Raw genomic sequence first — 60948 nt, 5'->3', positions numbered from 1 at the left:
AACTCTTTCAGCTTGTGGACAGTAGTGATGTATCGTGCCAAGATTTGGAGAACAGTGGAATTAGTTCAAAGGAGAATTTCTTTTTGGAGCTTGGTAGGATAAAGATTGAGAGGTAGGGGCAGCAAAATAAATTTTCAGGTTAGTAAAAAAATGATACTATATATTTGGGGCAGGTACTTTTAAAAGAAACTAAAGAGTTATTTTGCCTATAAAAGGAAAGTTTCTCACTTCCCATTTTCTGGGTTGGAGCTTTGGTGCACAGGTTATTTACCATTTTTAAGTTTCATTGTTTGTTAATAGTAGGGGGCTTGGGAGGGAAAGGGCAATTGTAGTTAAATGAGGTAACAGTACGTTTGGTTTTATATGAGAAGTTGGAACAGATGGATGAAAAATGATATATAAATGTAAGTATTCCTACCTGTACTTGGAGGGACAGGTAAAGATTCCAAAGGGAGACAGAACAGACAGAAGTTCTAACGGATTGAGATTCTCTGCAAATGTGTTCTCTAGCATTCAGCTTTTTGAGAAGTTCAGCCCAGTTTTTCAAATAGGCTGTATTCAGTTTATGGGGTAAATCACCCTTGTGTGTAATCCAAAAGAAAAGTAACTGAGCCTCTTTATAACATGAACTGGCTACAATTGGACTTGAGTTCACCTGCATTTTTTACCGTCTTGCCCTGTATAACAGCTGGAGTTTGTGTGTTTAATGTTTTTTCCGCTGGAAATGGCCTTCCTTGGGGTCGTGAGCAGCGGACAAACCATTACCTCCCACCCGAGTGGTTTCAAACCCCCGGGCACGGAGTAGATGCGACTTCCAAACCATGACGGTGCAAAAGCGAGCATTAAACAAGAAGGACGTTCAAAACCGCACCACCAACTCCGCTGTGGCCATTTTAAGACTACTGATGGTGCGGGTTTTTTGGTGGTTTGTTTTTTTTTTTTTTTCCCCTTTTTTTTGAGCAGCTGAAAGAAGCGGGGGACGGAGCGGCTGCAGAAGTCAATGTTTGTGATTGTCGGGGCGGCTCGGAGCCCCGCAGGCCCGGCGGCCGCCGCGTCCCCGCAGCCGCCGGCGCGGCCCCTCCCGGCGGGGCGGAGCGGAGCCCGTCCCGCTCCCACCTGGAGCCGGGAAGAGGAAGTGGGAGCTCGGGAGAAGCGGAAATTGCAGCAGCAGCGGCCGCCGCCAGCCTGGGAAGCAGCGGCGGGGAGCCAGCGCCGAGGAGGAGGCGGCGGCGGCAGAGGCACAGTAAGCGCGGCGGGGCTGAGGGGGAGCCGGGCCGGGGGCGGGCAGCGCACGGCACAGCCGGAGGGCGTCGCGACTCGGTGGCATTTTTTTATTATTATTTTTTCTTTTTAAAATTTTATTTGAACTCCGAGGCTGCGAAGTTGAGGGGGAGCGGCGGGGGCTCCCCACAGCCGTGTGGCCCCGGCCAGCCGGGGAGCTGTGCCCCGAGCCCCGGCGCTGCCGCCCGCAGCTCGTCCCTAGGCCCGGGCGGCGGGGAGGCGCCGAGGGAGGCGCTGGAGGTGCTGGGCAGGATGATGTGCGTGCCCATTAGTCATAGCAGCGCATACATTCGAGGCATATATTTAGCCTGGGTTTGTGTTCGAAGCGTAGCGTTTGCTCCTTCCTTCAGGAATCGCGACCACGTGAGGCAGTGAGTCATGAATAGATGGTGTTTCTGCTCGTTCTGCCCTGGAATCGGTGCTGGAATAGCAGGCGGAAACCAGGCTCGTTCCTGGAGCCCTGCGCGCTGGGGCTGCTCTGCTCCTTGTGCAGTTCACAGGGTGCAGGGTTGAGCTGTGCAAAAATGTTGGTGCTTGGGTGTGTGATGTGCACAGAAGCGTGGTGGAGTCTGGATTTTGCGTGTGAAACCCTTCTTCCCTGTGCTATTGTTTGTGAGAGCTGGAGGAGGAAGCAGTGAAACCTAGACTGAAGGGTCCAGCTTTTGTTCTTAGAGATGTCCAAGCACAGCTGAATGAATAAAATACATCAACCAAGTGAGCATAAGAAACAAGGGCTTGGGGGGAAAAAAGTTGTGTTTGGCACAAAGTGTATAGAAATTTACGATATACAGTACCCCTCTGGTCAGCTCTCATTGCTTGAATTCCATTCCTCGACATCTTGCACAGCGTGCTGGAGCATGGAAGGATGGATACAAAACATCCCCCTTAGAAGTTAGAAAGAACTTGGAACCATTATTGAGCTGCTGGGGTTCTGCTTTGGGGTTTGTTTTGGCGAGAGATTGGATTTTAGTAGGAGAGAGTAGAGCAGTCAGACAATCATGTGAGAGAAGGCTTTGGACTAAGTGTTTTCAGGATGATGTTAAACTACCTGTTTTCTCAAGGTTTGGGTTATAAACGCACAGTCTCAGAGGTTTTTTTGGATATGGAATACTATTATAAAGGTTAGTTCATTAATTGTCAGAGGAATTTAGACATGAGAAACCTGAAAAAACATGAGGGGAGACCTGCTAGTGCTGTTAGGATGTCATCTGCTCTGCTTTTACACTTCCTGGCTACTCCCGCATTTGCTACCCTGGTGTTTGTCAGTTTTTCAGCTGTTCTCACTCACATTAACAGTCCTGAAATTTCTGAAATGCTCCATAAAAGTGGCTCATCAGCTCGTTCTGCCAGGCTGCAGAACAAGCCTGACAGAATAAGCTGTGGACTTTAGCCAGGGATTTTTAGTTATGTATTTAAGAGGGAGTGAGTTTTCATGCCGCCCACTGAATTATGCTTGTGTGAATTAAGTAGCCTGTGATAATTGTATTTGTAATCTGTTCTTAATTAGAAGGATAAAGGTAAGTGGACAGAATGATGGTATGTTAAACAACTGAACTCTAGTTGAATAGCAAAGGAATATGAAATCCTTTCTCTGAAATGTATTCTGAAAAAGCTGGGAGAACAGGCAGCTTGTAGATTGATGTTTCAGTTTTGCTTTCTAGAATGTATCTGTTTTGATTTAGGTAGAATAAAGAGTGTAACATCCAGCCGCCAGCACCAGGAAGATCAGGAATTCTGCTAACCAGATGCATTCAGAAGTGTTAATTAAAAACATCCAATTGATACTCCAGGGGGGGATAAAGTTTCCAGACAGTGAGAGGCCCCAAATCATTAACCTCTTGAAAGTGCTGGGTGTTGTTTCTAGAAGTCATTGTTTGCCTTTTTTATGAGTCCTGCTTCCTGCAGTCGCTCTGTTTCTCCCGAAGGCCGGAGGAGGTGCTGAGTTTGTGTGCCCTGGATTTGCCCCGGGAGCACAGACACTCCTGCCCTCTGTTGTTGGAGCAGTGTCTGGGTTGTGTGCAAATTCTTGCAGTTACTGGGATTTCTGTCACCGTGCTGGAACTCCCTGCAGGGCAGAGGAGGCTGTGCAGGTGTAATGCAGGTGAAGAACAATGCTGTGCTCACCATTTTTAACGCCTGGGGGGGAGAAAAAAAATCACCTGTTTCTGCACCTTAATTGTATGCACAGGATCCAGAATTAGCGGCAGCCTTTGGAAGTGTGTGTTGGCTTGGAAACCTGTGGGAGCAGAAGTCTTTGAGTGCAGTGACTCCACAAAAAGGCACACATTAATCTGAGCAAAGAAAGGTGACTTTGTTCTCTTTGAAACAGCAATTGCCCCTAATCTTTTTACAGTGCAGATGGGAGAGTTAGACAGGTTTGTAAGCCAGCTTGGGAAGACAGCCTGAGTACCAATGGTCAAACCTGTTTTCACTGCAAGCACAGCTTTTGATGATGTGGTTAAATAACATCCTTTATTGGGAGTTTTGCATTGCATCTCCTCTGTCAGCTCCTGCACGTGAATGGAGCATGACCCTGCTTCTCCTGCTGCTGTTGCAGATGTGGAAGGCTACTGCAGGCCACACCGTGTCTGTCAGCCAGGACGATGGAGCTGATGACTGGGAGACAGATCCAGACTTCGTGGTATGGCTTTTGGGGCTTGCTGATCCACCAGGAGCGTGTTCTGGGCCAGTTCCTCAGGAACTCTGCGGGCTGGAGGACACGTCCTGGCTAAATAAACTGCCAGGAGCGTGTCCCTGCAGTGGAGGGGAAGTGAAGCTGCTTTTCTAACAGCTGTGACTGCTGGAAGCTTTTGCTGTGAGCTCTGAGATGGGTGTGACTGGTGATCTCTTTGGTTTTTAACTCTCTTTTTGTGTGTGTCCTTCACAGAATGACGTGAGTGAGAAGGAGCAGCGCTGGGGAGCTAAAACCGTCAACGGGTCCGGTCACCAAGAGCACATCAAGTAAAGCAGCTCTCTTGTCAAATGTATTAATAGGCACAGTCCCAGGCGGCTTTTAATCACCTCGTGATCTCAGTTACTTGTGTCTTCATAATTAAAACAAGAGTCCCTGTAGAAGATTGATTACTTGCCAGATTGCTGGGCTTTCAAATCCGTCAGTGTCTCCAGAGCTGAAATTAAGAGCAGAAATACGGTGCAGGGACCCTTAAATCTTTCTTTGTCACTGGAAATGAGGTTTTTTCCTGCCTCTGTATCTGAAAAGGAGGGTTTTTTGTGCTGTTTTGGTGCAAGAGCCAGTAGTGCTGGTGGAGAAGCTGAGGGATCTGAGCAGCTCCAGTCTGGTGTTTTAAGGAAACGTTTGGTCCCTTAATTCTCACGCTTTGTTTAGAACACTGCTACCACCAAACTCATAAAAACCCTGGCAAAGTAACAAACTGAGATCTCTGATGGAAAAGCAAATGGGTGCATCACAGAGAGATAGGTGAAACAGAAATGATGCATCTCCTGAATCCTGTTTCTTACAAAAAGTGTCTAGGACAGAACTTGAAAGCAGTTTTAGGAAATGTGTGATGTTGCAAACAGAGGCAGACTGAACTCTGGTTACTTCAGGGATCAGTGTTACTCTGCTGTATTCTGAGGGCAGTGGGGATTCCTGCTGGCTGGATTACAACTGAGGAAGCTTAAAACTCGGGTGGGAAGTGCTTAAAGTACAGATTACACTTTTGGTTACCCTTCTTTTCATAGCCTGCACTGCCCTCAGTTCAATCCCTGCGAATTTCAAGGGATCACTTTGGGAAGAGGAGGTGCAAATTTCCTTACATCTTCATTTTGCAGTGTAGTGCTGTCCAGAATGCTCTGTTAGAATTATCCCTGATACCACAGGGACTGTGTGGTAAGAGCTGATTCCTGTTCTGAAAAGTTGCCATCTACATAGAAAAGTGTTAGGAAGAATTTAAATTAGGACATGAGGAAAAGAAAGTATGTTTCAGGCACAAATCAATTCTAGGTAAAGGGTTGTTAAAATAGCAAAATTGCATTCCATGTTAGCCTTAAAACCAGCAGTTTCTTTTCTTAAACAACATTTTGCAGTGGACAAATCAGAATGTGAGATGCTTTGTGCACTGAAAAAATGGAAAGGGCTTGAAAAATCCAAGTGATCCAACTTCTAATTGAGATGATGGTTTTGTCAGCTTTATATTTTGCATCTTTTGAAAGTCGCTTGCTGAAACTTCCTTAGTAAAATTTGCTGCTTTGTTGTCTTTTAAAGTATTCATCAGCTGAGGGAGAATGTATTCCAAGAGCACCAGAACCTCAAAGAGAGGGAGCTGCAAACGGGACCAAAAGCTTCCCATGGCTACGGAGGGAAGTTTGGCGTGGAGCAGGATCGCATGGATAAAGTAAGTGTGGGTTGGAGGGGACTCCCCTGGGATGGAGTGATGAGTGATCAGCCTGGCCAGCTCCTCTGTGTGTGAGCTCAGCTTGTTCCTGCTCTGCTCTGGGCTGTGCAGTGGCCCCATGTCGTTTTGATTGGTGCCAAGTCTGGAGAGGATTGCCCTGGAGTCAGGATTCAAGTTTTTCAATTTATGTTTCTCAATGAGCAAAGGGCTTGGTGCATTAATAAATCCGGTATGATCTTTTTATTTGGGTGCTGGGCCTGCTCTCCTATGCATAAAGAGACTGCCAAAAAATGACAAAAGGATGTGCTGCTGCACTAAAATCAGGGTGCAGCTCTTGTGAACAAACTGCAAGTATTTAAAATATTGTACTTCAATCAGATGGTAGTTTTTTATATAAAAAGTTCATAGCTGCTTACGCTGCACTTTTAAAAAATGATAATTTGTAGTATAATTCCTTTAGTCATGTGATAGGCATATCAACTTCTGGCTGCTTTCTTCTGTGAGCTCTGATAGGATAAGAATCAAAACATTTCTAAATACGAAAAGTTTTCTTACTTTATTTGTTTTCTGTATTCTTGGTAACTTGACAGTCTTAAAGTTTGGCAGGACCTCATATTCCAGAATTAATTGCTGTCCAGCTCTCAGTGGGCCTTGGAAGTAGGCTAACCTTTGACTTAGAGAAAGGGAATTGCTGAGCAGATTCAACCACCAGGCCTGGTCTGCTGCTGCTCTCTAGTGTCAGCAGTTTATCCCCCACCTGTGTCCGTGGGGAAAAAGAAAAGGACAAAAGCCAGCAGCGTTTCCCATAGGCCAGAATTAATCATGGGGAAAACCCTGCTGGTCACGCCCTTGTGAGTGATGCTGGTGGCAGGAGCAGTCTGTGATTGCTGTTTATAATAAATCTTTCTCCTTGTGACTGTAGTTCTGAAGCCTTGTGGCTGAGCTGTCTCCTCTGCAGGTATCTGTGCAGCTGTGCTGCTCCTAAAGCTTGGCTTGAAAGCTTGCCCATTTGGGGTGGCTGCAGCCTTGTTGTGGTGCAGGGTTTTGCTGCATTTAGGGCAAAACCTTGGTGCTGAGTTAAAATGAGCATTTCCATCTCTCTGTGTGCCATTCCTCCTGAGCTGGTGTAAAATGTACAGAAAAGGGATGAGAGTGTTTGTCTCTGAAATACAGGTTGCCAAAACCAATTTTTTTTCCTAAGTCTTTTCTAAAGGGGGTTTTGTTGTAATGTTCGGTACTTGGTGAAATGCAGAAAGTGCTGGTGCCACCAAGAAACACCACACTTACACCTCAGTTGGTGTAACAAAAGGGAAGTCAGGTAAAATCACATAAAACCTAGAATTTTCAGAGCTTCGTGCTTTCCATAAATGTAATGGGAAGAGTAAAGGGAGGTGGGAGCCTTTTCTGTCCCATTTCACAGACATTGTACTACAGAACACCTACAAAACAAACAGGAGTGTGATTGTTCCAGTCAGGAAAAGAAGGGAGCTTTTGTAATGCTGTTGAGTTAAAGCAGTGCTTGGAGCTCCTTGATGTGTTACCTGGCAATGACTTCAGGCAGTGATGCTTTGCTTCCCTACCTGCTGGGAATGTTCCCTCCAGCCCCCGTGGGGAAGAAAAAGAGCAAACACTGTAAAATCCAAGGTACTTAGGTGAGCAGACACCTCGTGTCCTCAGATTAATTCACCTTGGTCCAGGTGCCTGGCACAGGATTATTTAATGTTGGATTACTGGTGAGTTGCAGGTTTTTCTGGCCAGTTCCCAGAGCAAGGAAAAAGCATTTTTGCTGGAGGTGTGAGGCTCCAGCATCAATTCCAGGAGCAGGAAGGGCTCCCCAGCACTGGGTCAGTGTAACACTAGCAAGGGCTGTGTGAGGCACTTGCAGGGGTGTAATTACATATCCCTGGGTCCTGCCACGTGTGGGATGGATGGAGCTCAGCCTCTGTTCAGCTCAGCTTCCAGGGCCAGGATGCAGGGCTGGGATACCTTTGGGACAGGTGTGGCACATGCATCTCCTCGTGTTCAATGCCATTTTGCATGTGAGGAGGATGCCTAACTGATTTATGCAGGAGGCTTGGGTGCCTCCCCTGGCTTTGGTTGTATTTGTGTTGTTGTACAACAATACTGTTGTATTTGTTGCAGTCCCCTGTCAGCTACAACAGATCCCTAAATAAACACAAGGCTGTGTGTTTCACTCACTTCAGATTCTGCATGAACACCATCAAGGCTCCCTCTGTACCTGTCTTGTTTTCATTCCTGTGCTTTTGAGGTGCAGATGCAGGGTGTAAAACAGTCCCCATCAAATGCAGTCACTTCCCTTGCCTAGGCTGGATTGGTAGCATGGCAGCAGCCCTGTGGACACTTCCCAAGTGAGTAGGAGTTTCTGGGGAAGTTGGTTGCAGCAGGAGGAGTGGCAGTGATGCATGTTGGTTACAAAACTCACCCTCAGGTTGCTTGGTGCAGTGTTTTGTCTGACACACGGGGCTGTGTGGAACTGCTGTCTCTGAACTTCACCAATTTCTTCCAGTCAGCTGTGGGACATGAATATCAATCCAAGCTTTCTAAGCATTGCTCCCAGGTGGATTCTGTGAAGGGGTTTGGTGGCAAGTTTGGAGTACAAACCGACAGAGTTGACCAGGTGAGTGATTTCATCTCCTCCTGCAGCCTCCCACAGTGGTTTATTTCTTCCTTTTGTACGTAAAACTGCAAAATTCCAGTGCCTTGGGCTGCTGGTGTGGGCTGCTCTTCCTGCTCCTTTTCAAGTTTAGCAGAAGCTAACGCTGACTGTTGGGGAGATAAATTACTGTTTAAAGCAGAGTAGAAAAAAGCCCTCGTGGGAAGTTGAGCTGAGTTGAAGAGCAAGCTGGAAAGAGATGTTAAAACACTGCTTTTTTGTGTTCTTTGACAAGGTCAGCATGAATACTGTAGAATGTTTGGGGATGGTTTGTCCTGTACCACAACACGAGCTGCTGGGCAGGATAATTGATGTCCTGTTCCAGCACTGCCTAGCAGTCCCTGCAGGGAAATGCTGGATTTCTGTCACACTGAGCTGCTGGAGCTGGCAAGGCCAGACTGGAGTGTGCTGCTGCTACAATTTCCCTTGGCAAGGGAGGACAAAACCCTGCCCATGAACACAGGCACTGAATTTCCATGTAAATTCATGTGGCCCATAAGTTAAAGAGGTATTTATGCCCCCAGTCCAGAAGGTCAGAGCAGCATGGGAAGACACAGGAACCTGCCATGCTCTTATGTCCACTGAAGTGTGTGCAGTTTTTCTCCTAATGCCTAACTCTGTCACACTTGTCATTTCATTTCTCTTCCAGTCAGCTGTTGGGTTTGAATATCAGGGCAAAACTGAGAAGCATCCCTCCCAAAAAGGTAAAGTGGGGAGGTGGTCACCTCGGTGGGCATGTTTTCTATAAAAAATAGAGTAGATTCTTCCACTGCCTGGGAAGTACCTCCTTTAGTGGGACCTCTGCATGACATTCTCAATGAATCAAGTGGTGGGTTTGGTGGAACAGAGGAGGAAAAAATGAGTTTCCTCGCAGTTCCATGAGGTTTTAAGAGAAGGAAGTAGTGGGTTGTCAGGAGTCTTATATTTCATTCTGAAGTGAGGTTCAGGGACATGTCAGGAAGACAGGGAGTTGCTCTTTGCTGTATTGCACCCTGTTGGAAATAGGGAAAAAATAGAAAGGGAACCATCACAAGCTGTAGGACTGTTGCTTATCTTGTGTTTAAAATTAAACTGAATTTTATGTGCTAAAGCCTTCATAATACTGGAGTTCTGAAATAACTTGTTTTTGCCCTCAATTGCTAGGCTGTGCTGTATCCATGACAAGTTGCCCTCACGCTGTTTTTGTTGTGCTTTACTCTCAATGCAGACTACTCAAGTGGTTTTGGTGGAAAATACGGAGTACAGGCTGACAGAGTGGACAAGAGTGCAGTGGGGTTTGATTACCAGGGGAAAACTGAGAAACACGACTCCCAGAAGGGTGAATAGACACACATGTGTTAGCAGGCTCCTTCCCTGGGGCTGTAGGCACTGCCCATAGCCCATGTTGTAAATTACTCATGTTTTACACCTCTTGCACTCCCAACCTGCTGAAAGGTAACGCTGGGTAAATTTACATTACTGAAAACCTAACAAAACAACCTAAAAAAATTCTGCCTGGTTTTAAGGGATGATCCAGGGCACGTAGGTTTGTCTGGAGGGTTTTTACAGCTCCTTTTTGAAAATCTGTAAATCAAAATACTCAGTCTGTGAGCAGCTTAACCACCACAGAGAAGTGCTTCTAAAATAATGAGCTGTTTGTGGATTAAAACACGTAGCAGTGTTTAGAGTTAATGCTGTGTTGCTGCTCGAGTTTCCAGGCATATCTGATCAAAAATGGACCATTTTATTGAAAAATGATGACGTTTTTGCCATCTGTTTTCTGCTTATCCCAAAGAAATGTCTGCTCTGTAGAAATGCTGGCAAGGAGCAGGAGGTGTTTAAAAGCATCCAGGCTGTTGAAGGTTTGGGTTTGAAGTTCACTTTGCCATAAATGTCTTCAGAATTTTAACAAGGAGTCAGGCAGCTGAGCTGCTGGTATAGCCCAGCAAAAAGCTGCTTTATTTTCCATCCTGGAGAATGTGTTCTGAAGGATTTCTGACTTCAGTGTCTGAAATCAAGCTTAACTGAGGATGTCAGTGCTTCTTTTAAAACATGATGGAATGCTAGCAGCCCCGATTATCACAGTTTCTCAAGGTGATGGGTTTGTTGCTGCACACTTACCAACAACACTCTTCCCTCTTATCTCTAGATTATTCCAAGGGCTTTGGTGGTAAATACGGTGTGGACAAGGACAAAGTGGATAAAAGTGCTGTTGGCTTTGAATATCAAGGCAAAACGGAGAAACACGAATCACAGAAAGGTTTTTATTATCTTCTTTAAAAATAGTAGCTCAGACCCTTTTCAACCTGGGAAAAAACACTTCAGGGTTTTTTTTAGGGTGGGAGTTTGGGGTGGTTTTTTTTGGTAAATGCATGTTTGCCCCATGTGTGTGCAGATTTTGGATCCCCTTAAACGAGTGAATGTATTATTAGCAGTGCAGCTTATCCAGAAAAATTATTCCTGTTTTTTTATTAAATGTGGTTTACAGCTACAAATTGCAGTAATGTTTTCTGAAACCTTCACAGATTATGTCAAGGGCTTTGGAGGCAAGTTTGGGGTGCAGACAGACAGACAAGACAAATGTGCCCTCGGCTGGGACCACCAGGAGAAGGTGCAGCTGCACGAGTCCCAGAAAGGTAGGGCAGCTCTCGGCTCCTCGCTGTTCCTCCTTGCTGCCTGCCCCCATTTTGGCCTCCTGTTGCCAGTGTGAGCCCTGCCCTGGTGTCTCTGGCACAGCCTCCCAGGAGCTGGCCTGAGGCTCCTTCCCTGTGTTTTGGGTTTTGCTGTCCCTGGTTGGACTGGTGGCTGCAGAGCAGCTTTGGCACAGCTGGCACCCAGCCCCTCAAAGCCCAGGCTCAGGGCTGAAGTCTCCCTTGAAGAGCCTGAAAGTATGCTGGATTATTTTCCTTTTTCAGTTGAGGTTAGGAATTCCTTTTTGCTTTCCACAAATGATTTTTCCCTTCTGGATTCTATCCCTATTTTCATGCAGGGAGAGTCTAAAACCAAATGCAGTCCTTCCTCCTGGCCTGTGGGTTCCTATTCCTTGGTGCCCAGTAAAAATACGACTTCCTGTGAAATGCAGCTGTTGCTCCTCAACCCTCTGCCTGTCACTTCTCTTGACTTAAAGAAATTAATATTTTTGAAGTAATAAAATTAAAACTGTTCCTCAAAATATTGTTCTGTTGGGTGCTCCAGCAGATTTGTTGTGAGAGGATGACCTGAAGCCCTTTTTTTCTGTGCCATCCCTCATTTTATAACACACATGTATATATTTATATCTATAAATATATATATATATGTAAATGGCTGCTTCCTAGGCAGCAGCAGGGAATGATGAGCTCTTAGCTGAAACCTTTTCTCCCTCGAGCTGTGTGGCAGCAGGAATATTCCTCCTTCCTTTAAGGAATGTCTTTAAGGAGGGTGGTCTCTGTGGAGCCCATCTTCACATCTCTTTAAAAGTCAGCTCCCTGTACAAATGTTAACCACGCTCATTTGATTCTCTTGTATGTTTTGTGTTTATTTTGTTTATTCTCATGTATCTTTTGGTGTTTATTTTGTTTATTCTCTTATATCTTTTGTTGTTTTGTTTTGGTGAACAAATTACCTGTGGGCCTGTGTTCATACCTTTGATCAAATGCAAGTGCATTATGCAGTATGGATGAAAAATGATGAGAAATGCTTTTTTTCCTGTGACTTCAGAATGGTGTTCTTTTATCTCATAAATCATCTCAAGTTTAGACTTTTTTCAGTTTATTTTTACAGAAGTGTCTAGATATTCCTTTTTTTTTCACCATCCAAAATTGCTGATAATTGAAAATATTGCAAAAATTATTTTGATTGTCTGTGACTAAACTTCTTCATTTCCCTGCCTTGGTTTTAATGTGTCCCCTGTGGCTTTTTCAGACTATAAGAGTGGTTTCGGAGGGAAATTTGGTGTACAGAAAGAAAGGCAGGACCCATCTGCTGTGGGGTTTGATTACAAGGAGAAACTAGCCAAGCATGAATCTCAACAAGGCACTGTTTTCACTTGTTACTTTCTTACCAGTGCAGCCACTTCTCACACAGTCTGAAATAGTTTTCTGAGTAGATCAAGGCCAGGAATGTGCAGACACTTTCTTGCGCTTCTCTTCTTCCATGATCCAGCAATTTTCTTTGTTTTCCCCTTAAAATATTACCTAAAGCAAGCAGGTGTTCAGGAAGCACCCAGTGTTTAGTCAGCACCTCTGCAAAATCCTGAATTAGTTAACAGCTGTACGTGCAGTGTGATAACAACATCAGTGTTAGTATGATGTTAATGGAGTCAGTTTTACAGACTAAATATAAAGTTTAAAGAATAAATATAAATTGGTGGAGAAATATTCAGAAAACAGCCGTGCATGTAACCATTAACAAGCAATGGGCTGGGGAAAGATCATTTTACAAGGATTGTAGTCTTTAAGAGAAGTAGGAATGTTTGTGGTTCTTGGGTGAGCAAATGCTGTTGTAATGCTCTGTTTATTCGTTGTGAAATAGTTGGGGTACAACCCAGGAATTCCTGCTTTTCCCTTATCTTAAAGTGAGGAATCTGGAGCAGGAAAATGTAAGTGTAGTACATTTATTCTAGCTGAAAATACATAAAACGCTGAAGAAAATGAGGTTGTTCCTTGATAGCTGATATTTCCTGTGCTGTAGTGACACATGTGCAGACTTTCAGAGCCCCAGTGCAAGCACTGCAGTGGCTGGCAGGGAGAGCCAGTGTATTCCAGGGATGGACAGGGGACAGGGACAGTGCAAGGACACATTCCTGCAGCTCACTGCCACCACCAAGAGGTGTTTTTCCAGCCACACACTCTTGCTGCTGCTGTCGTGCTGCTCTGGTGCTCCTCAGACATTCCCATGAGAGCAGAACCCCCTGTCCTGTGTAGGTTTGCTTGTTGTTTTTATCAGTGTCACTGGGGAGTGACTTTGGGAGTGTGACAAGTGCTGAGGGCAGCAGCAGCTGGGAGCAAGAGTGTGCAGCTCAGGGCTGGTGTGGGATAGCACAGCCACCCCATTTCTGTGCTGGTGAGCTGCTTTAGGCACCTCAAACTGCCCTGTGCAACTGCCCCTTTCCATGTGTAGAGCAGGAGTTACCACCAGTGGCTTTAATATTCACAGTTTGGCATTCACAAAGAAGGGAAAAAAACCCAAACCAAAAACACCTCTGTGGTCACTGAAGGCTCCTTTGAACAAAGCAGAATGGCTCTGTGATTGCTGCAGAGGGCTCAGAATTGGTGCTGTCAAAGGCTGTGTTACAGAAGTGATGCATCAGGAGTGCTCCTCCCTTACTCTTTGCTTGACTCCTGTTCAATCCTCAGCTTGGTGTTTCCTCAGGGAATGCATGTGGCCCACAGTCTGTCATCTGCTGCTGTTCCTGAGGGTTCTGGGCTTCTGTGTCCTCTCTGCATCAAAGCATCTTCTCTGGTGGCTGTCACTGTGGCTCTGCATGCTGCTGAAAGGGCTCTTTGCACCTGAGGTGGCTGTTTGCATTTGGCAGCAAGGCGGGAGGGGCACCCAGCTCCCTGCTCTGACCTTTTTTGTCCTGCTTTTAGATTATTCCAAAGGATTTGGAGGGAAATACGGGGTCCAGAAAGATCGGATGGACAAGGTGAGTTGCTTCAAAGGGCCGTGACTTCTGACCATGCAGAACAGCCTGGTTAGATCTGCACTGCTCAACTCTCTATTTCTGCACACTTCTCCAGGCTAAGGGCAGAGTTTTGGGCTTTTCTAAACCTTTAAAAAGCAAATTTATACACACAGAGCTGATGCCAGCTTATGTGGATTAGAACAGCAACAGCTACACAATGTATGTTTATTGCCTTGGTTTTAGTTCTGATGAGTCACTGAGAAACTTTTCTATTTTTAATTAATAGGATTTTGATGTGTTTAGAATTGCCCTTGAAGATTAATTCCTTCTCGCTTGACGTGCAGAAATGATTGTTCTGTTTGCAGAGTTTTGATCCTTCCTGATTTGGTCTTGACGTTCTGCTAAAAGCCTTAGGGACAGTATCACAGTAAAATATCTCAGATTGAGTCTGTGTGAATGTCTGTGTGAATTTGTGGGGTTTTTTTTACATGTATCCTTTTTGTCCTTACTGATAGAATGCAGCAACTTTTGAAGATATTGAGAAACCAACCTCAACTTACCAGAAGACCAAGCCAGTAGAAGCTGGTAAGGCACTGGCCCCAAATCCTTTCTTTGGAGGTGATAATGTCCAAAATCCTGGGATATTGATGTAGTAGTGCTGAGTAAGGGTCATCCAGAGAGACCTGCTGTGTTTGCAGCTCTTCAGGAGCCTCAGATACTTTCCCTCCCTCTTTTAGAGGTTGTTTTGCTTTGTTCCAGTTTTTGTGTTTTTTCTCTTGAGGCTCATCAGAGTTAAGGAAGGAATAAGGGAGAATAAACTGTGTAGGGGCTGTACCATGAAGGAGAGGAGGGAGAAGCATTACAGAGGTTTTTTGGCAGAGAGATAAGGTGCACAAGAGGTTTGAGCTGGGAAGAGGGAGGAGGAAAGAGGAATAGAAGGATTTCCCTGAACTAGAAACTCAGAGGGCTGAAAAGCAGAAATTTGTAACAAAAATTCATTCCAGGCTACTTTTCTCTAGAACCTGAGGTATGATTTGACTTGAATTCTTTTCCATGTTACAGTTGCCAATAAAACAAGCAGCATCCGAGCAAACTTTGAGAACCTGGCCAAGGAGAAAGAGCAGGAAGACCGAAGGAAGGCAGAAGCTGAGAGAGCCCAAAGAATGGCCAGGGAGAAGCAGGAACAGGAGGAGGCTCGGAGGAAACTGGAGGTCAGTACGATTCAAATCCTGGTTTCAGTGCAATGCTGGGAGAAAAGGGAATCTTGGAGAAAAGGTTCCTTCTTTCCAGCTGGCCTTTAAAGCTCCAAGTGTGTGTTTGTGCCTGTGCTTCAGCTGTGTTTGACTCCAGCCTGGCCTGTTCCTCCTGTACTCCTGTTTTTTGGCAGTCCCAAAAGGCCCTGGCTGTTCAAGAAGTTTAACCCCATGGTGAGAGCTGGGGATTTTGTCCCTTTGGGATCAGTGTTTTGGGAGATGGAGGTGATACAGCACACAGCCAGGAGATCAGGGGAAGATAATCTTCCAAATGTTAATTCAATCTTAGTTAGGGAATTTAAAGAATTGACTTTGCATTGGCATGGGTAAAAGCTTCGTGATTTTTGTCTTATTTATGAGCAAGATAATTCCAGGACATGTTTAGTCAGAAACTGCGTCTTACCTGCTTTATGGAATTTGCATATTTGTTTGTATTAGAGGAGACTAGGGCTTGATGTAATTAATTTGTTTTAAGAATATGAAAGAGTGCCTGGTAGGCTGTCTTCCTCTAAAGGGATGGGGTTTATTTTTTATTTTTCCTTGTTTCCCCCTTTTCTCTCAGCCTGTCACCTGTTGTGCCTTATGGCATCACGATGTGCAGTGTGAGCATATGTTCCCTGCAGAAATGTATCACGAGCTGAATGGGAGCTCATCTTCTGTCCTCATTCTAATGCTGCCTTTTCTCCACGTGGACTTTTAATACCTCCCCCCAAACACTCCTGGGGTTTCTTTACTGTGCTGGAGAAAAGCTGGGAGAGGAAGAGGTCATGGAAGGGTTTGGATTGGAAGGGACCTTAATTGCTCTCTTTTTTTATTACTTTGTTCTCACAGAAATTACATTATTTCTCTACTGGTACTTTTGCTGTAAGTGTGTGTTAAATCCAAGCCATTTTGCTGGATTTTTCTTGTGCTTCATCAAAGATTCTGTTGCCTGGACGCATTTAAAGTTTTTTTCCCCCAAAGCTGGTATTTAAATTTCCCCGTAACGGGATGATTAACGTTCTTACAGCCTGAACATCTCCCTGGTTAATTGTGGGATTCTGCAGACACAGAGAGAGGGGGGATGAGGTTGAGGGGAGCTGAAATGGCCCTGCTGGCACTGTCCCTTTCTCCCAGGCTGAGCAGGGGCAGGGCAGGGATGTGATCCACACCATCCACGCAGAGTGCAAAGGGCAGTGATGGGCTGTGACTGGAGTGAACTTTAATTCTGTCACAAAAGGATCAAGCCTCACTTTCAGAGGATATGTGGGCACACACACTCCCCCAGTGGGAATGTACATATGGGCTGCATTCCTTCCAGAGCCCTGGTTACTGGTAACCCTCGCTCTGGTTTGCTTTTCACAAATGTCACACGGCCAGAGAGTGCTCAGGGAGCTCTTCTGTGGTGCCTGGGCTGAGTCAGTGCTGCCTCATGATTTCACTGTGCTCTGCTGCCTTGCAACAAAAGGCAGGATCCTCTTTCACATGGAGCATTTCACTGTGGGACAAAACCCAGCCTGAGGGGAACCATGCAATTTAAATGTTTTTTAGCAGTTACACAGTGTCTATCCTAAGCCATAATCTGGATTGCAGACCTATTTCCTAGGACAAATTAGTCAAACTGTCGCCACGTTTGCCATCATTAATGGATTGATGCTGCTTAATTTGTCCCCTAACTTAGGTTTGACTTTTAATAATCACTTTGCTGGGGCCTTTTCATCTTTATTATCTGTTGCACAGGAGTTAAAAGTGGGGAAGGGTTTGCATCAAGAGAGGCTTTTTCCACAAGGCACCAGCACTAAGCTTTGAATTGTCTTCAGGCTGGCTCTGCTCCCAAGACACACTCTGCTTTCTTGTTAGATGTATTTTTTTCTGCCCTGTGACAAGCAAAGGAAAGGAAGATTTTTTTGCAGCAGAGTCCTACCACTACATCTCTGTACTGCCATTTCTCCTGAGAATCCTCTGGGGTGTTACAGCTTGTTGGGCCTCAACTGCTGGAGTGCACAGATTCCCCCCTGCACACATCCTCTCCTCCTTTATTCAGTGAAGAAGACAGTTTGGCCCTGGATTCATGGTTTTCTTTTCCCCTGTGGTAAAGAAAGGCAAAATGAGAGTTACCTGTAGAACTAGTTACCTTGTTTTGTGTCATGTGAGCAGCACAGTGTTTCTTGCACTTGGGTGTGCTGGCTCCCTAATGAGTGGCTTTCCAATGATTGTGGAATTGCCCTGTGACTCAGAGGTGGGATGGCACAGCGTGAAGCACCTGAGTGCCAGAACAGATCCACATTCTTTGTGTCACAGAACACAGAAGCAGTACTGCTTTTATTTCTCCCACATCTCTCAACTCCTCTAAACACTGAAATCCTGCCTGTCACTGTACAGGACCCATTTTTGTCTGAGCTGGTCAGCCCTTTGCCTTGGCAGGATGTTTGGCAGACCTGCCAGAGCTTGCAGGACCATTTCTCATCAGAGGCAGTTCATCAGTTGTGCACCCAGGACGTGTGTGGGCTTCAGGTTCTTTAAACTCAGGCTGAAATGAGCAGAATGAATACACTGAGGACCAAAACCCTGCAGCTCCTCTTTAGACAGGCCAAACAGCTCTGAGGCTCTGTTTTTAACCACAGGCATGCGTATGTGCCATGGGAGGTTTGTTTCTCCCGTTTTTCTTTCCTGCTGTGCTGCAGAAGAGGGGCTCTGGTGTTCTGCTGCTCTGCTGGGCCCAGCCCTCCTGTGAGCACGGCAGTTCATGGCAGGATGGGCTGCCTGTCCTCCATTCTCAGGGTTGTCTCTTGGTCACCTCATCAGTGGCTGAGCTGCACTCAAGTTTTCCTTTCTCCTGGGTTTAGGAGCAAGCCAAAGCCAAGAAGCAGAGCCCTCCTCCCTCTCCTGTGGCGCAGGTGGCGGAGCAGAAGGCACCCTCCAGCCCGGTCTACGAGGTTCGTTGGGATCCCCTTGGGATGCGGGCTGAGATCCTGGGCACAGCAGCCTCTTCACAAAGCCCTGACACAGCTCCCCTGTGTTCCTGCAGGATGCAGTTTCCTACGAGGCAGGGTCAGCCTACAAGAGCTCCAGCCCGTCCTACCCTGCTGCCCAGGAGCCAGAGGCTGGCTACAAAGCGGCACAGCCGGGCTACCAGGAAGCAGTGAGCCAGCGGGAGGCAGAGTACGAGCCAGAGACTGTCTATGAGGTGGCAGGAGCAGCAGACCACTACCAAGCAGGTTTGTGCCTCAGCAGACCCTTTGGCATAAGGATTATTTCCTTGTGCAGGAGCTTAATGAGCAGTTGTGCTGACAGCACGCTGTCCTGGTTTGCTAAGCTCTCAGTCCAATGAGACTTCCTATGTTCCCCACCAACAGACTTTAATTAGGAAATTAATAAACGGCTGCAGCAAGGTGTTGAAGTTAGTTAACTTTGTGAGATGATGTTGGAGTAATTACAGTGCTCTCCAGGGTCTCAGTTCAAAAAGAAATTCAGGGATAACCGTTCCCACCCCGTGGAATGTAGCACAACGTGAGAAGAAAGCACCGAGCTGGAGATTAAATGAGTGCTGTGCCAGCAAAAAAATCCAATCAACAGTTTCTGGAGTTTGAAATTGATGCACTGGGTTCTGTGAGGGAGTGGAGCAGGGATCTGTGAAACTGCAGGAGTCAGATTGTTTTGAAAAAATGGTTATTTTTCTCACCACTTCTGGTTACTAAATGAGCTGTGAAGGGTGAACCTGCTCTGCTACAAAAATCTGGGAATTTTAAACAGGCCCCTTTCTGCCCCTCCAGCATGCACCACTTGTATTAATTATTCTCTTTCACAGTGATCTTGGGCTCAGCTGTCCTGCCACATTTGACAGCAGCAGGGCAGGGCTGATTGGTTTTATGGAGTCCTGTACTCAGTGTCTCTTGTAAATGCTTCTTTTCATGCTTCAGTTGTGTGTGATTGAGGGGAAAAGTCCATGCAGAAGGAATGGCAGAAACCAGGCATGGGTTGTTGCCTGCTTCCTGTGTGGGTTAGCAGTGCAAGTGAAGGAGAAGCACCACAGAAAAGGGCTGAGGGTGATAATGTACTTCATGTTTTCATTGTTCTCCCCTCTCCAGAAGAAAACGCGTACGACGAGTACGAAAACGAACTTGGGATCACAGCCATAGCCCTTTACGATTACCAAGCCGGTGAGCAAAGCTCTCGTTTTCACCCTTTGGCTTTGAAAACTCTGTTCTGCATGAGATAAATCTGGATTTTTCCTTTGCTTTTTTATGTCTCTTGTGGTGGCAAATGCAAATCAGGATTTGGGGGGTTTAACAAGAGCATGGATTGAAAATCACGGGGTGCAGATTGAAAACCCCGGGGTGCTGTTTGTGGGAACGGGGGCAGTTTCCCAAAAGCTCTGCCCCCGCGTGCTGGGGCTGCTGTGAGCCCCTGGCCGTGTGAGTGCTGACCCTGTTGGGCTCTCCCCGCAGCGGGCGACGACGAGATCTCCTTCGACCCCGACGACATCATCACCAACATCGAGATGATCGATGACGGCTGGTGGAGGGGCGTCTGCAAGGGCCGCTACGGCCTCTTCCCCGCCAACTACGTGGAGCTCCGGCAGTAGGGACCCCCGCTGCTGCTCCTGCCTTAATCCCCACCCCACACACCACTTCACACACTACAGACGGGCCACGAGGCTTTCCCCAGGATGGAGGGGGGTAGATGCGTATGGCTTTTATATTTAATACTTTGCTGATGCTTTTTAAAAGGTTTAAATGCCACAGAAATCGCTAATGTGTTGTAACTACTCCGTCTTTTCCGCCGAGGCTCTTGGGATTTGTTTTTGTCTGGAAAGGTTTCTTCTCTGCCAAATTAGCCAAGCCTTTTGGAGGACAGGTCTGCTGTCATATTGCATGTTTTACTCCTAAGTGAGCAGATTTAGTCAAGTGTTCAAGCCTAGTTAGTCTTCCACTAAGCATTTGCAGCTGAGAAAGTCGTGGCTATGCAGGCTGTTTGGATTTCCACCAAGTGGAGAGGACTGGGGAGGTGCAGAGTTGGTTTTTCTTTTTTCCTTTTCTTTTTTTTATTTCCTTTTTTTCTTTCCTTTTTTTCTTTTATTTTCCAGATAGTGCTTGGAAAAAAAAGAAAAGATAATGTTTGAAAGTTGTAGCTAATGGCAGGTAATCAAATACTGTCCAATATTTATGGAATATTGATGTTATGAAGGAAACAGTCTGGTACTTTTTCCTTCTCTTTTAGGAGTTCCTTGGCTCTTGAATTGATCTTTTTTTCCTCTTTTTAACTTATTTTTTCTGCTTCTCCTGCTCATGTTATCCCAGAGGAGGGCTGCAAACTCTCTAGCACTGATTGTCCCAAATTCCTTCACTCTTCTGTTTTTGCTTCACCCTCCTCTTTTCCAGGAAAACTTGGAAAAGTTTCTGTGCAAGTGTTAAGTCACCCAAGGAGATTCCTGCTTGTTCAGAGGGAAACTGGCATCCAGACCTGCAGGAATATTCCCATTGCTTGAAATGGGAGGAAAAGGCAGGAGGGGTGGGACTGCAGTTGTGTTCTGTGTGCAGTGCAGCCCTGCTCACATGAGGAATGGATGTGCAGTAGTGACATTTTATGGAAGCATTTTTGAGTCAAGGAATGTTGATCATTGGATTTGAAACCCATGTAAATGATCTCCATCTTTAAACCAGACAAGAGACTTTTTTTTTGTATGTTCAACAGAAACTGCCAGTTCTGTTCTACTAAACAACACAATTAAACCTGTTTGGTTTGAAGTTTGGTTGGTTTTTTTTTTTTTGCCAAAACTGAAATTCCTGACGTTCTAGAAAGCTGACCACTGCGGATTTAGGGTCCCTACCAAAGATAGCAAGTTGCATCCAATAGTGCACAGTGTTCAGTGTCTGTACTGTCTGTTTCCACCTTCTGATCAAAAGTAAAATGGCAAATCTGGTGTAGCAGCCAAGAAAGAAGGCAAAGACTTCTTACCAAGTGTAAATTAGGACCAATGGAATATGGAAGGCCTGTACAAAATGGTGAAATGTAGAGTATCAAGGGAGAAGGCATCACATTGAACCAGTTCTTGGATGGTTGGGACAATCCTTCATGAATGTCACATGTGTGTCATGATTGCTATTTTTTTCTCTTTTCCATGGTCTCATAACTGTCCTGTATTTGCATAACTAGGGTTGGGTTTTATATGCAGTTTATTTTATCCAATTTTGCATAGAACACCTCATAGGGATATGATTTTTGTAAATTAAATATTCAATAAACTTTTGGAACCATTTGCATGGGGTGGTTGTTTTTTTTTTTAGTTTTCTTTTGGAAAATCTCAGCAGCAGGCTCAGCTTTGTCTTTTGTTTTATGTGCCTGTTACTTCTGCTAAAAGCACCAGTGGGCTGCAGGGTTTGTGGTTTCTCCTGGATTTTGGGAATGCTGGTGGCAGCAGGGCACTGAGAGCTTCTGCAAACACAGACATGGGTTACATCAAATAAACTTTTCCATCCCTTCTAAGCTGTTCTGCTCTTGTTCGTGGCAGGGTGGGTCATTCCCAAGGCTTTGCTCCTCTCAGTCCTGCCTTGCTGTCCAGATTTTACAGTTCCAGCCCTGAACTTCTCTGGGAATCTGGTGCTTGATGTGTCTCTGGAAAGGGTGAGGAAGAAAATCCCGACAGCCTTTTTTTGATTCTTATATGCTGCTGATGATTAATGCTGCTTGTTATTCATGGACTGCCTCACCTCGTACAGAAGGCTTCATGGAGAAATTCTCAGTCAGGAGATACCCATGGCTGTCCAATCTGCTGTTGGCCATTGATTTTTAATTTAAATAGATTTTCAATAGCAAGAATCAACCAAGGTGGGCTTCTTTTTTTTCTTTTAACCAGGGAAGAGGAGCAGGAGTCAGGGGAAGTCACCAAGTGAAGCCCAAGGAGTTGGTTTGGCTTTGCAAACACAGACTTGAAGCCACCTGTGATTTTCTGACACAATCCAGTCTGTACCAGGGGCGCTCCCAGTGCAGCCCTGGGATGTTGAATACTCCAACTCAGCTCCTGCTGGGGTGAAGTTCAAGCTCTCTTCCCCTTGCTGCAGGCTTTTCCTTGTTAGAAAGGCACGTGGAGCCTCCAGAACTCAGGCTGCAGTAATGTCCATATCTATCAACAGGATGTTCATGGCGTGGTGCTGGATTTGTGCTAAATTTGAAGAAGCTGCTTCAAATTCCTCTCACGTTGAGCACATTTCTACAGGAGCTGCTGCAAAGTCCCTTGGTGAAAGAGAAAGTGAGACATGAACCCATGGGCAGAGGAAAAGAGCAAGAATCGATCGATCCCGGGGCCAAGTAAGGAAATAAATATTCCCAAAGGTCTGATATTGCTGTGAGACAGTGTCCAGCAGGTCCCACTAGATGTCAGTGGCACACAACAGGTTTGTGGCAGACTCAGTGGCATCGAGTCCCCTTGGTTTATTTATTTCTCATCGCTCCCTGGTCTGTGAAACACGGCCCACGTCAGCCGTACAAACCACCCAGGATTTATGGCAGTGAACTGGACCCAAACTAACAGTCTCATCTCATTTCTTTTCTCATGCTTGCTTGATTTGAATAGAAGACTTGAAATCAGGCTCATGTTGCCAAAAATGTGGCGGGATAAGGCCTGAATCACTGCAGCTCCTCAGTGTTTCCTAAAGCGGTGAGTAAATAAATAAAAATAAAATTACATTTAAAAAATTAAATTTTCTCTATTAAAATCAGCATATGGTGGTAATTTATAAACCTTTGCTGCTGAGAGCCTGCACTGATGGCAATGCCCATTATGTTGCCTCATATTAAAATCAAAATATATAACCTTATATGTCACAACCATGTGGCCTCCAAGTACAAAAGCCATCAGCACAGCTTGTAGGCAAGAAGTTCTCTTAAATTTTAAATTCCATTTGCAAGATTCAAATTTACCGTTAATATCAGAAGCAAATCAGTGCAGCAGCTCCTGTGGAAAAATAAAAACCCCACATTATTTCCAGCCCCTGGGAGCTGTTTTACCCTAGAACTTTCCAGAAGCCTTGCTGGTTCTGACACAGCTTTTCCATTGTATCACAGGAAAGCATCTGAAAAACCAAGAGGAGCCACGAGTGGAGTCCTTGTGCAGGGGGACTGCAAGAACTGAGATTCCTACACATCTTAGAGTCTGCACAAACCGCAAACTTTGCCTTCTTGATATTTTTACTTTGTTGTCAAACTGCAGGGCAGGAAAGTAAAGCCAAGACTTGTCTGTTTTGGGGGCAGGTGAAGAGCAAGGGCTGACGAGATGAGTGGCAGGATCCACTGACCCTTCCACACCAAGCAGCCCAAGGGCACAGTAGTTAATTGGATTAGTTGGTGACTGAAGAATAAAATAAAATTAAACCTGTTGATGTTTCCATTGGTACACTGGGAAAATTTGATGTTCTTGTGTGTGAGGGGCTTGGGCCACTCTTGTGGAGCTGTAAGGAAGCTCTTGGATTGCTGTGGATGTGTAATGGTCGTGTACAAAGGCCTGAACAACAGGCCCTGAGCCAAAGCTGAGCTCTTGATGAACCTTTCAACAAAATGTTACGTTTATATCTGTTTCTTAATGAAAAAAATGGGATCATTGGTGTAGGGATCTAGGTGTCTGCTGAGTAGTGACCTTTTTCTGTTGACCTTTTTCTGTTGAGAAGCCAGACAAGGTCTTGCTGGGAGCTCCATGGCCCAAGGCAGCTCCTGGGTTGCTCCCTGAGCCCTGGCCAGGCTCTGGGAGGAAGCCAGGAGGGGCTGAGCCCAGCTGTTCCCACCCTGGCAGTGCTGGGAGCCTGTGGATGGCACCCAGGGGTGCCAGCTGGGCCCTGTCCCAGCCCAGGGGGAGCCTCTTTGCCTGCGGGTGGACGCACCCGTGGGAATTCCCAGTTCTGGGAGGGGCTCTCAGTGCTGGGCTGGGACAGGGGCTCCCCAGCTGGGGCTCTGCAGGCTGGGGCAGCCTTAGGGGGTCCCTGGGGCTGCGTCTCAGTCCCTGCAGGGCTGCAGTCTTTGGCAGCAGTGATGAGGGCATGGCAGAGCTTGTCTGTTTGGAGTTCTGTGCTGCTTTGAGCTCTGGTAAATGACACTCAGTTCCTGCAGCTGCTCTCTGCGTCCTTGCTGCTGCTCCTGCCCACTGCCCAAGCACTTCTTCTGTCCAATAAACTTCCTGGGAACTGTGCTGCTTGGAATATTTACAGAAATTTGATCCTGTAAGTTGTAGAGGAAAGTTTTGCTTCTTTTTGAATCTTGTAGGAAGGCAGGATTGTAGTGTGGTGACCTGAGGGAGATGTTCCCACAGCTGTTTGCATCTGTGCTGTCCTGTGTGTCTTTGTTCTTCCTGCACTGCTGGAGGGGGCACTCATTTATTTGGGTTTTCCTTTTCAACCCCTGTGGGCTCAGGTGATTTAGGCTCAGCCTAAAGGAGGTGAGTTTGTGATAGCTGCTGTTGGGTTTCCCAGAGCTGGTTTGTTTAATTTAGCTTTCATGCAATAAAAGTTGATAATTACTTTCTTCCAGGATTTGGCAAGAAAATGCTGAAGCAGAGTTCCCCTTCTTCTCTTGCTGAGATGTTTCTGCTCCAAGTCCCTCAGTGCCTGAGGACTCCCAGGTGTTCCAAGGTGGCAGCAGCTGGAAAATCCTGTTGTGTGTGAGGCAGCCAGTTGGGAATGGTGCTGGGCTCTGGCTGTGGAAGGGCTGGGTGGGTGTGGGTCAGGGGATGTGCAGTGAGAGCAGTGTGCTGCGGGGTGGGCAGGGCCTGGCTCTTGTGTCTGCCAGGGGCACTGGGAGAAAACCTGCCGTGTGCCCTGAGCTGCTTTGGTGTGTTGGATCTCCTGTTTCCATGGCTTTTCCCAAAGAGTGGGAAGAAAAAGCCATTCCTCTGCTTTAGCTAAAAGTACACCTGGAATTTTGCCCTCCTACAGAACTGCTGAGTTCTGTTGCTTTTCCTGGTTTGGGCATACAGAGGATGGGGGCAGAGGATTTTGTCCCATTTTGTGCCTCTCTGTTGTTTCAGCTCCTGCTCAGAATATGAACAGAGCCTTGTCTGCTCAAGGCCACTGGCAAGCAGGGGACAAAGAAGGGACCCAGAACCTCTTGGCCTCCTGGCAGAGAGAGAAGCAGCCGATGGTGCTGGCAGAGCTGCTGCGAGTCCCTGCTGGAGTCTGGTTTGGTGCTGTCCCTTTGTCCCCCTGCAGGCCCCACTGGAGCGTGTCCAGGCTGTGCCACGTCTGTCCCCAGCTGGGTGCAGGCGTTTGCCCTTGGCAGGGTGCCCTGGGGGCTGAGGGCTGCCCCTGCCCTGCTGCTGGCAGGGGAGGCAGGGCTGGCACGGGGCAGCTCCTGCACTCCTGGCTTCCACAGGCTCCCGTGGTTCTCTCCAGGCTGTTCCAGGCTGCTGCAGCGCTCGGCCAAAGCCCTGGAGCCCCTGGGCTGTGGATGGGCACTGGCTCCAGACAAAGGCCACTTGTGGAGGGCCTGGCCTCGGGGGCATTCCTGGAAGGAGGAGGTTTGTGTGGGAATGGCCGCTCTGCCTGAGACGGGGGAGCTCTCACTGCCTGGGGGCTGCAGGTGGGGCTGGAAGGGTTAAGAGGCAAATCCTGCCAGGAGCTGGAGCCTCTTCTCCTGCCCATGGCCCTGCCTGACACAGCCTGCCCAGCTGGAGAACTTTCTTTGCCCTTCTATGTTTCCTTAAGTCACAATTCCATGCTTTCATAGTGCTGTATTCCAAGAGACAGTGAGAACCCAGTGGCTGCGTGGCTGCTTTCCATTGCAGCCATGGTTTGAAATGAACCCTGTGGATTTATCCATGGATGGATTTGCAAACAGGGTTCATCCAGTTCTGCACTCTGAGCCCCCCTAAAGAGATTTGTTAAAAGAACCTCAGTCCCTCTGCCCTTCCTGGGGTGTAACAACCACCTGTAAAATAACAAGCCTGTGTTTATTTTCTCTCTTTGCTCCAAGGGCCCTGGGGTGAGAGCTGTGACCCCTGAGGTTGGAGAGGAGCCTGGCATGGCACAGAGAGACTTGGAGAAAGCGTTTTCCAGCCTCACACTTGTGCTGAAAGGTTTGTCTAATGTTTGGTACTTGAGCCCATCGTGAGTGTGTTTTCTGTTTTCAGTGGATGTTGGAGTTCTCAGGCACTATGTTCAGAGCAAATCAGTGTTTTCTATGACATGATCTAACTGCTTGTGATGTCTCTTCATGTTTTGTTTCATTTTGTGGAGGCAAGCTGGTTTCTGTTTCCACGCTCTGTGTTTGAAGATGCAGAACCTCTGCTGACCCTCCCACAAGAAGCAGTCCCAGTGCACAGTGGTGAATTGGATCAGTTGTTGTGTGAAGAACAATGTGTGAAATCTGTTTGTGTTTCTGTGGGTGCACTGAAAATCCGCTGCTGTTGTGTACGTGGGCACACACTTGTGGAGATGTGAAATGAGCACTGGGATTGCTTTGGGAACACCCCAGGAAATGTGTGCTGGTAGGAATCACCTGTGGATAAACTGCTGCTGTCTTGTAGGTCTGCAGCAGGGCTGAGTTTTGCAGAGAGGTGTGAAGGGTTTGTGAGAGCAGAGCAGGAATGCAGAAATCAGCTCCAGCAGGATGAGCAGTGTCTGCTTCTGTTCCCAGAAGGCTGAACCCAACACTGAGCCCACAGCCTGTGGCCATAATTAACAGTAATAATTGTGCCTTTGTCTCTCCAGGCCCCTGGCACGTGTGGGACAAGAACTGACACAGAATTTCCTGGGACCCTGGCAGAGAGAAGCAGCAAATGGTGTTGGCAGAGTTTCTGTGAGTCCCTGTGAGATCCTGGTCTTGTTACAGCTTAGGAAAGGATCTGAATGGGAAAACAGCTTGTTTGACATGAAACCCTCACATGGAACATAAGAACAAGGTGATGGGATAAGACTTGTTGGAACCTAGAAATAAGGTGATGTGGATATTTTGGATAGAGGCAAAGCATCTGCAAACACGTGGCAGGAGACTCTGAAAGGTGAGTGCAGAGCTGAAGGACACAAGCAGGAAAACATCTGGGGATGTGTTTGGGTTTCTCAAGGTCTTGTAGATTCCTGTCTGGAGTTGCCATTTGTCAGTAGAGCTGGGTCAGGATCCTTCAGTGGAAAGTCAGGATTGTCTTGTGTTCCTGGCTTATTACAGCTTGAGTTTTGCCAAGGAAGGGCAGCCTGCTCTTGCTGTTGTGTTGGGACAGGTGAGTGCCCTTTTGGCCCTCCTCCAAGGAGCAGAGGAGCCTGGGTTTGTGTCCCTGGGATTGTCCTGACCTTCCAGACAAGGCCCAAGGTGAGTGCCAAGGCACAGGGGGTGCTCTGGGAGTCTGGAGGGGTTGGGCTCTTCTGTCCTGGTTCTGCTGAGGGGATTGCTCAGGGCTGGACAACAGGCCCTGAGCCAAACCTTCCAACCACTGCTGTGTTTGTATCCCCTCATTAACAAAAGACACAGGATCATTAGTGTGGGCTCTGGGTGTCTGCTCGTTAACAAACACAGACTGACCTTTCTGTGTTGGGAAGCTGGAGAAGGCCATGAGATGAGAGCCCTGCTCTTGCTGGGAGCTCCATGGCCCAAGGCAGCTCCTGGGTTGCTCCCTGAGCCCTGGCCAGGCTCTGGGAGGAAGCCAGGAGGGGCTGAGCCCAGCTGTTCCCGCCCTGACAGTGCTGGGAGCCTGTGGATGGCACCCAGGGGTGCCAGCTGGGCCCTGTCCCAGCCCAGGGGGAGCCTCTTTGCCTGCGGGTGGACGCACCCGTGGGAATTCCAGTTCTGGGAGGGGCTCTCAGTGCTGGGCTGGGACAGGGGCTCCCCAGCTGGGGCTCTGCAGGGTGGAGCAGCCTTAGGGGGTCCCTGGGGCTGTGTCTCAGTCCCTGTGGACAGTCCTGGGTGGCAGTGATGAGGGGCAGTGCTGAGCTTCTCCTTATGCTCTCTAGAGGGGCAAAGCAGAGGCTTATTTCAAAAGCTTTGCAAAGGAAAATGGCAACTGAATTAGGTACAAGCCTCAAAAACAGGTAAAATTTCTCTTCTAATAATGACAATGTTAAATTAAGAAATGGAATAGATTTGGTAGAGTTTTAGAAGTTTAGGCAGTATAAACTGCACAAAATTGTATCAGCAAGATGGAAGAAATAAGTTCATTTCCCTCAAATGACAGCTTTGGTTGAGGTGATTTTTCTGGGCAGTTTTTCAACTTGAGTGGGAATGAAAGTTTCCAAGGTGTGCTGAGATCTGGTGTGACACTTGGTAGCTCAAGCCTCCTCCACAATAGCAAGCTGATGTTGGTGTTTTCACTTTCTTCTCAGGGAAGAAATGACCTGAAGCTGTTCTTGTCTCTGGCAGTTGCAGGGCAGGCTTGGATCTGTGCTCCAGCTGTTGTGGGGTGTGTGCTGGGTGGTTTTTAGGGATGTGGTGGGCACTGGGCAGCATTCCAGCCTGGAGAGCTGCTCTGGCTGTGCTGCAGGGCTGTCACAAACTCCTGGGTTCCTGCTCTGCTTCTGTCCCAGGGCAGAGCTGTCCTGCTCTTCCCAGCAGCCCTTCCTGTCTTGGGAAGTTGCTCCATCCTGTGCTGGAGGGAGAGATCTGGGTCGGGGCTGTGTTCTGCATGCCTGGACTGGCCAAGGCTGTGGCTGTGGTTGGAATATTGCCCTGGAGATCCTGGACAGGTGAGCGTCCCTCCCCTGGCAGGTGGATCTCACAGGCTCTGGGTTGTGTGCCACACTCAGGCTGTGGTTTGCCCTGGGTTCCTTTTTTTTGGGCAGCAATGGGCTGGAGAACTTGAAATAACTTTGAAACAGAAGAAGTCACCTTTTTCTTCTTCTTTCTTTCAGGTGCTGGCCTTGCCTCTGCAGGTGTCTGCTGAGCTCTGGTTGCAGGGGACTGCCAGGCCTGAATGGCTGTGAGTTTGTGTTCTTCCAGTTCTGGGGAACTGGAAATAAAAATGGGCATCCTTTTTAGGTATAAAAAAAAGTAGGGAATAAAATGTTGAATAGGGGCACTTTTCTTTGGTGTCACCTCTCATTTTTTATGGATTGAAGAACTCTCTAGTGAGCAATCAGAAGAGAAGTGGGAAAGCCAGGAGCCTTTGACTTCCACAGTGGACTTAATTTCCCTTTTCTTCTCTCTTTCAGGACAGGAAAACCCACCCAACTCCCCCCATCTCTGCCAGAAGCTTTGGTGTTTGAGCAGCCAAACCCAGCAGGCTCTGGCCCCGCTGGCCTGCCCTGGAGGGCCCCTGCTCCTTCCCATGGTGTGAGTGAGTCCCAGAGTGCTGCAAATCCAGAGGGATCTGCCCTGGTGCCTGCAGTGCCCAGCCCCAGACAGAGAGAGCCCTGTCCAAGGGGCTGTGGCTCCTTGTCAGGAATGTGGCAGCAGCCCCGGGAGCAGCTGGAGGTGAGAACTGGGGCTGTGCTTGGGGCTGAGCCAGCTCAGGGCAGTGTTTACCTGGGCTGGGGGCAGTTGGCCCCACAGGCTGAGTTCCAGCAGGATCAGGGTGACAGATGCTGCATTTTCTGTCCCCCTGGAGATTTCCTGCCGGGATGGGGCAGGGCAGGGAGCAGCTGCACCTCCCGTGGCACTGCTGCCCTTGGTCTCTCTGCTGTGCCCTCAGCCCCTGGGAATTTGCTGCTGTCACTGCCACTGCCCCCCTGCCTGGGGCTGCATCCTCCTGCAGCCCCTGCCAGCCCCACACAGCTCCAGGGGTGCCTCTGTGCAGTGCTGGGAGTGTTTGCTGGGAATGGGCCCCAGCCCTGGGAGGATCCTTTTGTTCCTGGGCAGCTGCACAGAGCCTTGGGCCGTGTCAGCCTGAGAGCTGGATTGCAGGAGTCCTGGAAAGGAAGAATGACAGTGAGGTGTGTCAGGGCTGCTGCCAGACCCCCCTGGCAGTTGTTTGACACCTCCTTTGTGTTGGAGGTGTTGTGTATTGACACTGCAGGAAATTCATGGCCCCTTCCCAATTCAGCCCAGCAGATCCCAAAGGCTTTTCCAGGAGTATTTATCCTTTCCTTCCCTTGGTGATAACTTCATCTCCACCCTGCCATGAGCCATTCCTGGATTTCTGCTGGAGAAAACCCCACTGCAGAGGCAGTTTGCAAAGGAGGCCAGAGCTGTGTGTGGAGCAGGGAGTGCTGAGAGCTGTGTCTGCCTGTGCTGGCCCAGCCTGGCAGCAGCCCCATGGAACAGCCTGGGCAGGTGGGATTAGATGGAGCCAAACCCCTCCATGGAAGAGGCTTTGTCCTGTGCAGATCAGGCAGGGGCAGGCAGGGAACTTTGGCAATGCTGCTCTGCCCCAGAAGGTGTCACTGCCACCTGCAGGGATGGCAGCACCCGTGCCCAGCACTCCCCATTCACCCAATCCAAGGGAGAGCAAAGGCTGGGTGGGGCTGCAGAACTGGAAATAACTTGGGAACAGAAGAAGTCACCTTTTTCTGCTTCTTTCTTTCAGGTGCTGCCCTTGCCTCTGGGGGTGTCTGCTGAGCTCTGGTTGCAGGGGACTGCCAGGCCTGCATGGCTGTGACTTCATCTTCTTCTCACTGGGAAATTATTGGAGAATTATTAATTGCAGAGACGTTTTCTGAAGCCTTTCTCCTTTGCTGGTAGGTCTTCTCTTTCTCCTTTGAATTCACAGATGTGTCCTGCTGTCATTTGCCTGAATTCCTTGCAGCTCCTGACTGGGAAAGCCTGGAATAACTTAGAGGGCACAGAGGGGAGATTTTTAGCTGAAAACCTGAGGCAATTGAGAGGGGACACAAAAATTGTTGGTGTAGGAAAATGTGGGGGGATGTTGAGGGGAGCGAGGGGGCATTTTTGAGGGAAAAGCTGAGGTGATATTTAGGACAGAGAGTGAAAATTTTTGGAGTAGAAAAGAGTTAATCAGTATTTTAGCAGAAAGACAACTTTGGGGGTAAAATTCAATGTCATCTGTAGGGGACAGAAGGAATATTCTGGAGTAAAAAATGAGCTACTCAGTAGTAGACAAGTAAGGACATTTTTTGAGGCAAAACTTGACAAAATGTCAAGAGTAGAGAATGAACACTGAGGAAAAAATGGGGTGATGAGTAGTGGGCATGTAGGGAAAATTTGGGGGCTAAATCTGAGCTCATCTCTAGAGGAAAGCATGAACATACTGAGGTGACATGAGGGAATCAGTTGTGGGCAGATGGGGAAATTTGGGAGTAAAAGTTATATGAAATACAACTGTAGAGTGATCATTTTGAAGTAAAAACTAGGTACAGATGGACAATCTGAGGGGTAAATCTTGACAACAGCTACATGGTAGAACATAAATAATAGTGGAGGAAAAATGAGGGAATCAATAGTGGACATATAGGGGAATTTTGGGGGGCAAAACTTGAAATAATCTAAAGGTTGAGAATGAATATTTCAGGTAAAAATGAGATGATAAGTTGTGGACAGTTAAGGAAAATTTTGGGGGTTAAACTTGAGGTAATCTCTAGGGAGAGAGTGAACACTGACATCAACTGAGGCAGCCACTGGGGGTAGGCAAGGAAATTTTGGGGGTATAACTTGGGAATTTCTGTAGGGTGGAGAAGGAACACTGAGGTAGAAATGAAGTGATCAGTAGGTAACATTAGGGAGAATTTGGGGAGCAAACCCTGAGGGAATTATGTAGGAACAGTGTTATTGGGGAAAAATCTGACAATTTGTAGGGGACAGAGTGAACATTTTGGGGATCAGAGACAGAACCTGTGTGGGTTTGGGTTTAAAATCTAGTTAGTATACAGGGGACAGAATCGACATTCTGCTAGTAAAATCTGAGTTCATCTGTAGAGAAAACAATGGATATTTTGAGGTAAAAAGGAAGTAATCAGTATTGGGCAGGTAGGGAAAATTGAGGGGGTAAAATGTGAGATTATCTCTAGCAGAGAGCAGGAACATCCTGAGGTAAACTGAGGGAATTGCTGTGGATTACAGGTGGGTAAATGTGAGGATAAAACTTGAGAGAATCTCCACAGTAGAAAATTAATACTTTGAGGTAAAAATGTGGCACTCAGAGGTGGAGAAGTAGGGAAAATTTCAGGGGTAAGGTCTGAGGTGATCTGCAGCAGAGGGGATGCACTCCATGGGGTAAACTGAGGTAATTGGTTATGGACAGGTAGGGAAATGACTGGGGGGTAAAAATTGAAAGCATCCATAGGGTAAAGAGGGAAAATGTTGAGGTGGAAATGAGGAAATAGGTAGTGAAGAGGCAGGGAAAATGTGGGGAGTAAAGCTTGTGGTAGTCTCCAGGGTGGAGAAAGAAAGCTTTCTTGTAAAAAATGAGGCAAGCAGAAGGGGACAGACAGGGAGAATTTGGGGAGAAGGTCTCAGGTGATCTCAAGGTGAGGGAGTGACTGTTGTGAGGTCACCTCAGCACTCACTGTGTCCTCCTTCCTTGGCAGCAGCTGGCAGGGAAGGGAGGAGAGGCCTGAGGCTGGAGAGGGGCAGGAGAAACTCCCCTGGCATCACCAGGGCCCCTGTGGGGAACAGAATGGGCACTCTGGGAGCACATGGAGCTGCCTGGATTGTCCCTTTGGGGCTGCTGGGACTGAGGGAATTCCATCCCTGTGGCTGCTGCCATTTCCAGCCCAGGGCCTTTGGCTGGCAGGGCAGCACAGAGATTGTTCCCAGGGTGGGGCCCAGATTTGGGGTTCAGCTTTGCTGCTTCAGATGAATCAGAGCTCTGGCCCTGAACTGCCTGCTGGATTGGGAGGGTGGAATGAGCTCCCAGTGCCTCCTGGAGTGTGGATATTCCTGTGCAGAGCTGCCATTGAACACCAGCTGTGCCAGGAACCAGCAGAGCTTCCAAGGGAGCTCAGCAGGATGGGGTAAGGACAGGCTGACACTGCACAGAATCTGCTCTTTAAACCCCTCATCCCCCAGCCCCACTGCTGTCCCGGGGTCACCTGGCAGAGCTCCCTGGAATTCAGCTGATCCCAGCCCTGAGCTCGGGCTCCCGTGGATATTTTCCAGCAGGAGGAGGCGCTGGCCGGACGCGCTCCCTGTGCTGGGGCAGCCCCTGTGCCACGGGAGGACATCTCTGCCTGCAGGGGCTCAGCTCCTTCCAGAGCCCCAGCAGGGCCCTGGGAGTTCCTTTCTCTCAGGAAAGGGCTGCACATCCCTGCCTTCAGCACACCTCCCGTGGGACCCACCTGCAACAGCTTCCCATCCCTTCTGCCCTTCCAGCTGGCTCCATGGAAAACTCCAAACCTCATCCAAACAAATGTGTCTGACTCCAACCTTTTATTTCAAGGCCTCACTGAGGGCATTGCTTGGGATTCAGTTTCTGTGGGGGAATTCCCTTGGCTTTAGCACTGCTGACAGAGAATATCCCCAGGCTGGAAGGGAAGGGATGGGGCTGGCTGGGACATACCTGGGGGTGCCTGGGAGCTCCAGGAGGTGGCACCGGGAATTGCTGTCTGAGCTCCTCTGCAGACCCAACGTGCCGACATTCCCAGGCATTCCAGCTGTTCCTTGGGCTGGTTTTGGGATGTCCATGAGCTCTGTCTGGGCTGCAGCATCTCCAGGTGCCTGTGGAGAGCAGCCCCTGGTCCGGGAGCTGCGGGCAGCCCCTCAGCCGTGCCCGTGCCAGTGCCCATCCCCAGGATGTGTTTGGACGCTGCTGCCCTGGGGGGACACTGGGGCACAGCTCCTCCCTGCACATCCAAGGGCAGCAGGGGCTGCTTCCCTTCCTGGGGCTCCTGGGCCTCCTGCCCACATTGCCAGGAGCTGGGACACACAGAGGGAGCACCAAGGAACGTTCCTGGCAGGAGCAGGAGTCCCCCAGGGCTCCCTGCAGCTCTGGGCAGAGCAGCAGCCCCGGCCTCAGCCCCGGCCTCAGCCCCACCCTGGTTTTGGGCTGGGAACACTCACCTGCAGCAAAGGCCCCTCTGCAGGCAGGAGCAGCCCTGGCACTCTCCAGAAGAACTCTGGCCACGGAGCACAGGAACCCTCAGGGCTTGTGCTGCTCATTTCTCCCTGGAAAGAGACAGGGCTGAGCACCTTGACAGCCCTCAGGGAACTGCTGGAGAGGGCAGGAATTGGGGTTATGGAAGAGCTTTGTGCTGCACACAGCTGCTCACCTGTGTTATTTCATGGGCAGGTGTGGCCATGGAGCTCTGCTCTGGGGCACTCCAGGAGCTGCTGTGGGAAGCAGCACTGGCATAAAAGAAGGAGCTGCCCTGGCACAGGAATTCCCTCGCTGGCACTGGGCATTCTCATCTCAGGCAGGGCCTGAGATTGCTGAAAATGCCCGGGCTGTGGGTGCAATCCCCAGAGGAGCCGTTCACACCTGGTGCGCTTCTTGTATCCCTTCCCACTCGGGCTGTCCTATGACATGGAAATAAAGAGAAAACAGTTTTCACCGGCCTTTCAAACCCAGCAGTTTTGCATTAGAGAGTGCGAGCTGCAGAGAAAGGGGGGGAAAGGAGGGAGAGCATCGGGTCTCACCTGGCAGCTGTGCCAGCGGCACCGCCCGAGACCCGGCAGGGCCCCGCTCCCGCCCCGGGCACGGTCGGAGCAGCAGCGGCAGCGCCGGGCTCGGCCCCAGCGCCCGGCCCGGAGCGGCCCCTCCGGCCCGCGGCGCTGCAGCCGCGCTCGTTCCGGGGGCGGCGGGCGGGAGCCCCCGGGGGTGCGGGCGGGGCCGTGCGCGGGGAGTGCGGGGGGCTCGGGGGCTCCGCATCCCCGAGGGGGCTGCGGGCCGGGAGGAGCCGCGCCCCGGGGGCCGCGGGCCGGGAGCGCGCCCCGGGGGCCGCGGGCCGGGAGCGCGCCCCGGGGGCCGCGGGCCGGGAGCGCGCCCCGGGGGCCGCGGGCCGGGAGCGCGCCCCGGGGGCCGCGGGCCGGGAGCGCGCCCCGGGGGCGCCGTGCTCCCGCCGCCGCTCCGTGTCCCCCAGGGCCGCCCCGCGGGCCGGCGGCGCTGAGGGAACGCTGGCGCTCGGAGCGTCCCGGGGCCGGGAGCAGCGGGCCACGAACCTCGGCAGTTCCAGCCGCGATCCAGCGCCTGCTCCGGGGAAGCGCCGTCCTCCTGGAAAGAACAGCACCGGCACAGCCCCGGTTCCCCGCGGTCGCAGCAGGATCTGCCCGGAGCCCCAGCGGGACCGCAGCCCCGCGCCGGCCGCAGTCGGAGCAGCAGCGGCCGGGGTAATCCCGGTTCCGATCCCGGTTCCTGTCTCTGCCCCAAACCCGCCCCGGTCCTGCGGCCCCAGACCCGCAGCCCGCCCGCCGAGGGAGAAGCGGCTTCGCCCGAAGCCCCAGCAGGCACGGGCAGGACCCGGAGCCGACCTCTCGGTCCCGGGTCCCGTTCCCGGCCTCACCTCAGCGCCTCAAGCTCCGCACGACGCCAGGAGCAGCCCCCGGTGCGCAGCTCCGAGCGCCGGTCCCGCCGCATCCCGGGCTGAGCCTCCACTGCAGAAAGCGGCGCGGGCGCGGCTCCGCCGGGATTTACGGGCGCGGGCGGGGCGGGGCCGGCCCAGGTGTGAGGGGCGGGGCCTGCACAGGTGCGCGGGGCCCCAGAGCGCCTGCGCGGGGCGGGGACTGCACAGATGCGCGGGGCCCCAGAGCGCCTGCGCGGGGCGGGGCCGGGGGTATTTAAACCCCGGGAATCCACTTTGGAGCCATTTGCCACTCGGCGGTCGGTGGGGCAGGATGCTGTCCGGCTGGGCTCTCTATTTCTTTTCCTCTATATTTCTTTTCTTTATACTTCTCTTTTATACTTCTCTTTATCTCTTTTTCTCTATAGCTCTCCTTTCTCCCCTCCCTTCCTCCCCTCCCCCACCCCCTACTCCCTCCCCCCCCCAAACCCCCCCCCTCCCTCTCCCCCCTAGCCCTCCCCTCCCTCCCCCCCCGGGCCGGTCCCCGCCTGCCCCTCTCCCTCTCCCCCTACACCCCCAGCCCTACTCTACTCCTGCACCTTCATCCTCCTTCCTCCACCCTTCCTTCCCCCCGGCTCCCACCTGCCCCCTCACCCCGCTCCCCTTCCCCCCAATTCCTCCCCACCTGCCCTCAATTCTCCCTGTCCTTCCTTCCGCTCCGCTTCTCCATATTCCCCTTCCCTCTTTTTTTCTCTGCTTCTTGACCACACACCTCTGCTCCATCCTCATCCTTCCCCCGTGCCGCCCCCCACCCCACCTTCCCTCTCCGTGCTGTCCTGCACACCCCGACCCCCTCACCTGCGCCCCTTCCCTGACCCCGACCAGCCCCTCCGCCCCCCTATTCCCGTTCTCTCTCCCCTCTCTCTTTCCCCCGCAGCCGCGGGGCTCGGGGTGCCGGACAATAAAGCCCACGGGGCCGCAGCCGGCGCCCCCTCCCTCCCTGGAAGCCCCACACGGGGACAGCCCCGCCCGGCGGGTGTCCCCATTCCGGTCAAACACACGGCCCGACACCGCCGGGGCTCCGGCTCTCCCTACATCACACTGGGGTGTCCCGGGGGGGCGGGATGGGGTTAGGGGGGCCCCCTCGTTAGGAGGGGGTTCCGGGGTGGGCTAGGGAGGAAGGGCCCCCTCGCTAGGAGGGGGTCCCGGGGTGGGGGTAGGTGAGGCAGGGAGGGCCCCCTCCGGAGGAGGGGGTCCCTGGGGGGGGGTCGGGGCGGGCCCCCTCCGGAGGGGGGGCCCGGGGGAGGGGGCGGGGCGGAGGGGGGACTTTCCCCCCTCCAGTCCCCGCCCTCTCCTCCGGGCCCCCTCCTCCGGACGGGGCTCGGCCCGGCCCCCTCCCCGGGACCCCCTCCTCCGGACCGGGGCCCGGGGGGGAGGGAGGGGGGGCGGGTGGGGTGGGGGGGCCGGACGGGAGGGGCCGTGCGTTTGTGCGGTGATTTCTGTGTGTGTGTTCACGGTTCAGAGTGACGTGACCCCCTCTGCTTCCCCCCCACCCCACCCGCCCCCCCTCCCTCCCCCCGGGCCCCGGTCCGGAGGAGGGGGTCCCGGGGAGGGGGCCGGGCCGAGCCCCGTCCGGAGGAGGGGGCCCGGAGGAGAGGGCGGGGACTGGAGGGGGGAAAGTCCCCCCTCCGCCCCGCCCCCTCCCCCGGGCCCCCCCCTCCGGAGGGGGCCCGCCCCGACCCCCCCCAGGGACCCCCTCCTCCGGAGGGGGCCCTCCCTGCCTCACCTACCCCACCCCGGGACCTCCTCCTAGCGAGGGGGCCCTTCCTCCCTAGCCCACCCCGGGACCCCTCCTAGCGAGGGGGCCCTTCCTCCCTAGCCCACCCCGGGACCCCCTCCTAGCGAGGGGGCCCAGCCCATCCCTCCCGCCCCCAGGACCCCCCCGAGGAGGGGCCCTCCCGGACCCCCGGCGCCGCCGGGGAGCCCCCACTGCGGTGTGGGGGCAGCCGGAGCCCCGGCGGCGCCGGGCGCTCCTTGAGACCCGCACAGCGGGACCCGCCCGGCGGGCCCGGCCCGTGCGGGGCTCCAGCGGGGGCAGGGGGCGCCGGCTCCGGCCCTCTGGGCTTTATTCTCCGGCACCCCGAGCCCCGCGGCTGCGGGAGAAAGAGGCAGAGGGGAGAGAGGCGAGGGCAGGGAAGGATGAGGGGGGACAGGGAGAAGGAGCGGGACGGGTTCGGGAGAGGAGGGGCAAGGGAAAGGCCGGGTGGGAGGGGAGAGGGATGATGGACACAGGAGGGGAGAGGGATGATGGACACAGGATGGGGAGAGGGATGATGGACACAGGATGGGGAGAGGGATGATGGACACAGGAGGGGAGAGGGATGATGGACAGAGGGATGATGGACAGAGGAGTGGCAGAGGGGGAACAGAGGGGAGTCGGGTTGGGGAGAGGGGAGCGAGAGGGGCGAAAGGAGGGGGGGTCGGGGACGTGCAGGGGAGGGAGTGGGGGAGGCTGGGGAGCGGGGGAGGGCAGGAGGGGAGTTGGGACGGAAAGGGAGGATATGGGGGAGAAAGAAAAAAGCGGGAGGGGTAGAAAAGAGGGGACAAGGGGGGGAAGAAGGAGGAGGATAAGGGCAGGAGAAAGAGGGTAAAGAAAGAGAGGTAGAGCGCGCCTCTCCTAGGCCACGCTGGCAGAGCCCGGCGCAGCTCCAGCCTCTCCGAGCTCTGAGAGAGCAAATGGCGGCGAGAGGGAAAGCCGGGGATTAAATCACCTCGGCCCCGCCCCGCGCAGCCGCACTGGAGCCCGGCCCCGCGCAGCCGCACTGGGGCCCCGCGCACCTGAGCCGGGCCAGGCCCCGCCCCGGGACCGCCCCTGACACGGGTCAAGGCCCCGCCCCTGAAACCGGCCCGGCCCCGCCCCTGAGAGCGGCCCCGGCCCCGCCCCTGGAGCCGAGCCCGGCCCCGCCCCTTGAGGCCGCCCCGGCCCCGCCCAGCCCCGGCCCCGCCCGGCCCGGGATGGGGCGGGACCATCGCTCCCGGCCCCGCCCCTCTCACCCGGGCCGGACCGGGGCTGCCACCGGCACCGGCACCGGGGCCTCGGCTCCGCCTCCTGCCGGGGTCTCTGCGGGGCCCGGGCGGTGCCGCCTCTCCCCCGCCGGGCGCGCTGCGGGTCCCGGGCCCGCAGGACCGAGGCGGGCTCGGGCCGGCACCGGCACCGCTCCGGGGCGGGCGCTGGGGCCGGGACCCGCCGGGGCTCCGGGCAGCCCCCGGGATCCCGTGCTCGGCCCGCCGGGCCGGGCTCCGCTCCAGCCCCGAGCCCCTCCCGGAGCCCGCGCCGAGCCCCGAACGCGGCCCCGGGGCTCCGCCGCCGGCCCCGCCCGCGGCGCTCCGCCGCTGCTGCGGAGCTCTCCGCGGGGCCGGGGCAGCCCGGCCGGGGCTGTGCCTCGGGCCCCGCTCGGAGCTCGGGGACACAGCCCGGCCCCGGCCGGGAGAGCCCGCCCGGAGCCCGAACGCGGCGCTCGGGCTGGGTTCGAGCGGCCCCAAATGCAGCGCTCAAAGCTCTGCGGGGCAGCCCGGACACGGCTGGCAGAGCCCGGTGCGAGAGCTCCCGCACACAGGACACGGGCTCTGCTCCGAGCCTCCAAATGCACACCTGGGTCTCTCTGGGATCCCCAAGCTGCCTGAGGGACCCTGGTTTCCAGCCCCGAACCAGGGCTCAGTGTCTGTGTCTGCACTTGGCCCAGTGAGCCCAGTCTGAGCCCCAAACGCAGCCCTGGCTCTCTCTGTGAGCCCCAGAACTGCTCCAGCCCGGGGGGTTCAGAGCCCCAGGAGTGCCCCGGGCCAGGGGCAGAGCCCAGCCGGGCACCAGCAGCAGCTCCCTCAGCCCCAGGGGATGGGGAAGGGACCAGAGACACAAATCCAGCTCAGAACAGTTTAATAATCATGGAAACCAAGACAAATTTAATTTAATGTTAATGGCAACACACAGTAACAGTGAGAGCAACAAGGGCAGTGAGTACAGCAATGAACAGCAGAGAGAGAAAAACCCCTCCACACTGCCCCTTTGACATTATAAATCCAAAATGTGATCCAGAGCACCATCAACTCCCAGTGTGGGGCATTTCCACATTGCTGTTCCTTTCCTTGTGTTCCATCCTGGGCATTTGTGGATGAAAGGAGGCACTGGCTGCTCCTATGAGTGAGGGAAAGGCTCCTGTGCTGTTCCCAAAAACACAACTCCTGGAATTAGTGCCCTGGGAGCCCAGGCCAGCCCTTCCAGTGCCTGGGGGTCACCCAGAGGGTCTTCACCAGCACGAAACGAAAATGCCATCCTGGTGCAGTGCATTTCCAGCAGGATTGGACACTCCTGGCCAAGGTGAGCAGTCCATGAAAACTGGACCGGTGACAATCCACAGGGGATTTTCAGTTGGAGACTTCAGATCAGAAACTCCGGTTCTTTTCGGCACCTCTTGCCTGAACGTTTCCCTGCAGGAAGAGCTCAGTGAGTATTTTTACTGACCACGTTATTGCCAAAGCAGGGAAAGCCAAGCAGCGTTCCCTGAACGCCCCCATCCCTTCCAAGGCCATCTGCTCCCAGTGGTGATGGGCAGAGCCTGCCCGGAACAGCCTCCAGGGGGATGAACTCCCTCATTCCCAAGGTGTGAACGGTTCTGGCGTTATCCCTGTCCCTGCTGTGCACAAACCCCGGAGCTCCAGGAGCTGCAGCAGCTGCAGGCAGGTGTTTTCCCTGCTCAGCTTTTCAGGATGTGGCTGAAGGTCCCTTCCCTGTCGGCTCTGGGAGTTGTCCCTGCCACAGACCCCGCTGTGACCTGGCCCTGCTGGAGCCAATTCCCTGCTACGGCCACAGCCTGCAGGAAAAGGGGAAAGAGCCCAGCGGGCCCCAGCTCCAGCCAGGAATGGCTCACACAGGCTGTGGGTGCTCCTCCTGCTCTGAAGGGAGCTGGGATGAGCCCAATTCCCAGGGCCTGGGCAGGGCTCCCTGTGGAGCAGCAGCACTTCAGTTCTTCAGCCAAGGCCTCTTCCTGGGGCTCTGGGGCACGGGATGAGCCACACATTTATCCCTCCCTTATTTCTCACACACTCCCAGACTGAGGCCCTGCTCTTTCTGCCTCCCTCAGGGGCTGCAGTTTCCCACTTCTCAGCAGAGCAGTGTCTGCAGCAAACTGCCAGAGCTGTCCCATTCCCGAGTACAGAGCTCAGCACAAGGGAAGAGCAAAGGTTTTAGCACTCACCATCTTTAACTTTCCTTTCTCACATCAACTTGCTCCGGCTCTTTCCATCTCAAAGGTTCCTGGTCTTTGTGTCAGCCCCAGACGATTCTGTGAGGAGATTTCACAGCCACAAATCAAGATCCAAACCCACAGGGTTGTCCATAAAGGTGGAGCAGTGTTGGTTGCTCCATGTGCACAAGCTAAAAACCACGACACCGCTTCATCATTCCCTGGAGCTGGTGCCGGAACAATGACAAACTGATTTTCCATGTCCAGAGATTGTCCTGCTCAGGCTATGAGACCTTCGACTGCACGGTGTTCCCTCCTGAAAACCAGAACACAAGGAAAACCCCTGGGGAGCCGTGGGAAGGAAAGCTGCTGGCACAGCTCTGATTTCACACATGGATTTTACAATCCCTTGGATCTCGTCTGGGCCTTCCCCCCCTCCACTGCCGATCGCCTCCCTGTTCCCTCAGAACGCTCCTTCTGTGCCCCACATTAACGCGCATTTTACCCCAAAATGTTCATTGTGCCCTTAAAGAATCCGCCCTGGAGCGACGCCCCGGGCCCCGCACGGCCGAGGCAGCTCCGGAGCCCGCAGCTCCCGGGGCATCCCCGGGGCTGTCCCCGCTCGGGGCTGTCCCCGCTCGGGGCTGTCCCCGCTCGGGGCTGTCCCCGCTCGGGGCTGTCCCCGCTCGGGGCTGTCCCCGCTCGGGGCTGTCCCCGCTCGGGGCTGTCCCCGCTCGGGGCTGTCCCCGCTCGGGGCTGTCCCCGCTCGGGGCTGTCCCCGCTCGGGGCTGTCCCCGCTCGGGGCTGTCCCCGTTCCCGCTCGGGGCTGTCCCCGTTCCCGCTCGGGGCTGTCCCCGTTCCCGCTCGGGGCTGTCCCCGCTCGGGGCTGTCCCCGTTCCCCCCGTGGCTGTCCCCGCTCGGGGCTGTCCCCGTTCCCGCTCGGGGCTGTCCCCGCTCGGGGCTGTCCCCGCTCGGGGCTGTCCCCGTTCCCCCGGCCCTGTCCCCGTTCCCCCGGCCCTGTCCCCGTTCCCCCGGCCCTGTCCCCGTTCCCCCGGCCCTGTCCCCGGTCCCCCGGCCCTGTCCCCGTTCCCCGCTCACCTCCGAGCCCGCCGCAGTCTCCCCCGCTGTCCCCGGCCCGGCCCCGCCGCTCCCCGGGCTGCGCCATTGCCGCTCCCGCTCCGCGCCTGCGCTCCCGGCACAGCGGCCGCGGGTCCTGCCGGGAGCGCCCGGCCCGGGCCCGCTGCGGCTCCGCGTCCCGATCCCGGCCCGGGCCCGCTGCGGCTCCGCGTCCCGATCCCGGCCCGGGCCCGCTGCGGCTCCGCGTCCCGATCCCGGCCCGGGCCCGCTCCGGCTCCTCCCCTCATCCCCGGTCCCTTCCCATCCCGGCCCCGGAGGTGCCGCTGCCCCGCCTGTCTCCAGCCCCGGTTCCGAACACCCCGCGCTCCTCTGCATCCCCAGGGATCCCCAGGGGCTTTGGGGGGATCTCTGCATCCCCAGGGATCCCCAGGGGCTTTGGGGGGATCTCTGCATCCCCAGGGATCCCCAGGGGCTGTGGGGGGATCTCTGCATCCCCAGGGATCCCCAGGGGCTTTGGGGGGATCTCTGCATCCCCAGGGATCCCCAGGGGCTGTGGGGGGATCTCTGCATCCCCAGGGATCCCCAGGGGCTGTGGGGGGATCTCTGCATCCCCAGGGATCCCCAGGGGCTGTGGGGGGATCTCTGCATCCCCAGGGATCCCCAGGGGCTGTGGGGGGATCTCTGCATCCCCAGGGATCCCCAGGGGCTGTGGGGTCACAGCTGCCTCACCCTGGTCTCACCATGGCCTGCAGAGCAATCTTTGTTCTTCTCCTGTTGCACAGTTTTATTTATTTTATCTTTCAGTATTGCAGTGAGACAGCACCACATTTAATAAGCCCAAACTCAATCCCTGATGTTTAGGGAACCCTGGTGGGGCTGATTATTTCCATGGGCAGCATCACAGCAGGTTCCCCTCACAGGAACAGGATGGATCCCTGCGTGCTGAGGGCCCTGCTGTGACTCCTTTTCCCTGCTGGCAATCAGCAATCAGGATCCTCCAGCCCTGGGCTGGCAGTGACTGCAGGTCCCAATAATTCACATTTCAGATCTGATCACCCAGAGCAGTGTCCTTGCTGGACAGGGAGCTGGGACAGCTCTGCCCTGAGTCATTCCCATCTGCAGCTGCATGAAATGCAGTCCAGCCTCACACAAGAGAGGCTGATGTGCAGCAGGCACAAGTGGAGCTGGACATTCCAAATGGATTTCCCACACTGAGGTTCTCATCACTAATGCCTGTCTCTTCCCAGGCCTCCTTGAACGTGCAGAGTCCACAAAAACTCAGATCATACAAATTGCAGCACCAGAGAAAATTGTTCCAGCTGCCTGCTCATTCATCCCTTCAACTTAGCCATCCAAAACTCCCAGGGAAGGCTGGATAGGTGCCATGAGTATCCTGATTTTTCAGGGCTGTGTCGTGCCTGGTCTTTGACAGAGGTTTTGTGACAGTGGCTTGCACTGTCCATAAATTTAGAAACCAGCAGTGCCTGGGTTCTCTTCTGGGCCTTTGTGGGGGTTTATGTGCATCAGTGGAAGAATGGAATCTCCCAGTGCAGCTCAGTTTCTCTCCTTCAAGTCGTTGCAAGGACATCTCCTCAGGGAATTGTGTGGACACCTGGGGGGAGAAAAAAAAAGAAAAAAAAGAAAAAAAAGAAAAAAAAAAAAGAAAAAGAGATAGAAAGAGGAATCTGCTCTGGTGGAGGCACTGAAAATGCAGACAGAAAAGCCTTGAACAGTCTGCCAGTTTGAGTTCTGCACTTGGTAATTGTTACACAAACACAATAAAAATGTTTCACCAACCATTCCTGCAAAAGCACAGCCAGCCTGCGAACCTGATCAGGGCTGCAAGAACCTCTGGTATGATCCCAGAAAAGAGCTCAGTAGAGTTGGATGGACATCACTGGCCAGGCTAGGGGAGAGGAGGCCCAGCCACAGGGGTTCAGTAACTACCTGGTATTAACCAAATAAATAAATATATTAGATATTAAAAACTATTAAAAATATTAAGTAACCAAAGCTTCCTAAGCTGCAATGAGACACGAGGGCCTGAGGTCACCCGTGTGGATGAGCCAGGCACCTGGAGGAGGATGTCTGGCTCACACCCCCATGCCATCCTCACCCAAGGGTGCCACGTCTGCACAGCCCCAGGAGCTGATCCCTCTGCTCCTGGGAGAGAACTGGCATGCACACAGTGGATCCCACCCCTGGGATCCAGACCAGCTGGGAATTCAGCTGAACTCCTCCTTTGTGTCACTCTGTCAGCAGAATCACACTGGCTTCAGAAAAGCAAATCTCAGTTTAAAATTGTGTAACTGCAAATTGAACTGGGTCCACTGCTAAGAGGAAGGTAGGTGGGCTTTTTCCATCCACGCAGAAAAATGGGTATTTATCTCTGATGCTAAATGTACAGACTTACACACTTACATAGTGTAAATCATGATATTTCTTTAATTTCCAAGTGTGGTGGCTTTCCTGCTATCACCTAAGGTGGTCCTTTTTCTGCATAAACGTTGTTTAACAATAGAATAAAAGACTATCACCCCAAATTCTGTATTTCATGTTAACCAGCAAAGTGTTTTTTAAGATGGGCACGACAACAATTGTGTTGGTACAAATGTGAGTTTACAGAGGGCAGGAGGCTGTGGTGGTAGAGACAGACACGACACTCAGAGAGCTTTGGGAAAATCCCAGAAGGCTTCAAGCATCAGCTCCTGGTGATCTAAAAGTCTCTCTGACCTTTTCTGTGCAGCCTCCCACGGGCAGCTCCACACAGCTCTGGCTCTTTCTCTCCTTCTTCTCTCTTCCTTCTGCAGTTCCAGCTGGGTCCTTCCTGTCCCCAGCACGGCCACCTCACCCTGGCTGTCCCCTGGACAAGCTCTGACCCTTCCTGTCCCCAGCACGGCCACCTCACCCTGGCTGTCCCCTGGACAAGCTCTGACCCTTCCTGTCCCCAGCACGGCCACCTAACCCTGGCTGTCCCCTGGACAAGCTCTGACCCTTCCTGTCCCCAGCACGGCCACCTAACCCTGGCTGTCCCCTGGACAAGGTCTCCCCCTCTCTGTCCCTTGCCCTCCCTCCTGTCCCCCCTCCTCACAGCAGGGCCAGCAGAGCCCAACTGACCCCACCCAGCCCAGTCACTCTTCAGCACCCCCAGAGCTGGCAGGGCCAGGCTGTTAATTACTCCTGAGTAATTAACACAGCTGCCATATCCAAAACTGCCTTTAGCACTCTCTGTCTCCCCACAATATTGGATTTGCCTTTCAAATCTCTGAAATTCCTCACAGGGTTCCTTACTGTGGTTAATTTGACAGTTGTTTCCCAGTCTGATGCAACATCCTTACTTCAGAACTTTTCCTTTATGTGTTATTTAATAATGTAAATAAAAAAGGAAATGCATACATTTCACTAAAGATTTCGGGTGTTGTAGAATCTGCTGTACATTTTCTGCTGTCCTTGCAGACAAGTTGAATAAATCCTCCAATGATCTTCAGCTGTTTTCTTTCTTGCTCTCTTAAAACAAAAAAAAAAACCAAAAAAAAAACCAAAAAAAAAAAAAAGAAAAAAAAGGAAGAAAAAAAGAACAAGCCATGAAAACAAACAGAACCTGAAGCTAAGAACTAAATGGCTCTTGTTAGCAGGAACACTGGGGCTTGTGCAACCTTGAATTTAATCCCTAAGGAGCTGCAGATCACTATTTGATTCATTTTGTTTTATTGCACCTATTTTGTGCTGACACGAGGATGCAGAGCTGTGCAGAGGTGGAAATTTTATCTTTCCTGAACAAACCTTTTGCTCCTTTTCCCTGGAGTTCATTAATGCTGCAGCCAGGCTTTAGGTTTGGCATCTTTTAGGTGCAATAGCCCAGATTTTCTTTCTTTGCTCCAGAGCTTCTCTGGTGCTTCAGTATTAATCTAATTGTTAATCTAATATTTATATCCATTATCTAATTCAGTATCAATTCTAATTCCCAGACCAGGAATGGTCTGGGTTGGGAGGGACCTTAAAACCCTTCTCATTTCCCTTCCCTGCCATGGCAGGGACACTTTCCACCAGTCCAGGTTGCTCCAGGAAAGGCAGCTGGGATCTCTCCATCCCGTTTTTCTCACAGCTCTGGCAGCAGAGTTCCCAAGAAGGTGCCCCAGGATAAATCATATGCCATGAGGAATAAATGATAAATCCCAGCTGTTCCCTGCAGGACAGCCCAGCACAGCCCCATTCTCCCCCCCCTTTGGGCTCTCTCCCGGTTTCCAGCCTGAATCCATCCCCGGCTGGTGAGGGATCATTCCAGCACCGACATTTCCCCTCGGTCACCCCCTCCCCTGGCAGCTCATCCCTCAGGCGAGGGGAAGAATCCGACACCTCCCTGCAGCTCCCATTCTGTGGTTAAACAGAGCGAGGCCCTCCCGGCCCTGCTGATTCCCATCCTTATCCCAGCTCCCGTGAGCGCCCCCAGCCACTGACATCCACCAGGATTTACTCCTTGCTCACATCCCCTTGCCTTTTTTTTTTTTGGGGGGGGGGCTGGGTTTTGTGCACGCCTTAGCCAAGCCAAACTCCCTTCAAATTCCCCGTGGAATTCCAGGCGGGATTCTCCGCTTGGTGCGTGTGCTATCAGCAGATTTCCCCGTTCCCGGCTCTGGCCTTTCCAGCTGAATTTCCCCGGGATGAACCAGCCCGGAGGGGCAGCACAGGGAGGACGAGCCCTGCTGCGGGTGGCTCTGTCCCCGGGGGTGGCAGGGGACGTGCCCGCAGGACAGGACCGGGGCGTGCCCGTGCTCTGCGGGCACAGAGAGGGGAGGAATTGGCCTCTGGAAGAGAACTGCTGCCCTAAAAATTGAAAAGCAGCCTCAGGGAGGCACCTGCCCTCGCTCCGTGCCCTCTCTGCGATGCAGAAAATCGCCCTGGAGAATTCAAATGCCCTCAGGTGTGGTGTACACCTGTGAATGTCTCTTATCGGGGCACTAAAAGTGCTACAGCTGCACCTGCAGAACGCTGCACACACCGAAGCTGACACCCACTGCTTTGGGAAGAAGGAAAATTGCTGACATAGAGCAAACGGAGAGCAGGGGATGCAGCACAGTTTGAAAAAAAAAAATTCTAAAGGTCATAGTATTTCTTTGCACTATTGGACCGTGCCAGATAAAAATGAAGCGATTGCTGTTCACTTGTCAGCACCGTGACGAGTAAATGGTGAGTGATCAACACATCAACAATAAAAAGGAGAAGAGGAGAGGTGAGTTTGTCTCAGCCCCTTTCTGTCTGATCTCCTGGAGCCCTCGGCTCGTCCTGGCCACTGCCGGTGTGACCCCAGAGGAGACCCCGAGCTGCAGCACAGGGTCACCACAAAAGGACACAAGAGTGACACAGCCCCACAGCTCCTCACCCGGCATTTCCCAGGCTTGGCCGCTCCCTGAGCCCAGCAGGGAACGCTCAGGGACACTCAGGCAACGGGGGAGCACCGGTGGAAAAGAACCCATGCAAACATGAGGTAGATTTTGAGGTTTCTGTATATTGTATTCTCTTCAGAGTTCCAAAGCAAACAGGTACACGGCGACATTGATTCCAGTACAGGTTTAAGCACATGCAACACGGGTGTCCTATCTGTACATTGTTTTTCTAAGGCTGCCCAAGGACCTTTACATTGAAAGCGTACAAGAACTCACACACACGTGCACGGATTCCTCCTGGCATCAGTCCTGAGGAAAAAAAACAACTGGAGTTTTACTGGAGAAACCAACCTTCAGCACTGCAAGTGCGGCAGGGAAATCCAAATCCCCCCCAGCTGTTCTGAACTGCTTCCTAACCTCAAAACTCACTTTTTTTTCACAATTTGGAGCTGAACAGGCTGTTGTTCATCAGGTTGTGGTGTCAGAAATGGTTCAAAACAGTCCAAGGTTTACAGTACTGGAGACAAAACCTACATTCCCATTAAAAACCATGCTGGATGCAGATGAAGTATCACATGGAGATGCTGATGTTCGAAACAAAACTGAGAAAACATAAGCACAGAGAGACCAGAAAACACATCAGAGACTTCTCATTCGTGTATCATTTGTGTAATTATACAGTCAGCCTTTCTGTGACTTAAATCCTCAGGCCAACCTAATTAATAACGATACAAAAAACTTTCCAAAACGGCTTCTTGTAGAAGGAATGACAGCAGTTGAAGGTAAATAAATAAACAGATATTCCCAAAGGTCTGATATTGCTCTGAGACAGTGTCCAGCAGGTCCCACTAGATGTCAGTGGCACAGAACAGGTTTGTGGCAGACTCAGTGGCATCGAGTCCACTTGGTTTATTTATTTCTCATCGCTCCCTGGTCTGTGAAACACGGCCCACGTCAGCCGTACCAACCACCCCGGATTTATGGCAGTGAACTGGACCCAAACTAACAGTCTCATCTCATTTCTTTTCCCATGCTTGCTTGATTTGAATAGAAGACTTGAAATCAGGCTCACATCGCCAAAATTTTGGCAGGGTAGGGCCTGAATCACTGCAGCTCCTCAGTGCTTCCTAAAGCAGTGACACGGAGCTCGCTCCAAGCCCAGCACTCTCTGTCAGGTACTGAACACCTTGAAGATAAAGCTTTTTTTGTGTGTGTGTGAAATACAGTGTAGCTGATCCAGGTGGAAAATTATAAGGCACGTACAAATTTTTTTTTTGTTTAGTTTAGGTTTTTTTTTTTGGTTTTTTTTTTTGTAGAAAACACACATTCTGAAGCGTTGTTACAATCGTGCTACTCTGGGTGGCCCAGCCAAGGACAGAGGGGATGAAAGTCCACAAAATGCAGGAAAATACAGGAAAAAAAAAATACAGGAAAAAATACAGAAACCAAAGAATAAAGCAGAACACATTGATACAATGTACACAACGACAGCAATGATCAACTCTTCTCATTTCTTTGGCCAACAAGCAGAGACAATTGCAAAGCATACTTTGTTTTGCACTGGAAATACCTGACTTTATTTGGACACACAGATGTTTGCCACAATACCTGAAAGAAGTAAATTTAAATTAAAAAAAAAACCAAACAGGCTGGTTCTAGTTTATGTTTTTAACAAAACAAAGCTGCCAAGTAATTGTTGTTGGGAAATCATGAGAGAAATAATCAAAGGGGGCTACAAAAATGATGAGCTAGAGCGACGGCTGAGAAGAGAATCGTAGTTAAGGAACATATGAAACCAAATGGCAACGGTTCTAGGCATTTATTCCAATAGCTCAGAAAATAAAAATAAAAAAACCTCTTCATTGCATCACCATTCAAAGACAGGAAAACAAATCTTTAACTTAAGCCAAAAGATGTGAGTTGTTTCCTCGGTTTTTGATTTTTTTTTTGTTGGTTTGGTTTTTTTTTTCCTATTCGCAGCCTCGTTTATTCACAGTACAAACAGAACCCGCCGGTACAGATTTTGTTGTTTAATTTGGTTTTCTTTCTTTTCAAGAAAGTCACGGGATGCACAAAGTGGGAGGAGGAGCGGCGTTCCCTCCTCCCCTCTGCAAAGCTGCTCTGCCCAGGGAAACTCCATCCCCCCGGGGAAATGAATAAAACCCCCAAGCCCCCAGGGGAGTGCATCCCCCCCTGCACAAAGAACATTCCACACATTTCGGAATTCCACCTTAAGGAAAAAAAAAAAAAAAAAAAAAAAAAAAAATCAGGTAATGCAGTTTTCTACCTCTCCCCTGCGAGGTTTCCTGCTCTTCCAGATTTCAAGCGTGACCCCTGAAATTCAGTGAGTGCATGGAACATTTGGCATAAGGAATGCTTTAACCAAAAAAAAAAAAAAAAAAAAAAAAAAAAAAAAAAAAAAAATCAGAAAATGCTTTTCCCATCAATAAATCAGTAATTTTCCCTTAGCTCTATCTGCATTTTGTTAAAGCATTTTATGCGTTTTCAATAACAAATTGCAACTTTTTTTGGCAACTTAGTTTTTTTGGTTTTTTTGTTTTGTTTTGTTTTTTTAATAAAAATCCAGACAGTGCTCTCTGTTCGCAATCAGAACCACACCCTTAGTGCAATATTATATTTATTTCTTACAGTAATTTTGGTTGCCATACAAGAGTATTAAGGATTGGGGAAAAGTGCAAGTTACAGGAGCTTGATTTTTTTTTTTAATCAGTCGAAATAAGAGGAATTAAAGCACAAAAATTACAGCAACATAGATAACGTGAACACAAGTTGTTACACAAACTATAGCGAGAAACATATTAATATCTAGAAAAGAAAAGAAAAAATGTAATGGAAAAATTATCAATATTTGTGGCTCATACACATAATCATCGCCAGATCAACTGGGTAATGCTTTTTAAGAACTGAGAGGAAAAGAAAAAAATAATCACTATTTTTTTAATAACTTAAGTACCACAAATAATTAACTTCTTTGTGATATGTAAATTCTGTAAATCAACAGTCACATCTAGTCATTTTATAATATATGAATTAAACTTAAAATGTTCTCAGACACCTAGGGCAAGGAGTCTGTGCAGTTATACACAATTTACATCTTGTAAGGTTTTGGTATTGTATACACAAATATTACAGAAACTAGGCATGTAAATGCAATTTATTTAAATTACAGTATATAAACAAAAGTTGATCCTAAAACCCAGAATATCCTAGATCTCTAACGACTTTGTTTTTCACTATCAGAGTAGCATGAAAGAAATGGGTCTTCTCTCCTCCCCCCTGGTGAAAATACTCGGAGGCCACGGCGTTATCTGTTACTATTGCTTTCTTTTTTGTTTTTTTGTTTCAAGCCACCCCTCAGAGCTGGAGACCGAACTCGACTGGGCAGAGGTGAATTCCGGTGCTCCAAGTAGGTCCCCCCCAGGTCTCCTTACCTTTTTGCTTCACAGGGCACAACGTGAAAAATAAAATTATTCCTTCCAGCTCTTTCACCTGCCCTTTTCCCGCTGGCTTTGGACCTGCTCTTGGAGCCACACCTGTGTGAGGAAGGGACCAGCTCACCTGGGAGTCACTGCCCAGGGCAAGTTCAGCCAACAGGAAGGTTGTGATCCAAAAAAAGCAGCTTTAAAAGTCAACTTCTACCTTCTCCTTTCACTACTGTGTTTATTTCCTAACTTATTTCTGGCACGTGTTATAGAGGTAATAGCGACTGTACCCAAAGAAACGAACAAACAAAAATTAAAAAAAAAATAAAATAAGAGAGAGCATGGCATCAGTGGTTTATTTACTGAATTCTGTCGTTATCACCAAATGGAAGACAAACGATGGCTAAATTACCTTTTTTTTGTTTTTTGTTCTCTTTTCACTTCTTAAAGTGTGTGATGGCCTCAAGTTGCCTGCATCGACCTATCTGAGTGGAAATGCCATTTTCTGCACCTCCCAAGGACAAACCCAGCACCCCCCGACAGCAGAACGCCTCGGGGCTTCCTTTTCATCAGAAATACTCCCCAGGTACACACAGAGCGCAGTAACAGATGTTAAGTCAAAGATTTGCTGTTCCATAAAGGGGGCAGGAGGCTTAAGTAAGTTGATTTTTATGAGTTTCCAATGCGTTGGTAACTGTAACCACTTTTGAAGAAATATTCATCCTCCTCTGTAGAAGTTCTAGCAAAGATAGAAAATATAACACAGCTCTGCTGGTTCAGATGCATCCAAATGAGGTTGATTTTAAAAAGGTCAAGACTTTATAATTATTCCACAGAAATAGTAGTAAACCACAAAAAGTTTTTTTTTCCTTTTTTCTTTTTTTGTTTTTGTTTGTGTTTTTTTTTTTTTTCTGTTTTTAACTTCCTAGCACTGAAGTGGCACAAAGGCTGCCCAGTAGACCAGCCACTTATTTTCTTAAAATATTGTGCTTATAAACTATCTGTACAACTATTTAAACTTGCAGTAAAGAAAGATATTTAAAATGCTAAACTTTATGTACTCATACTAGGGCTGTTGCAGACCTAATTAGACACTTGTTTGTGAGCAAAAAATAATCACAATAATAAAAAAATTAGAGATAGGCTGGACCATATCAAGGACCATATCAAGGAAAGAAAAGTTCAGGTACCTTGCAAAATGTAAGGGAACCTGAAAGTTTGGTAGGGAGGCAGTTTAGCCATCCACACCCAATTTACCCACCTCGAACATCTTGAATATTCTGTCCAGAAAATCCTACAAAACTCACAGATATTCAGAGGTGTTAATTACAAGGGGGAGTTCAAACATGCAGAGAGAGACTTGTTAACCTGAAAGTTGAAGAAAACCATAATAATAATTTTTCTTTTTGAAAACAAAGCCGTGTGTGAACTGGCCGTGGGGGTTTCTCCCCTGCTGACCGAAGTCTCCCGGAGAAGTTTTCTCTGCCCCCGCTGCCAGCCCTGGATTGTGGCAGGGTGCTCCCACCTCTCGTGCCAAGGGACGTGTCCTTGTCCAGAGCCAGTTCCTGCCAGCAGCGATGAGATGAGAGCCTGGATCCCTCCCCAGCCCTGCCGGCTCCCGGAACGTGCGCCCCGGGACGCTCAGAGCTCTTTCCATCTTGGCATCGCCCCTCTGCCTCCTCTCCACGAGCTGAAGCATTCCCATGCCTAACAGGCTGAAATCCCTGTCTCACTTCAGATCCTGGCACGCTTCCCACGGACTTCAATGGGAACATTCATCTCTCCTCTCCTTCCTTCTCGGCCTGCTGCTCCAAATACCCAGGCACTTACCACTCACTGAATTACACAGCACTCTCAGGGCTCAGCCTCTCCTGTGCCCCACTGCCAAGTCCCAGAGCCGTGCCTGCACACCAGAGTCTGTCCTGGCTGCTGGAGTTCATATTTTGACTCAGCAGCAGCTGAGCTGGTTGAGAACTGGGGGGTCTCAGGTTCAAACTAGCTTCACTTTGCTCGGCCTTTACTCCACGTCTGCACCGTCCTACGTCAACGGAGCGTGCGCTGGACTTGTTCTGCCACCTTGGAAGAGTGCTAAATACCACTGCAGAAATAAAGAAATACCAGGTAAAACAGAGCAAGGTTACCTTGGGACTGACTCCAGCAGAACAACCAGCTTCACTGCCGACAGCTCAGGGAGCTGAATAAAAAAAGAGGGATATGAACTCCTGTGCCTGCCTCAACGTCCCTGCTACGATAAAACTTGGCTTGAGTGGTAATGGAGCAACCTGTCCTCTTAAAATGAACCAAGGGCTGGGGAAGGAAGCCTGCCTGGAGACTGAATGTCAAGACGAGAATAAAATAAAATGCAATTTTTTTTTTCTTTCAGTAAAAGAAACCCTGAAACGTTTGCAATTTTAAAAGAAAATCGCCGTGCGACGGTCCCGGCTAAGGGCAGTATCAAAGAGTTTTAAAGTTAACAATTGTCTCTCTCTCACATCTCCCCACAGCTTTGAAATAAAATGGCCCCACTTCTTTAGCATCTTTAGGTTTGTGTTTGGGCATGTAGCAGACAGTCTGCATCACCTGAGTACCAGGAATTCTTCTGTTTTCCCCCTCCCCCCCAAATTTGCTGGCACTCGCAGACAGACAAGGCATTTGGGGTATGTCAGTACCAGCCCATCTCTAGTTATCAACAGAAGTTTGTGAGGCAAAATAGCTATTCTTATCTGTCCAGCAGCTGCTTCAAAGCTCTTTCTATGTTCATTCTGTGCCCAACTCTAGTCACTCCAAGGTCTATCAGATCTTCCTTCTGTAGATTTGGTAAATGTGTGCCATCTATTTCATTGTCCATGAATGTTTCTTTATGTTCACCTAAGTTTAGACTTTCCAACCAATCTGCCACATCTGGTTTAGTCCACAGGTGGACAGGCTTAGTTGTAAAAGGCTTATTTGAGATTGGCTGTTGTAATATTGAGGGAGAAGGAGACCTGCTGCGCCCTGTGGTCAAGCCAAATAAGTCCCCAGAAGGGGGCTGGCTGGGTAGGCTAAATACATCGGACAGAGTCGGAGAAGGAGATGAGGCTGAAGCAGAAGCAGTCAGAGGAGCAGGCAGGATGTCTTTAGTGATCTCTGTCGGTGAAACCACAGGGCTGGGAGCGTGCCTTGCTCCTGAGGTCCTGCTGTCATAGTCTGGGGACCTGCTCTGCAGAGTGATCGGCTGGCTGGCTCCGGGGCGGACAGTGAAAGTGATTGTTGTACTTCGTGTACCTGAGACAGTACTCATGACTTCCGTGCTCCTGCAGGGGCAAACACACAGGCACAGTTAGAGCTGCTGCCCACCACGATGGCAGCACACGGCAATCGTGGCACGGCAACGCTTGGGGAGTTTCACATTTTAACTACAAGTACAAAAATTGGATCATTAACGCCTTCCCAGAAAACCACCACCACCAATGGTAAGCCATGGTTAAAGACAAAACCTTTTTGCCTGTGAGCAGTCCAGGAAAAAACACCTTCCAGAGCACATTCTCTCCCTTTTCAATACCCTTTCCCAAATTAACTCCTGCTTAAATGAGAAATGCTGAGTGGAACAGGCACACGAGCACTTTGTGCTCCCTGCAAAGCACAACCAGGATTTGATCTTCCTTTGCCAAGTGGAGGGTTGGAATCCTTCAGTTCTGGCTTTACACATAACACAGCTAATAATAGTAGTTGTGGAAAGTTTCAGGAGCACTGGATTTGGGATCTTTGGGCTTCACTCAGTGAATTTTGCAGAATGTTTGTAGTACTGTTTGTTTATAGAACAAGCTGCTCCTATTTCCCTTTCCATCCATGCTCTAAACATAAAACAGTTCTAAGGTGCCTAAAAGGTCTCAGTGTCTATTTCCTTCCACAGAGAAATGATACTCTGCATTTTCATTACAAAATTAAGGGGACAAAGCTCTTGTTCCTGTGCGTGACTGGAGGGGATGCAGCTGGGATCAAGTTCTGCCTAAAGAAAATGAGTTTGAGATTGTGAACAAAGCAGGCACGAACCTCGCTGAGAGGCTGCTCTGGTGCCCAGCCTGACAGGGTGGGTGAAGGAACACAACCCCCTGCTGCTGCCTGCTGGCTACAGAAGCAAATTTAGAAGCTTTGGGTCTGTTCCTGCCATCAGAGGCTTGACCCCACAGCCCTCATTCCCATGGGAAGACCCTGCTGGTCAGTGCTTGGATGCCTGCAGCTCCAGCGTTCCTCACTTCAGAAACAAGCTGCCAACTGAAAAACCTTCAGCAACTCATTTCCAGCACTGGCAGACCAAAGGAAGGGTTTATTTATCCTGGAGGCACTGCCATGGAGTCCAGAGGATGATGGGGCTGGTGCTGTGCTGAGATCTCCAGCGCAGACCCTGGCAGAAGCCCTCTGAGTGCCACACTGTCCCCAGGCCTGGCCTGTCCTGCCTGGGCAGAACTGAGGATGGCTTGGGGGTGTGATGCCAGATGGAAATGTTCCATTAATCCAGCAGATTCACTGCTGTGCAGAAAAGGTCTCAAGGAGCTGGAGGAGCAGCGGGGTAATGGCAACACGGGGCAGTAACAAACAGGTTATCCTTCCCTTTCTCCCCCAGTGCAGCCCTGAGCTGGAGACAGCGATTCCCTGGCTGGCTGCTGGCTTTGGGGAGCCCTGAGAGCGTTCCCTCCATCACCCCTGGGGCTTTGGCACTTCACCAGAGCCCACAGAGGTGCAGCTCTGCCACACCGAGGCTCTCAGCATGTCCCCTTCAAATAAAGCTCCCTGTGAGGAGAAGAGCACCAAGAATAACTTCTGGCAGAACACAGATCTAATTCACACCAACATTCCCACTGATTTCCCACAGGCTGCTCCGTGTAGTTCAATGGGAACTGGGGATCTCTTTGCAAGATTGGTACTTCACTTAAAACCCAGCAGGAGCAATGCTTCCAGCACTCACGGCTTTGTAATTTAACAAAGGAAGGAAACACTTGGCAGGGTTCTGAGTGTTTCCTGTGATGTTTTTGGCACCTGATGGCTCTCATTGTCTTCCAGGGTTGGAGCTGAGCATTCTTACAAATAAAAAGTCTGTGGCAAGAGACTATTAAATTCTCCTAACCAAGGGGAGCAAGTTCTTTCCACCTCCTTTACCTCAGCATTAAGAGTCTCACGCTCATTACTAAGGCATGATATAATTTAAAACCAACAAAAAGCCTGCTTTGGAAAAGGCTGGGGTAGTGCTGTCCCAGTGATGGCAAGAATGAGCTTTGTATAAATAGGGAAATGAAGCCCGGATCTTTCCCTGCAATCACCCTTCTGCTTCACTTTCCCATCTTGCAAATACTAGAAATTAGGGTTTTGTATTTACGCCCATTGTGGCAAGATCAAACAGATGATGAAAATCCACCCTCTTTTATTCCAGGTGATGAAAGATAATTTCTGCTGCTTGACTGACAGCTCCAGGCTCAGTCCTTTGCAATTCACTTCTGCTGCTTCTCCTCCAGACTGCTCCTCTTAAAGGCTCCCTGGCCAGCCTTGATCAGAAAATCACTGTCACTCTGCCTTTAAGGAAAGGATGTTGGGACAGTGAAACAAACCCCCAAAAAAGCAAACTCCGTGCTCTCATTTGAAGTGTTCCTTGGCTGGTGTTCCCTGACTTTCCCAGCTCCATGGGCAGGAATATCCAGGGTGAACAGAGCATCCCAGGCACCCTGGTCCTCTGCTTCCTGTCAGCCGGGATCAAATCACTGCCTTCACACGGCTGCAAGCAGCAGCAGGAGGTCTGAGAGCATCTTGCTTTTTCCAAGCCAGAGGTTCAGGGCTGCTGGTTATTAAAACAAAACCCTGCGAGAGTGATAAGATTTTTTTTTTTTTCATTTTAGCTGCTTGCAGAGGTCTCAACACCAGCTCAGTTCGTAGCCATGTGAGCTCTCAGCTCTCGTGGCACGGGCACAGCCCTGGTGAAGGTCAGGGAAGTCTGCTGAAGCACTCCCAGGCTTTCAGTTCCATCCTTTTCACTCCAAGATTATTTCCTCATGTTCTTTCTCCCCTTTCCCACCTGCCATACCAACTCCATTCTTTCATGCTGCACTGTAATTGCAATCCAAGGGAAAAAAAAACCCAACAAGGATATTTATGTAACTCCCATGCATCCTAAATTATAATTTATGACATCTCCCACATGATCTGGGGTGCAGACACAGCCTTGAAACCATCATCTGTCTTGCATTTTATGGTTGATTGGTCGAAAAGGAGGAAGCACATTCCAGCTGGAGAGCAGGCATGGTTTGTTGTGCTGTGGGGTTTCCAGATTTTTAATCAGTGTAATTTCTTATGCCTTATTTGATCATCTGTTATCCTAAACATGTTAAATCCATATTAAACCTGCCCAACCCCAAATTTCATTTTTAAAAAAGGTGAAAAGTCTGATAATTATTTTAAATAAAATTTGCTCTATTACAATCAGCATATGGTGGTAATTTATAAACATTTGCTGCTATGAGCCTGCACTGATGGCAATGCCCATTATGTTGCCTCATATTAAAATCAAAATATATAACCTATATGTCACAACCATGTGGCCTCCAAGTACAAAAGCCATCAGCACAGCTTGTAGGCAAGAAATTCTTTTAGATTCCATTTGCAAGATTCAAATTTACCATTAACTCAATATCAGAAGCAAATCAGTGCAGCAGCTCCTGTGGAAAAATAAAAACCCCACATTATTTCCAGCTCCTGGGAGCTGTTTTACCCTAGAACTTTCCAGAAGCCTTGCTGGTTCTGACACAGCTTTTCCATTGTATCACAGGAAAGCATCTGAAAAACCAAGAGGAGCAAACCCTGTGCAGGGGGACTGCAAGAAATTAAATTCGTGCAGATCTTAGAGGCTGCACAAACCCCAAACTTTGCCTCCACCTCTTGATATTTTTACTTTGTTGTCAAACTGCAGGGCAGGGAAGTAAATCCAACACTTTTCTGTTTTGGGGCAGGTGAAGAGCAAGGGGTGCTGTGATGAGTGGCAGGATGCAGAGCTCCTCACAACGCTGCTATTCTGGGGACAGGAACTGAGAGCTGCTCGGTGTGTGCTGCCAGGAGGAGCAGTCCTGGAGGTCTGTGGGAGTCTGTCTGTGCAGGAGTTTCCACGTGAGATGTCTGGAAAGCAGCAGGAAGGGGATGGTGCTGGGCCAGGAGGCAGCCTCAGCCCTCTCTGCTTGGAGAACTGCAGGGAAAAGGAAGCTGGAAGGAGAGCAGGGGAACCCCACAGCTTTTGAGGACAAAAGGCAACCAGGAGGGCTGGTTTGTCTTCACTTTTAGCCTCACAGAGGAGTGTGAAACTGTATTAATCATCCCTGCCCAGCCCTCCACCTCCCAGAATCTGGCAGAATCGGGGTATATCTGAAAAGTCCTGCCCCTTCTTTAGGTGCCCAGACACATTCAGGGACCTGGTCTATGTGCTCATGTTACCAACATATTTTCTGAGAACTCCTCTGAGGAATGTAGCTTTTGTTTCACCTTGAGATGGCATTCTAGGTCCCATTTTAGGATGGCTACCATTTCTGGATTAGGGTGGTCTAATCCACACTGCACTGTGAGAAACACAGTCACCACCAAAGCCACTGAAACGCAATAACAATGAGTGAGCATTAAAAAGCAGCAGAATGTACAACATAGAACAGTCCATGCTTTATGGTTGGCACTTACTTCATGGCACTTCAGCATGGCCCTCCTCTGACAACAGCAGTCATGACAGCAAATAAAAATGACAAAATGGAATGACTGAAACGCTGCAGAAATCACTGACAAAGCAAGCAGTCCCGTGAAATCGGCCGGCAAACAGTTAACAACGTGAAATGAGTCTAATGGGAGAGCAGCAAGTGAAAAATCAAGGCACTTATTTCATCCTCTGCCAAACACAGACATCCTTTACAACAGACCAAACGCAGGATCAGTCCCTATAAAGGAGTCACTGCTGAGGTCTGCTCTGCCTTACCTGTTTGTGGAAAAAATAAAAAACTTTTCCAGATACTCATGAAGAAACCTAATTCACTGATGGCCAAGTTTCCCTTTTACAACTTGTTATTCCAGCACAGTGCAGGTTCTTCTCCCTAGAGGACTCAACTCCACAGCATCTTCCGTAACTCCCACACTTACCATGAGTATTTCCCACCCCCAGCAGTGATGGCAGCGTGCCCCAGAGGCCACGGGGTTGAGCAAACACGGCTGGACAAACACAGAAGAGCTGAAAGCGTTTTGGCAAAGCCATGGATCATTTTGGTGCTGAGCTGGTGGCGAGCAGCAGGAGCTGCTGTTCCTTATTCCATGTTCCAGAGGCAGGGAGAGAGGGAGGGAGGATGCTGTGTTCCCTTGGGGCTGAGCTGCCTGTCCCTGGCAGCCCCCGGGTTTATCCTGCCTCAGCCACGCTGCCTTTAGCCCCTGGATCTCAGGGGCTGGAAAGTGATGGTCGTGTTGCTGCACAACTCCTGGGACACAGACAGAGCAAACACTCCTCCTCTGTCCCAGGGAAAGGCCTGCTCTGCTCTCCTCCCAGTCCTTGCATCAGCTCCCTGTGAAGGCCAGGGGCCTCTCAAGTGGATTTAGAGCCCTGCTGTATTTGTGGCGTTGTGGTTGCCACGTCTCGTCCTCCTTGCCCGCAGGAGGACAGAGATAAACCAGATTGAAACCTCTGTCACCACAGCTGATGGCTCTAATTCCTCAAAGTAAGTGGTGGCCAAAGTCGGGAGTGCGGTCTGGAGCTCCCTTCCTGAACCTTGTGATCAAACCCTTTAATTACACTTTAATTAGTGCAAAGTAAGCAAGAACATCCTCTCACTTCTTGCTCCTTTCCCTTCTCCTGCTGGGCTCCTTTTTCCTATCCCACGGGCTGGTCACTGCCACTGAGGAGCAGATGGTTTCCAGCCAAGCGTTTCCATGCTCTATTTAAAAACCTTCAAGCTTGGTGTCTTCATATAAACCACAGGAAAACTATACACCATGGAAGATGATTGCTAAACCACAGTGCAGAGAATAAAAGCAAGTTCAGGGTGGTTTTAATGCAGCAATTGAGAAATGCTGTTCAGGACCATAGAATGATCTCTTCCTAATCCTCATTTATCAAAAACACACAGAGAAGGTGTTTTTATGGGTTACTGCAGCCAGCCATTACCCAACTACTGTAGTTTAATTTACCCCTGTGCCACCCTAACAGGGCAATGGCCTTGAGTGAACCCCAGTTTCACATCTACTGCCTGTGCAAAGAGAATTCCCAGTGGGATTTAGGATCCCAGTCAGGTCTGTAATTTCATGTGTGGCCCCACAAGCAGATACATATTTTTAATTTCATCAGGCTGCCTGAGCTGCGAGCACCGCCCAAGCGAGCCTGTGAACACTATTCCTATTTATAACTCTTCCCAATCCCCCTCCTTGGCTGAAGGATGGGAACAGGCTCATTTATTATCACCGCTCTGTTCGCACAGCTAACGAGTTGCTCTTTAATTTAGCAGAACCCCTGCTTTTTGTGAGCCAAAATTCCTTGGTCCCTTTCTAATGCTACCTCACAGGGCAGGGCTACAAGCTCAACAATTGGTTGTCATAAGCTTTAGAGTACTAGGGAGAAAAAAAAAAACCCCAAGGAACTCCAGGAATTTTACCTTTGAAATTTAAACATCAGCTTCTACACTTGAAATTTTCACAAGATGGTACTCCTTGGTCATAATATTTGACAGCTTTGTAAAAAAACTGTGTCAGTCGTGCAGTCGGGCTAGAAAGGCTGTAATTTGTTTAACTTTTAGAGAGATAAAGCAGGAATAAAATTAGTGAAAAAAAACCCACAGGGCTTCTGATTCCACAAGTGAACGAGTCCATTTCCATCTCTCTGCCTCACCCTTGCTGAGATGAAAAAACACTGCCTGCAGCACCTTTTCAAGCACACTTCCAGTGCCTGTGGATTGCTGGCTCTCCTCTGCTGTCTCCTACATTATTATTTGCTTAAAAAAGAAACCCTTAGCAACCTCTCCCGGTGGTTTTAGCAGCTTCAATCCAGCTCATAATTAAGAAGTAATCACATCAGTTTGGAAAACGTCAGGAAAAACCAAAAGCCAGCCCCCTTGTCCCCCGTTCCCACCGGGAATGCTGTGGAGGTGTCATTTTCTCCCACAGCCAAATGACAGCCGAGAGTTTCGCTGCTCTTTGCCACTGCCAGCTTATCCCATTTATTCCCTCACAGCTCTTCTGGCACTGCTACATCCCAGGATCCTCTCTCCCGTTTGCAAAGATGAGTGTTTGTGGTTAATTTTCAGGGAAGAAGCAGGATTTCAGCCCCACTGGAATGATGCTTTGGGTGGGTTTTTTTTCCTCCCAATTAAAAACCTCAAGGACAGGAAATAAAGCAACATAAATT

At 50.4% G+C, this 60948-nt stretch overlaps 2 protein-coding genes and 2 long non-coding RNA genes across 15 annotated transcripts in view; 2 read left to right on the top strand and 2 right to left on the bottom strand.

Annotated features, from left to right (window-relative positions):
- The first annotated feature begins 1086 nt into the window (after nucleotides 1-1086).
- Nucleotides 1087-21385, top strand: CTTN (cortactin). 4 transcript variants are annotated; one of them, XM_063397517.1, is made up of 17 exons: nucleotides 1087-1243; nucleotides 3839-3922; nucleotides 4169-4242; nucleotides 5507-5636; nucleotides 8164-8274; nucleotides 8960-9014; nucleotides 9518-9628; nucleotides 10439-10549; nucleotides 10815-10925; nucleotides 12193-12303; nucleotides 13860-13915; nucleotides 14410-14479; nucleotides 14957-15105; nucleotides 17973-18062; nucleotides 18155-18344; nucleotides 19215-19286; nucleotides 19575-21385. In XM_063397517.1, exons 2-17 carry the CDS (start codon nucleotides 3839-3841, stop codon nucleotides 19709-19711), a joined length of 1662 nt encoding a protein of 553 aa, XP_063253587.1. In that variant the 5' UTR covers nucleotides 1087-1243; the 3' UTR covers nucleotides 19712-21385. The 4 variants fall into 4 exon arrangements, with proteins under 4 accessions (XP_063253587.1, XP_063253589.1, XP_063253588.1 ...); XM_063397519.1 differs by lacking the exon at nucleotides 9518-9628; XM_063397518.1 differs by lacking the exon at nucleotides 12193-12303.
- Nucleotides 21386-24407: 3022 nt separating this feature from the next.
- LOC134550745 (uncharacterized) lies at nucleotides 24408-29042 on the top strand. 4 transcript variants are annotated; one of them, XR_010080413.1, is made up of 5 exons: nucleotides 24408-24550; nucleotides 24643-24743; nucleotides 25139-25627; nucleotides 26083-26185; nucleotides 26636-29042. It is a non-coding gene; the product is annotated as an uncharacterized LOC134550745 (long non-coding RNA). The 4 variants fall into 4 exon arrangements; XR_010080411.1 differs by having other exon boundaries at nucleotides 24643-25627; XR_010080412.1 differs by having other exon boundaries at nucleotides 24408-24743.
- Nucleotides 29043-39340: 10298 nt separating this feature from the next.
- LOC134550519 (uncharacterized) lies at nucleotides 39341-42003 on the bottom strand. The gene is made up of 3 exons (XR_010080348.1): nucleotides 41762-42003; nucleotides 40676-40762; nucleotides 39341-39908 (listed from the first exon to the last, which is right to left on the bottom strand). It is a non-coding gene; the product is annotated as an uncharacterized LOC134550519 (long non-coding RNA).
- A 5227-nt stretch (nucleotides 42004-47230) lies between these two features.
- SHANK2 (SH3 and multiple ankyrin repeat domains 2) overlaps nucleotides 47231-60948 on the bottom strand; it is a 278987-nt gene continuing 265269 nt past the window's right edge. For 3 of the 6 annotated variants that reach the window (XM_063397512.1, XM_063397514.1, XM_063397515.1), the window contains one exon: nucleotides 49725-53860. In XM_063397512.1, the coding sequence (XP_063253582.1) occupies nucleotides 53287-53860 (574 nt within the window). In that variant the 3' untranslated portion in view covers nucleotides 49725-53286. Of the gene's footprint in view, nucleotides 47727-49411; nucleotides 49501-49724; nucleotides 53861-60948 lie in introns of those variants that run through there. The other 3 variants (XR_010080409.1, XR_010080408.1, XR_010080407.1) reach the window with 3 other exon arrangements.

This window comes from Prinia subflava, chromosome 5, assembly GCF_021018805.1.
Source record: "Prinia subflava isolate CZ2003 ecotype Zambia chromosome 5, Cam_Psub_1.2, whole genome shotgun sequence".
Taxonomy (NCBI): domain Eukaryota; kingdom Metazoa; phylum Chordata; class Aves; order Passeriformes; family Cisticolidae; genus Prinia; species Prinia subflava.
Note: the sequence above shows the minus strand (reverse complement) of the source record. Positions and strands in the feature narration are given on the sequence as shown.

Excerpts from the sequence above, each read along its gene's own strand:
- CTTN (XM_063397517.1), top strand. The coding sequence starts at position 3,839 with ATGTGGAAGGCTACTGCAGGCCACACCGTGTCTGTCAGCCAGGACGAT. Across the intron at positions 10,926-12,192 it reads GCTGCACGAGTCCCAGAAAG|ACTATAAGAGTGGTTTCGGA; the intron begins GTAGGGCAGCTC and ends TGGCTTTTTCAG. Across the intron at positions 12,304-13,859 it reads CAAGCATGAATCTCAACAAG|ATTATTCCAAAGGATTTGGA; the intron begins GCACTGTTTTCA and ends TCCTGCTTTTAG.